Genomic DNA, 72,089 nt, shown 5'->3' on the forward strand with positions numbered 1-72,089 from the left:
TGGGGGTAGGTCATGGGAGGAGGGGAGGGAAAGGGAGAGGGACCTGGAACTGACTTGTGAAGCAACCTTGTTTCTAATCTAAATTTAAACTTAAAAAAAAAAAAAAGACAAAGTCCCCCACTGTGAGGGCAGCATAGATTAGCCAGTTCCAACCATTTGGGGTAAGTCATTTTTCACTCAGGCTTTCTAGCAGACTAAGGGTGAATGGGGCAGTGGGTCCATAGTTGGAGGCTGTAGAATTTAACTTTTCTTGAAACTTTAGATTCAAATTTTTATACTGGTGGGAGGAGGTATCTACTTACTCATCTTCAGAGGTGGGATAAACTTCCTCTTCATTTACCCCTGGGTTTAATCATAGGCAAATGGAAGGAGAGGGCAAGGGGGGTACATCAGAGGGTTGGGGAAACACTTAATCCTCCTCCTCCTCTGAGCCATGTCCCTCAGATTCGGGGTTATTATCTGTGACAGGAGGGTTAGAACTCTGGCTACTTGTAACTGAGAATGCCAAAAGGGACATGTTAGTATTTGAAGGACTAGTCTTACTGGGAGTCTGTTTAATGGAAGAGATGATAGCAAAAGAGGGAAGCGCCTGTGTGATCGCTTTAAATTCCCTCATTAATTTTATTTTTCTCACCTAGGACCCTGTGGAGGGTAGAAATGCCAGTGAGCACCTCCTGCTGGGCCTGCTGGATCATAGGGTCAGGGGATGGCTCCAGATCAAACACAGGAGCACAAAAGGGAAGGTTTGTAAGGTGGGGGATTAAATGGAGGGGGTCTGGTAGTCAAGGCAGTTGCCCTGGACAGTTGATCGGTCTCATGATAATGAGCTGCTTCCTCCTCAAGGGAGTCTTCCTCCTCAAGGGTTAGCTTATCTTTAAGGCATGTTAGAGAGGGATATAACTGTTTAGGCTTTAGAAGGGGGAGAGATTTAGGAGGATCTTCTAAGAAGTTTTGAAGAAGATCAGAAGGGAAATCTGAATTAGTTGGGATGGGCTCCATGTGGGCTTAACGGATTTTACAGGTTCAGCAGAAGTTAGGTCAATGATAACAAAGGGACATGGAGATTGGGAGCCTGTTCTGGATGAGGGGCTGGAATTCTTCTGAAGGACTTTTTCCTCCTTCCTCAATGAGTTCCTGTATGTCAGGATGTCTGTTGTGAATCTTTAGGACATCATTAAGATTCCAATAAAGGAAGGTCTGTACCGGGACCTTTTCAGGACCAAAGGTTCAGTAATAATCTTGAAGGCAGTCACCAACCCTTCTCCATATTTTTCCATCTATTGTCCCCTCTTGGGGAAACCAGGGGCAAATGTTGTTAAAATGTTTAGGTTTATCCAGTAAGGAGACATAAACCGCGACTCAACGATCCTACGTGGAGTTTATTGGTGGACGGGGAGAGAAAAGGGGGGTGAGAGGTAACCAACCCATGCAGAGCAGAGAGAGAGAGAGAGATAAGATATGAGAGAGACAGAGTAAGATGAGAGTAAGAGCAAAAGAGAGAGAGCAAGAGAGGAGCAAGAGAGGAGCAAGAGAGTAAAAGAGTAAGAGAGCATAAACGGGCAGGGGTCAGTCCTTTAAAGGGGTCCTTTGCACCTGCCTGGTTCTCACGGAACACTGGGCTGGCCAGAGTGTTGCCTGAGCGCATCCTGCCAGGTAACAGGGCAGGCCAGAGTAATGCCTGAACCTTTCAGCAAATATCTCCAATATAATCTAAGAACTTTTTAAACCTTTCTTTTTTGTTGTTTATTTATTTTTAGATTTAAATTACAAACAAATCAATCTTTCTTTTTGACCCTTGTTCCTCTTATCTTGAGAGACTCTTTGAGTCGCTTGTTGAACAAATCTTGCCTACTAAATGCTTGCCCCATGGCATAAGCTTGAATTGCTGCTTTACTCCTCCGGATCTGACTCACTGGCTGGATAAACACGTGGCAGTCATTATGGTTTCTTCTCACAGTCATGTGGAGCCACGGCAACCTCTCTGCTGATCTGTCAGGTGGGCCTGTGGTGACCTCTGCAAGCTGGTGCTTTAGGCATGGTGGCTCAGTGAATGTGGGCAGGCCTGCCCCCCTGGGTACAGCAGTGTTCCTGGGATCCTTAGGGTTTTTGAGCCTCTCATTGGAGTGCCAGTCTGCTCTGACCAGCAAGGCACAATGGGGGATGGGAATCTGGAATGGCGGAACAAGAGATACAATGGCAGGACGGCAAGACAGACTTTCAGATCAAGATGCATTTATTGAGGGTCTTGGACAAGCTTATATGGAGGAATGTGCCACTGGCCATAGGGTATTGAGAAGCTGAGAAGTGAGGCAGGGGGCTGTTAGGAGCAGGGAGCCTTTGATATTTGAAGAGCAGATCTCACCGGGGAGTACAGGTGTTAATGAAGCATTGTTAAGCAATGGGTTATCTCTATGGTTTCAGGCCATCTATGGCTAGGTGCCTGAATTTTGGGAAGTGCCTAGGGGCAAGAAATAGAGATTTAAAGTCACCTGGTCCTAAATACCATTTAGCTTCCAGCTCCCCTACATAACACACCTTGCAAAACAAAGCAATCATGTGGCTCAATGTATAACTCTCACAAATTTGAAGTAGGTTCTGTATCTTGCATTATTATAAGTATTCTTATTTTACTCATACTTGTCATGATGCACATTTTGGATTTTTTAAAATGGTTAGAATAAACTTTAAATGAGACAATCTACGTGATCTTTTTTCAAGTCTTGATATAAATATCAGTCAATTCCGTTGGCATGTCCTAAGAATCATAGAAGTATTTGTTTTTTAAATATTCTGCTGTGTTCATTATCAATTTTGTTTCTATACATTCAAAAATTCAAAATACTGTACTCACATCTAATGGTTCCCTTCAAAAACAATACTATGTATGTGTGTATATCACACAGGAAGTTCCATGTTTAAGAATGTCTGTATTCACAAGTTTCTTTCAATTTTATATTCTGATACACTTATCTATTTTTCAGAGTTTAATGATTTTAAAGGACCTATTTAGTATCTTTCAATTTATACTTTTAAATATATTTGAAGATATTTAAGAGGTGTTGTTTTCTCACTACATAAGTTGTATTCTACCATCAGAAATAAAAATACCTCACAGTTTCAACCTAATATTCTTGTCTCAGAATATTAACCTCCTTGAACAAGTGTCATCACAAAGAACTAGACTCTCATCTTTAGTAAATTCATCCAGTGTAAGATTTAATGAAGTCAAGAAATGAAGGTTACTTTCTCTATACCTGATAACATGCAGTTAATGAATTGGATATAGCTTAAAATCTCTGCCACCACAAAATCCATCCAAAGATTACTAGAGCACCAGAAACTCAACAAAGAGTTTTGGTTTGTTTGACTGATTAATACAGCATAGCACTATACATATATGGACAATTTATTAAATCACTATGAAATGTTTTTTTTTAAATTTCATATGTAAACTATACATTTCTAATTTAGTAAGTATGGGGAACTATAGCAATGTGTAAGAATTCAAGAAATTTACTGTAATCTCTTGATTAAGCATATCTTAAGTTTTTTGAGTTAGGTCTGCTTTTTGCACAAATCTTGTAACAATAAATACACTAAGAAAACAAGTGACTTGCATGTAACATCACAGTGATAATTTTGGTAAATAGTCACATAGTTATCTAGAGTTAATTAAACCAAGAACTTGGGGACATTAATGATTGGAACTTTGTCAGTAAACATAAGAATTCATATAGAATTCATATTCTATAGTTCTTTAGTAATCAGGTTTTTCTGAGACAATAATACAGTTATAGCATCCACCCTTAATGTTAAGTCTTAGGTCAGACTTTCATTGTTTTCTGTCTTTGTAATTACCAGTCCTCCGTTTTAGCAACCATTACAGGCTAACATGTGCTTGCATGACCTTGCCGCTCCTATCCTAGTCACTAAGGTCAGATGCCCTCCTCGTGGCAAGGAACCAATCAGAAGTTAGCTGGCAGGGCTGTGCTTTACGGACAGTGCACAATAGTGACATGCAGAACTTAGCAACTGCCCTGGGAGGGCCATAACAACCAGCTGACCAAACAACACAGGGCAGATCACCCAAACCTGGAAGTGCACCAATCCTGAGACTGTTTCATACCCTTAGACACTCCCCTTACACTGCCCTTTAAGATCCCTGCCTCGTGGTTGCTTGGAGTTTTTCTCCAGCCATCTGCCATGGTGGCGGTATAAAGGACCTGAGCTAATGAGGTTAACTCCTTAAACATCTGCAATAAAGGACTCTTTGCTTTTGCATTGAAATGGGCCTCTTGGTGATTTTGGGGTTCAGAATTTAGGCACAACATCTTCACTGCTGGCAGTTTTCACTACCTGGCATTGTCTGCTTATTCTTTCATGATTTCATGTTACTTCCATTGTAAAATTAGTCAACAAAAGTAAAAAGGTTATTTCACATTTCTGTCTTTGTTTTCACTCTCTCTAGGAGCCATTTTGCTAGTCTATGAGATTATATTTCAAATACACTTCATGTTTAATTTCTACCTTGCTTATCCTGAAGTTCTTAAATGTCAGGAGAACACACGTAATGTTTAACATTTTATTTACACATCTACAATATTTAAAATAGCAATGAGGACCCCACTTTAAATTGTCCTAGGAACAATGGCAATGGAGCTTAGCACCTAAAATATTCTATCAACACCTTGACTAAACAAAATATTTCTAAATTCTTCTATAGATTTTGGGGTTAGACTTCCAATTTCTTCTGAGTTATGAAATGTTAACAGGTGAAGAGTAATCTGTGGTTGAAGTGAGTTACTTAGTTCTGACTCTGCTTCCAACAAGATTAATTAATAGGTTAATGTTCCATTGATGTCTTCATGCCATTGGCCTGAACACTATAATTTGATAGATTAGGAGCCTACACTTTAATCAGAAGTGACTCAATAATGTCACAGGTACAAATGTATGGCCTAGAGAATATAACCAGCTAATTATAACTTATAACTAAAAATTGATAAATACGGTCTCATTTTTCAGTATAAGTACCAAACACCTGCATCAAATGCATGAATTCCATCAATATTGACATACGTGTTATGTAAGACAGTTATGGGAGAATCTAGGTAAAAAATTACATCAATATTCTTTGTACAAATGAAATGAACCTAAAACAATATCAACCAGGTTTTACATGAACAACAATAAATAATAACCACTGAATGATAACCCTATCACAAAGAACAAACTGGAAGATAAGAATGTATTTTAAATCCTATGGCTGTTTTCTAATACAGCAAAGAAAATGTTTAATTTATGAGGTTACAATAAACTGAACAATATCATACTGTACACTATGATATTGTAATATATGTATATATAATCATATTTTATTTGGTAAATTTTTCAATATCAGAGTTGTATATTTGGAATTAACAGAATGTTTTTGGATATTTTATGTTACTGCCTGACCATCTGAGTACTGTTATATATTAGGAAATCAGTTAGTAATTATAAAATATACTTTATGTAATCACAAATGTACATCCAAGAAAGTATTGTGTCATATATCGTTTAAAGGAAATCATTTTGTCTTTTATAAGCAAGAGGTCTAACAGCTTAGGTGCAATTACAGAGGAGTAACAATAATCAACAAAGGAAAAGTGGAAAAGAAAAAAAATACTACGTAGGAGTGTGGAGCTTAGAATTAATCTTGATGATAAAAATCATACCAAGTTTTTCAAACACAGTAACTATGATCAAGAATTCCAGGAACAGGGGCACCTGGAAGTATGGAAATTCTGGAAAAAAAAAACCAGAATAAAAGAAGACACCATGACTCGATTTCATTCATTCCACCTTTAGCTGCTTTTGTAGGAAAGGATAGTGTTCATCCTGAGCAGCAGTCTTCAGCAGATGAGTGGGTGTTGTAGAATGCAGGCTAGCTTCCAAGATGCCATGGAACTGTCATACATCAAATGTGAATCGATGAGTTCTTTTTGACATACTTATTCTTTAATCTCAATCACTGCCCACTATCTATTTGAACATGTCATGTACCTTTACACTGAATGACTTATGTTGCACTTCTATAATAACAGTCAGATAATGATAAAGCCTTATAAATTATTTATATATAAATAACAAGATATCCTGAAACATGAAATAATGGCACATATATTGTAGAAGTAAAAAATAGTTGTGAAATTGGACTTAATGCTCATTCAATAGTACAGAAATCAAGTCTGGCATTGTAAACCTTTCCTGCTATCTATGTCTGGTGAGGCCATGGACCTTAGAAGTGAAACTACTACTAATTCATTGAGTCACTATAATTTCTAATTGCATTCTAATACTAATCTTTATTCCCACACAAAAGCATAGTTCTGACCCTCATCAAAAAAGTTTCTTTCTGCAGGAGATGGAGATGAACATAGAAAGCCACACTGGTCAGAAGGCAGAAAATAATTGGTTGTGGAGTGTCTCATCCTAATTAATGCAGCCCCCATATCTAATTCTAAGTCAGTGGTTCTCAATCTTCCTAATGTTGTGACCCTATAATATTGTTCTCCATATGATGGTGAGCCCAACCATACAATTATTTTCATTGTTACTTCACAGCTGAATTTTGCTACTGTTGTGGATCCTTATGTAAATAATTGATATGACTGATATCTGATATGAACTCCCATAGTGGTCATGACCCACAGGTTGAGAATGGCTAAAAAGGGGACATCACAGAAAAGGAGACAGAAATTTCTAAGAGCCCGTGAACCATGACAATATGTCTGCTGTTAGGAAGAGTCTTTTCTTTGTGACGGAGTAGTTGCAACCATGAAACTTCAACCAGATCTAAAATATAACACAATTTGACATGCCAACTTAAATGGGAGAATTCTCACAAGACTATACTCCTAGAGGAAGAGTTACTGACAATTAATTCTTACTGATAGAAAGAAAAATCATTGTTCTCCAGGGATACACCGCTTGATAAGTTAGCCAATTTCAAGGAGGTCAGTCCTAAATAAGCTTGAATAAAACAAAATGTTCTCACCAGATTATACTTATAAACTTGTATACATACATATGAAAAATGATAATTAAGGAATAATAAACTATGAATTTTCAAGTATAGGAGACACACAGGAGGAATTGGAGAATGGGGGGGAGAGGGGAAATGATGTAACTATAGTAATCATAAACAAAATTCTTAATAAAATATTGAAAGAATTATCTACTTATATATGTAATGTATCTGATTTTTCTAAAACTTATATTTTATAATAACAATATATAGTTCCCTATTGAAGGCAATGATATAGAAATAAAGAGATATAAAATAGAATGAAGACCATCTCTCTTTTAAAATTATATGTCATTAAATGTAACAGGTGTGTTTTAACTGTGTGTGTCTATAGAGGTCTCAACAGCATTTCTATAATAACCTTTCTTGCTTTTCCACTATTTTTGAGATGATAAAAGTACTACATTTTCACAAAGTGTCACTGAGATGAAATTCACAGTATTCTCTATGGAAGATTTCATGTTAGATTTTCAAGGGATATCCTATAGTCCATTAACACCTTTTTCTATTTCTGTAATTTTACATTTAAATTCTTCAGTCACATACCTGATGACTGACAATGATTTTACCAGAAAGCCACTTACAAGGAGGAAAATTTTTCCAAATATGGCTTAAGCAAGTGCAGTTTGGAATTATCTTGAAACTTTTATCATTGTCTTGCTTGAAATGTATGATTGCTTATTTTTATATTCATCTATCTGCCTGTTCATTTACACATGTATCTTAAGCAATTTTATAATTCTAAACAATTTGAACTTTAACAAATCCTTACAATGACAGAAACAACCCCCAACTCTTTTTTGAAAACAAAACACATCTGCAACTAACCTCCCTAGATGTTTTCCTTTGGTTGACATTACATAATAACCTTAGTACATGGGTATTGCATTTTGGAAAAACTGAATCTTAGAACACTAACATTGGAGATTTTATTTTTCCTGTTACATTTCAAGTTCTGTTTCTATCTTTTCATTTGTCTAAACCATTATTTGTTTTTACATACATGAATGCATTTAATTGGTTTACTCAAATATTTCAGGTACATTTAGAAAAGCTTTGTTACATGCATCACTGATGGTTTTGCACACTTGCTACAACTGCATAGTTGGATCTCAGAGTCCAGTTCATGAACTGGATACTTTAGAGATTTCTAAAATCTGGATCCTGAAAACACAAGTTAAAATTCTTATCAACCACCTTGTTCTTGATAGCTTCAAGCATTGCCAACTCTTTGTTCATAGTATATGCATAAGTGACCAATATTAATGTTACTTGAAATGTATCTATGAATTCATTTTATAAAATGGATGTAATAAAATTACATGATAAATTTAAAGAAAATAGAATCACACTGTATATTATAGTAAATGACTACAAAATACAACTAATTCAACTAGGCAGGCTATGAAAATAGAAATGGACTAGAAGCACAGAATAGTCTATAAGAGAAGACTACATGAAACACAAAATAGCACAGAGTTGGCATCAGATGTAATTTCAGATATGATTTTATCTGCATATAAAATGCACTAATGTGAAAAATTTGGCAGTATATAAGGAGAGGTGGTGTTAACTTCAGCTCTGTAACACTGGGCTTGATTAAACATGAATTGACTTCATAAAACATTCATTCCAGGACCTAGACTATGGAGTTACTCCAGTTAGCTTATGTTTTTTTTACAGGTAAAACTCTTAAGCTAAAGAACATAATTGACTCATGCAGAAACTTACACTGCCTTTATTTGCATTGTACACAGTTATTCAGTGGGGTACCATTTTCTTTTCTAGCTTTCCTACACCTGTTCATCTCAGTGTTCAAGAAAGCTCTGTAGGGCAAACAGAGAGCTAATTAACATATATTCCTCTTTATTCCTTATTCATAACATGTGAAACTAAATAAGCATACATCTTCAATTGCCTTGGCTACTCCCTCCTATCCCGATGAACTTTCTGGGAATGTTAAGTTAGCATGAGCCTCCATTTTTACAATATTACCAAAGTGACATTTTTAAAACTCTTGAATCTGTGCATTTCTGTTACTGTCTTCACAACATCTGAAAACATTGTCCATCTTCTGCCAGTCTTTCTGATTCTTCATCAACCAAGGCATTCTTTTATTTAAATTAGAAACAATCTTATTTTGCATACCAATTCCAGTTCTCCTTCACTCCTGTCCTCCCATGCCCCCCACCCCTGCTTTCCATTCCCCATCCACTCCCCAGGGAGTGGTCCTATGAGGGATTATCAAAAGCTGTCGCATCATGGCCATCCCCCATGTATCTAGGCTGAGAGAGCATCTCTCTATGAGGTATGAACAAACACTGGATACACTTCCAGAGGCTCCGTAGACCCCAAAAATGATACGCACATTCAGGGCACCTGATTCGGTCCAATGCTTGTTCCCCAGTTGTCAGACTGGTGTCCAAGAACTCCCAGTTGCTCAAGTCAGTTGTCTGTAGCACGGTCTTCACCCCTTTGCTCATCACTCCTCCCTCTCTACAACTAAATCCCAAGAGTTTGGCTCAGTGCCTAGTTGTGGATCTCTGCTTCTGCTTACATCAGCAGCTGGGTGAAGGTTCTAGAATGGCTTATAAAGTAGCTGTCAATCTTATTATAGGGGAAGGCATTTAAGGTAGCCTCTTCACTATTGCTTAGATTCTTAAGTTGGCATTATCCTTTTATCTGGATATTTCCCTATTGCCAGATTTCTTTTTAAATCTATAATGACTCCCTCTATTAAAGTATCTCTTTTCTTGCTCTCCTTCTCTTTTGTTCCTCCAACTCAATCTTCCTGATCCCTCATTTTCTCCTCCTCTCTTTCTACCCTTCTCTTTCTCATCCCTTCCTCTCCCTCAGCCTATGCTGCCATTTGCTCAGGATCTCTTGTTGCTTTCCCTTTCTCTAGGGAACCATGTATGTCTCTCTTAGGGTCATTCTTGTTTCCCAGCTTCTCTGGTGTTGTGGGTTGTAGGCTGGTAATCCTTTGATCTATGTCTAATATCTATTTATGAATGAGTATATACCATGTTTTTCTTTCTGTGTCTTGGTTACCTCACTCAGGATGGTTTCTTCTAGTTTCATCCATTTGCCTGCAAATTTAGATATTTAATTGATTTTTTTTTTTCTGCTGAGTAGTATTCCATGATGTAAATGTATCACATTTTCTTAATTCATTCTTCAGTTGAGGGACATCTAGGCCGTTTCCAGCATTACAAATAATGCTGCTATGAATATATAAGAGTAGAATTGCTGGATCTTGAGATAGACTCATTCCCATTTTCCTGAGAAATCACTAGAAGCTTATATTTCAGGTTTCTTTGATTCAATATAATTAACATAATTTCCCTCATTTTTGCATCACCATGTCATTTGTTTTCAGTTTTTAATTAGCCAATTGGATTTTATGCAAAATATCGGCTACTCAATGTACCAAGAAAATGATGTATTTTCTAGCATATATTGCAGATTATGAGGAGTCAAGAATGATGCTGACTCAGAAACCATACTTACTCATGATGCAGGGGACTTATCAACTAACAGCCTGACCAGAGGAAATCAGACTCTGGAGAATTTTAGGCTGGATATGATCCCTTTTTATTAATTCAGCAAATAGTTCTAAATCATCAAAGTGTCTTGGAAATTGCTGAACACTTTATCTTGTTTTTCTTGAAATGTATGGTTTGCATAGAACAAACAGGTATAAATCAAGCAAGTTTTATGAGCAAAAACTTCAACACTTGTAAAAACTGATACATGTTGTTATTTTTGCAAATATGCCCTTTTAGCTGTACTTTTGCCTTTTAATTAAGGCATTGAGAATCATCCTGCATACATGAAATTATGCCTCATTTGTTGCATTCATTTGACATCATATATTTCCCTATTTATTAAAAACTTATTGCTTATGTATTTTCATTCACAACACTACATATTTTTATCTTTTTAGTGCAGAGATGTACACAGTGTTTCTAATGAATTTACAAAGATTTTTATCAATGTCAGTAAGTTTAGGGAAAATGTCCTGAAATTACTTGTCATACTAGAAATTCACCTTACTTTAACTTGAAGTTCTACCTACAGCAATAAGACAACAAAAGTAGATAAAGGGGATACAAATAGGAAAAGAAAACGTCAAACTTTCACTATTTGCAGACGATATGATAGTTTACATAAGTGACCCAAAAAACTCTGCAAGGTTACTCCTAGAGCTGATAAACACCTTCAGCAATGTGGCAGGATACAAGGTAAACTCAAAAAAATCAGTGGCCCTATTATATACAGATGATGAAATGACTGAGAAAGAAATCAGAGAAACATCACCCTTTACAATAGCCAAAAACAGCATCAAATATCTGGGGATAATGTTAACCAAGGAAGTAAAGACCTGTATATCAAGAACTTTGTGTCTTTAAAGAAAGAAATCAAAGAAGATACCAGAAAATGGAAAGATCTCCCATGCTCTTGGATTGGTAGGATCAACATAATAAAAATGGCAATCTTGCCAAAAGCAGTCTACAGATTCAATGCAATCCCTATCAAAATTCCATCACAATTCTTCAAAGACCTGGAAAGAACATTAATCAACTTTATATGGAAAAACAAAAGGCCCAGGATAGCCAAAACAACCCTATACAACAAAGGAACTTCAGGAGGCATCATCATACCTGACTTCAAGCTCTATCATAGAGCTATAGTCCTGAAAACAGCTTGGTATTGGCACAAAAATAGGCAGGTAGACAAATGGAACCGAATTGAAAGCCCTAATTTTAACCCACACACCTATGAACACTTGATTTTTGACAAAGAAGCTAAAACTGTACAATGGAAAAAAGAAAGCATCTTCAACAAATGGTGCTGGCATAATTGGGTACTGGTAAGCAAAAGACTGCAGATAGATCCATGTTTATCGCCTTGTACAAAACTTAAGTCCAAATGGATCAAAGATCTCAACATAAATCCAGCCACACTGAAACTTTTAGAAGAGAAAGTGGGAGATACTCTTCAACGAGTTGGTACAGGAGACCACTTCCTAAACATAACACCAGTGGCACAGACACTGAGATCGACAATTAACAAATGGGACCTCCTGAAACTAAAAAGCTTCTGTAAGGCAAAGGACACAGTCAACAAGACAAAAAGGCAGTCCACAGAATGGGAAAAGATATTCACTAACCCTACATCTGACAGAGGGCTAATCTCCAAAATCTACAAAGAACTCAACAAACAAGTCTCCAAAACACCTAAATAGAAAATTCTCAATAGAGGATTCTAAAATGGCCAAGAGACACTTAAGAAAGTGCTCAGGGAAATGCAAATCAAAACAACTCTGAGATACCATCTTACTCCTGTCAGAATGGCTAAAATAAAAAACACTGAAGACAATTTATGCTGGAGAGGATATGGAGAGAGGGGAACACTACTCCACTGCTGGAGGGAGTGCCATCTCATACAGCCTCTTTGGAAATCAATATGGAGATTCCTCAGGAAAATGGGAATTAATCTACCACAAGACCCAGCAATTCCACTCTTAGGCATATAACCAAATGAGACAAATTCATACAAGGGCATCTGCTCCATTATATTCATAGCAGCATTATTTGTAATAGCCAGAACCTGGAAGCAACTTAGATGCCCCTCAACTGAAGAGTGGATAGAGAAAATATGTACATTTACACAATGGAGTATTACTCAGCAGAAAAAAACAATGGAATCTTGAAATTCTCAGGTAAATGGATAGCACTGGAAGAAACCATCCTGAGTGAGGTAACCCAGTCGCAAAAAGACAAACATGGTATGTACTCACTCATATATGGATTTTAGACATGGATCAGGATAGTGCCAGTCTGCACTTTCACTGATAGAGAGTCTGGGAAACAGGAAAGAACCTGAAAGATATGCATATATGCATAGTACCCAAGTGAAGAGGATTGAGACAAGATCCTCTGAATGGATGGGGAACAAGGCGAGGGTTGGGGGGCAGTGGGAGCTGGGAAGAAGAGAGGGGGAAGAAGAGAAAGAGTGAGTAGGTCATGGGGGAACAGGAAGTTGAGTGGGTGGGGGTAGAATAGGGGGAAGAGGGAATCATAGGTTAGAAGACAGATCAGGCACCAGAGTGACCTCTAGTGATCTAAAGGGATAACACCAATTGGCAAGCTAAGCAATAGTGGAGAGACCACCTCGAATGCCCATTCCTGATAATGAACTTGATGTCTATAACCATCCGGGAGCCTTCATCCAGTGATTAATGGAAGCAGAGGCAAACACACAATTAAGCACTGAACTGAACCCAAGGAACCCAGTGACAGAGAGAGAGGGGAGTGATGAGCAAATTGGCAAAGAATGGGTTGGCAAACCAGCAGAGACAGCTGATCTGAACAGGGGAGAGCTCTTGGACCCCAGACCGACAGCGGGGAGGCCAGCATGGAACTGATCTGGATCCCCCAAATGAGAGTGTCAGCGAGAAGGCCTGAGCAACCTATGGGGCCCTGAGCAGTGGATCAGTGTCTATCCCTGGAATACAAACAGTCATCGTGTGCCCATAGCACTAAGAGGGATGCTCTCTCAGCCTGGACTCTTAGGGGAGTGCCTGGACCCTACCCGGAGTGAAATGACACTCTAGATATCCCCTATGTGGAAGGATTTGGCAAAAGGGTGGGACGCTGGGGGGGGAAGGGAAGTGTGGGAGGAGGGGAGGGAGGGGAACTGGGATTGACATGTAAAACAAGCTATTTAAAATTAAAATAAAAAATGATAAAAGAAAATATGTCTTTTGACTATCTTTCTAAAAGACATTTGCTGTAAAGTATTCAGCTATCAAAGAAGTGTCCAATTCTTTTGAGAATAACTTGCATTGATTTTTAATGCAAATATCACTTCATTTTGTTTTCTACATTTCATCCACCATGCATGGAAACTATGTCCTCTTTAGTTCTAGAAATCTGTTTGGAGTGATGCCCTCTTTAGTTCAGGAAAACTCAGAGACATTATCTCTTAAAGCATTATTTCTTCATTTGTGGTACTGTCATCCTTTCTGAAGTTAATTATGGTCGTCCATGTTTTGAAATATCCATACTGTTACCCCATAGTTGTACCTTTTTATTGGGACTTCCAGCCCACAAATAATGACACAGACACATGCTAATAATTATGAAAGTTTCCCCTATAGCTTAAACTTTTACCTAACTAGTTCTTATAACTTAATCAGCACATTTCTATTAATCTACATTCTGCCATGTGGCTCATAACTATTACTTTTCCTTCTGCGTGTCCTGCTACCACTATGTCTGACTGGTGACTCTGCCATTTTTTCCAGTTTTCTTTTCTGCCAGGAAGTCCTTTGTATACCTCGTACCTAGTTATTGGACTTTCAACGTATTATACCAATCACAGAACTACATGTACAGTGAAGTCTCAGGTTCAAAAGTTTTTAGAAAAATCTTTGTTCTTGTTCTCATATCATTGTTAAATAAAACCTGGTTAACATGTGCAAGTTCTCTGCATTTACAAGTGTTTAGGCATTCAACTGTTTTTTTTTAGATTTTCCAGTGTTTCAAATATAAATTTTCACAGCCCTTTTTGTCATTATTTTTGAGTATTCCCATGATTTAACTCTTAAAAATTTAATAACTGATAACACACTATGTGTTATTTTAGAAGGTTAAGAACAAATGGTAGCAGCTTATTATTTTTATGCAATATGAAGAATGATGGTGCACATAAGATATTTTGTTGAAGATGTAAATAGTTTGAGTTACTGCATATGTTTGAGAAAGGCTAAGAGAGATTTATTTTCTCTTTTGTTTTCTACATTTCATCTACCGTGCATGAAAAATATGTCCTCTACATAGCTACATAGCTAAGTGTAACTGGAATTTTCTTTCGCACAATGTCTCACTGCTGCTTTAGCTCCAAAATAGCACACAGACATATACTAATTTATAAACCATTGGCTTATTGCTAGGGTTTCTTATTGGCTATATCCATCTTAATTATTATTTTCTACTGAACTATGTATTTCCACATGGTCTTGGCTTACTGGAGAAGGGTCTGGATCAGTTACTCCTTCCTTGGCTGCATGGCACCTCCTTGTATCACCGCTCTGCCCTCTTCCCAGCATTCTCTTCAGGCATTCTCCTCAACTCCTAACTCAGCCTATCTTCCTGCTGCTATTGTCAAACAGTGTTTTATTCACCAACCAATAAGAGAAACCTACATACAGAAGGACATCCACCATCAGCTATGGATATGTTTTACTGATAAATAATAGTTTAGTTACTATGTGTCTTTGATTATTGTTGATGGAAAAGTAATAATTTCATTACTAAGATATTGACTCAATCAATCATAAAATATTGTATGTAAAATAAACAGATTTTTGGTACTGTTTTTCAATAGCTTTTATTAATTTGCCATACTAGTTTTCATGTTTTATTTTATTTTTATTTCATTTACTTTTTTATGACATGCGAAGATTTAATGACATAAAATACATAAAATTCTCCAAAAATCAGCATAATCCCTATCCTATACTTTTTATCATTTTTTATTTTAATTTTAAATAGCTTGTTTTACATGTCAATCCCAGTTCCCTCTCCCTCCCCTCTTCCCGCACTCCCCTTCCCCCCCCTCCCTCCCACCCTATTGCCAAATCCTTCCACATAGGGGATATCTAGAGTCTGTCATTTTACTCTTGGTAGGGTCAAGGCACTCCCCTAAGAGTCCAGGCTGAGAGACCATCTCTCTTTGTGCTATAGGCACATGAAGACAGTTTGTATACCAGGGATAGACACTGATCCACAGCTCAGGGCTTTTTAATTATTTCTCTATTTTTGTTATTATAAGAGAATTGTTTTCTTAGTCCCTATAATTGTTCCCATATGCCTCCTGACTCTCCTTCAAATTCATGGTCTTTTTCTTACATTACTTTTTGTGCATATGTATTCTAAACACATAAATACAGCCTGATCAGAATGTATAATGTTACTTGTTTGTAATTTGCTAAGGCTCATCATTTATCTTTTATAATGCACATATTTGATGGCTGAAGGCAAAAGATCACATTTTCAATACCTGCTTGTCTAAAATCTCACAATAGTCGTCAGTGTATACACTCAATAACTATGATTTCTTTGAAATAAAAGAATATAGTGAAATTGCTTTATATAATGGTAGGTGAAGAGTCAAGTAATCCTTTAGAAGAGTGTGAGAACAGATGGAGAATATCTATACTAATAAGAACTTAATGTAGACCCAAAACAAAAGAAATGAACTTTTAGATATAGAATTTTTCATTCATTCTAGATTTATTAGGTATACCAGAGAAAGGCTAAAATATATTTCTTTCAAAAATTCCTAACATGATAATTTTGTTTGTTTCAAACAAAAGAACATACAAAATATTTTAGTATTTGAAAACTAATACATATTCAATAGTTATTTGATATAAAACACTATCATTCTTGAACTAAAAAGCTAAAGTTTCATCTATGACGAATATGAAAAAAATTAGATGTGCTTTGCACATAAACTGAAATACTTTCAAACTATATTGAGTGAGAATATAGTTTGGAGCTGATGAGCCTTCTGATGGTCTCCTTCACATCCTTGTTCCTGAGACTGTAGATGAGGGGGTTCAACATAGGGATTACTACTGTAAAAAGCACAGTAGCCACTTTGACCAACAGCCAGGAGTTTTTAGAGTTGGGAATACAGTAAAGAAGAAGTACAACACCATGGAAGATGCTGATGGCGGTTAGGTGAGAGGCACAGGTTGAGAAGGCTTTTCGGAGCCCACCCTTGGAAGGCATCTTGAGGATTGTGACAACTATGAAGATATAGGAGGCTAGGATGATGAGAAGACTGCATGCCTCACTCAGTACAGAAATGATGAAACATGCTAACTGGCTGAGGGAGGTATCAGAGCAGGAAACAGAAAGGATGGCAGAGTACTCACAGCCAAAGTGATTGATGATGCCAGGTTCACAGTAGGAGAGTTTCAAAAGAGTGTAAGTGAGTGTAAAAGAACCAAGTCCACCCCACATATAAGTACCAGCTACTAGGAACACACAGAGTTTTTGAGACATTTCCATGGTGTAGAGCAGAGGGTTGCAAACAGCCACAAACCTGTCATAGGCCATTACTGCTAACATGAACATTTCTGTAATCACACATGCACAACCGAAGAAAAACTGGGCTATGCATCCTCTGAAGGAGATAGTTTTGTCCTCTGTTATCAGGATTTCCAACAGTTTGGGTGTAAATACACTCGAATAACAAATATCCAGAAATGAAAGATGGCTGAGAAAAAAGTACATGGGTGTATGAAGTTTGGGATTGATCTTTCTGACCACAATTATGCCCAAGTTCCCTATCAAAGCAATAAAGTAGATTGTCAAGAAGAGGCAAAAAAGCGTTCCCTGGTACCTCGTGTCTTCTGAGAAACCAAGCAGAAAGAATGTTGTGAGAAAGGTCTGGTTTCTGTCTTCAAACATCTTAGCCATAGATTCTGCCAAATAAAGAACATAAATGAAATACAAAGAAAGCTCACAAAGTAGAAATTGTAGTCAGGTAGATGCTATGCACAGACTTAGAATAAAGAGTGAAGGGAAGTGTAAGCAGTTTGCATTCAGCACCATCGTATATCACAATGGAGTCTTATTTGAGCACATGATGTCTATGAGAAGTTAGGATATTTTTCTGTAAAAAATAAAACAGTAATATTGTCATTGATACATATATACATGTATATGTAGATATAGATATAGCTGGTGAGGTGATCGAATCTGTAAAAAAACATGCTTTGAACACAGAATAACCTGTATTTGTTTCCAAATATTCAAATAAAAAGGCAAGTCATATTGGCTTGTTCTTGTAAACCTAGTATCATGAAGACATATATAGGTAGAACCTTGAGATTTTAGGCCAGTCAATCTAGCCTAATGGGCAAGTCTGAATCCAATAAGAGGACCTACCTTAAAACATGGAGATATAGAATTCCTGAGAAACAAAAACACAAGGTTGTCTTATGGCTCCATACCCATGTGGACATATGTTCACAGAACAAGCATAATCCCATAAACATGTATACACAGAAAAAGTATATTTAAATATATGTTATTAGAAAATTTAGAATATATAATGATATGAAACAAAGTAAGGAATTGCACTACAATCCAGACCTACCAATTAAACAAGGTGGGCTCCCTGAGAAGGGGAAATAAAATAGATTTTGTGGGTGAACTGGGGATGAATGGTCAAGGGAATAGGACTGATCAAGTGAGGGGGCGCTTACAGGAGAGAATACAGGGACAGATATCTAGAACAGGGGAGAAGTAGGGGGTGATATGGAAACTTAGAACACTGGAAACTTCCAGGAACCTGAAGGGTGACTCTACTGAAGATCTCTAGTAATGAAAGATAAGGAGCTCAAATTCACTGTCTCTAGTAACCAGGTTAGGCTCACAGTTGTCAGTCTGGGACACCAACCCAGACAAAGATCCTTTAGCCCACAACCTGCCTTACCTGAAATACGTTCTGGGGTAATAGTGGTTTAGATCTTGTAAAAGTGGCAAACCAATGACTGGTCTAATTTGAGGCAAAAGCCAAGAGAGGGATCCCAAGCCCTACGCTGCCTGTATGGCCAGAAACTGGAAGATGGAGCTCAGAGATTTAGGTTAGAATCAAACACAACTGATACAAAAAGTCAGTAAAATGATTCCCAACAATATTCTGCTATTTTCATAGATGTATTCCTAGCCCAATATTCAAATATTCATCATTGACTCTTCCTCTGGCAGCTGATGTGAGCAAATGCAGAGACCCACAGCCAAATATTAGGTGGAGCTGGGAAATCCCATGTAAAAAAGAGAGGAAAGATGGAGCAAGAGGCATTGAGGATACCATAAGATTACAGCCCACACAATCAGCTAAGCAGGACTCATAGGGAATCACATAAACTGAAGCAGCAATCTTGGAGCCTGAATGGGTCTGTGTTAGCTCCTTCACATCCATGCTGTAATTGTTTAGCTTAGTGTGTTTGTGGGGCTCCTAACAGTAAGAGTATAGGCATTCTCTTGGAACCCTATTCCCCCTCCTGGATTTCTTTGTCCAGCCTTGATAAAAGGGTTTATGCCAGCATTTATTGCATCTTATTTTACAGTGTTTTGTTTATATCACTGGCAGGCCTGCTGATTCCTGAAGGGAAATGGGGGAGTGGTATATGTGGGGACAGGCTTGGTGAGGGGCAACTGGGAAGAGTGGAGAGAAGAGAACATGCATTCAATATGTATTGTATGAAAGAATGGTAAATAAAAAGAAAAATAAGATAAAAAGAAAATAACGAGATAGCAAACTAGAAAAAATGGTGTGTTCTTATGTCTGTTACAGGGGATTGCTTTGGAAAATTAAGTAGTTTAGTATATATGTAGAAATATACAAAAATTGTAAGGAGGGAAATATATTTGGCATTGATCTCACTGTCCTTTATTAAATGCAGTCAATCATTATCAACTCACTAGACATCAACTAAAATGATGTTTTAAATGGTTCAATTAAAAATTTTACTGACAGGGCTAGAGAACCTACATAAGAAGATAGTTCTTTGGATGAAAGGCGTGTACCACCTCTGCCTGATGGCAAATCTATACTTATATCATTATATATTTCTGTAACCATTATGACTAGGGAAGCTTGCTATGTAGTTTCAAGATAGTTTAATCTAAACTCTGAAATATTATTCAAATTTTATGAATAATATGTCTTTAAAGATAAGACACTGTATTCAGTAAAGAACTGTGGGAAAGACTCAAGAGAATGTAGTGGTTGATTCGGCATATCCCACACCTATTGTCAGTACAGTGTTATAATTGTTCTTTTATTTGTTACAAATAAACAAGTACACTAAGCTCAAATAGGAAAAAGTCACTGCTAGCATGTTCTGCCAGTATTTTTGTGAAAGTTATGATGTTTTTGGATATAAATAGAGTGAGTACTTACAGGATTGCTAGGGTTATGGGCAACATTAAAAGATAAGGAGGTATAATGTTTTAAGAACTCACATATCCCAAGGGATTCTAAAGTTATAATTAAAATACTCTACTAATGTAAAGTTTTCATTATTTTTTTCTCAATACAGTGGCATAAAATCCCATTTTTCTCTATTCATTGCTATAACGTCACTCTCTTATGATTTTACCAATAGCTTTATAATCCCATATGTAACTACCATGAAGTTTTTTTCTTAGTTTTAGTAATCTTTGGTGAGGGATCCTGAGACTTTTCTACATACAGTCTCATGTAATACACACACAACAGTAATGTTGTGCATTTTTCCCTCTGTGTATGACTTTTATTATTTTCTTTTGTTCTGACTGTCAAAACTTCTATTTCAATATATTCCACTGAACCTTGGAAATTACAACAGGAAAAATTTGCCTGCAATAATTTTATGCTTATTGACATCACTTCATGAAAAATATGCATTATGTGTAAAGAAGTCAACATTAATTTTCTTAGTAACTCAGGAAATATAAAAGCAAATTTGTTGCCAATAAATGTAAGGATAAATCCATGCCATTATTTAAAATTTTTATTATACAATCCAATTACTTATTTACTCTAATCATTTATCCGTGAATATATTGCATATATATGTGTGTGTGTGTGTGTGTGTGTGTGTGTGTGTGTGTGTATGTGTGTGTATGTGTATGTATGTACATATTTATATACACACAACTCCATTACAGTAACCTAGTATCTTTTCCAAGAAAGCTTTTCCAATGAACACAGAAACCATATTTCCTCTGCTCTGTGTGTGTGCTCTGTGCATATGTTATCACAGAATAAAAAGCCTCAACTATCTTGCGGCTTTAGGCATATATTCATGGCTGTGATATACTTTAACATTGCTAAATTCATTGCATTTCATAAGTAAAAGGCTTATTTTGAACATTTTATTTTAAATCTATTATAGAACACACAATATTAAAGAGCATTGTATTAAAAGAGTTAAATCTTAAGAAAAATATTTACTTCAAAGTTGAATATAGTAATAGTTTCAGTAAGGAGACATTATTCCATCTCTATTAATATAGGATTATTTACTAACAATGGTATTTTGTATTTCAGTAAGCCTGATGTTACAATACACAGATATCCATAGCCGAAGCAACTTACCCAAGACCAGACTTTGTTGGTGCACATTTATAAATAACAGAATTGTTATTTATAAATAAAAATTTATAATTTTATTTATAATAAAAAATTCTTATATAATTTGCCATTTTAAAAGATATTAAATGGTTCATTATAGATCATGCACCTCATGTTATTTTTTCCATAGTGTCAAAACTTTGTAGAGAGAACATATGTATTCCACAGAGAGATATATATTGAAATCACGTTCTCCACTGTATTGTTTGTTTTCTATCCAGATGCTTGAGCATGGGGATTCAGACTCTGGAGATTCCTGACTTTATCCCAATCTTCTAATAATAAAATGATTACAGAAAAGTGTTCTGTCCTCTGAAAAAACATATATAATGGTAGATTAAATGGCTAGTTGTTTTCTGGTATAAATTTTTCTGTTTTTCTCTTTAATTACTGTGACTAATTGGCTACTAAAGATTCTGCTTATTTTTTCATTTGAGATATTACACTTTAGTGCTAATTGCTATTTAATTATTTTGTAAGAGGAAAATTATACTTTGAAAATTCTGAGCAAAATACCTCTGTGAGAATACAGCAAATAGAGCAAATCCAAAGATGTAATAGTAACGGAGATATTGAAAACATTGCCTCTAAAGTAGACAAAGAATTTTATACTATTTCCTAGTATTCTTTTTTCACTCTTTGTAGTAAATTTTGTTTCATTTTGTACTAAAAATACAGTTATACTTCCTCTTCTGCTTTTATTTCTTTTCATATAGAAATTTGTTACATTATTATTATTACAGAATAAACTAAGATATTCTCATGTAGCAAGAGTAGACAATGACCAGACATTTTTTTACCAGTTTAGATTTTAAAAAGGATGAGTTTAGCTTCCTTCCTTCCTTCCTTCCTTCTTTCCTTCCTTTCTTTCTTTTTTCCTTCTCCTTTCTTCTTTTTCCTTTAATATTTGTATCTTTTTAAAAATAACCCAAGTCTTTTGTAACAGTTTATTTTTACAGACACTTTCATGAACATAATCTCATTTTGTTTCCAAATATAACACCTAGGAGGCTCACAGTATATTTATTGGTATTTTACTGATAGAGAGAGGTTAGGGGAGACTCAAAATAATTGAAAAGTGAGCTGAAATAAGTAAAATGTATTTCCCTGAAGTTTGACTCCAATTTGCTGGGAAAGAAAGTCTCTCTATCCATAGAGAACCTCCTTTAGTCTGCAATTGCCTAGATTCACAAAACAAATACTGAGGAAGAATAAAACCACTGCTCCTGAATAGGGATCCATTACAGAGGAGATTGCAGGAATGAATGAAGGAAGGAACAAAGGAAGGAATGAAGGAAAGAAGGAAGGAACGAAGGAAGGTCTCATCCACAGGTCACCAGGAGTCCACCATATCCTCACTCTGACAGTGAACATTAGTTATGAGGAAATAAGGATGCTCAGATTTTTTACAATTCTTTTTTGATTTTCTCACATTGAAAATATATTTTTTTCAAACATAATATGTCCTGATTATGGTTTTTCCTCCTCATTCTTGCTCATTACTCTCCTCTCATCTGCAATCACTCCATTTATCTCTCATTTGAAAACAAACTGGCTTCTCTAAGGATTAATAATAAAAAACACAAAAATTAGCACATTGTAATTGGACAGAACAAATGGAAGTAAAAGATTTCAAGAGAAAGCATAAGAAACAGAGACCCAAGCGAGGCAGTGGTGGCACACACCTTTTATCCAAGCACTTGGAAGACAGAAGCAAGCAGATCTTGGTGAGTTTGAGGTTAGCCTGGTCTACAGATCTACACAGAGAAATCCTGTCTTAAAAATTAAAAAAAAAAGAAAAGAAAAAGAAACTTTCAGAAATCCCATTAAAAACTCTAAACTGGAAGTGGTAATATATACATGCAAAGGACCTAGGTACAGAATTGTGCAGGCCTTCTGCATGCTACCTCAGTTTAGGGAGTTCATATGAACTTTGATCATGCTAATTTAGAACACCTTATTTTCTTGGTGTCCTCTCTCTTCTCTGGCTCCTGAACTCTTTCTGCTTTTTCTTCTACAGTTTGTCTTTCTGCCTCCTCACTGGTACCCACATTCAGGGGGTCTGTATCAGTCCCAAGCTGTCCACCCAGTCATCCATCTGGGGTCCAAAAACTCCCCCTTGTTCAGGTCAACTCTTTCTGTAAGTTAAACCAGCCAGTCTTTACCCCTTTGCTCATCAGTTCTTCCTTTCTGTCACTGGATTCCAGGAATTCAATTCAGTGTTTAGCTGTGGGTGTGTTTGCTTATGATTCCATCTTTTGCTGGATGAAGGTTCTGTTTCCCAGACTCTCTGGCAGTGGGATTGTAGGTTGGCACTCTCCTGATAAATGTCTAAAATCCATATATGAGTTAGTACATACCATGTTTGTCTTTGTGTGATTGGGTTACCTCACTCAGGACCGTTTCTTTTAGTGTCATCCATTTGTCTGCAAATTTCAAGATTCCATTGTTTTTTTCTGCTGAATAGTACTCCATTGTGTAAATGTACCACATTTTCTCTATCCACTCTTTAGTTGAGGGGCATCTAGGTTGCTTCCAAGTTCTGGCTATTACAAATAAAGCAGCTATGAACATAGTGGAACAAACGTCCTTGTATGAATGTGCATCTTTTGGGTATATGCCTAAGAGTGGTGATGATGAGTTATATCTAGTGACAGAGCTCCATTATGCAAAAAATATGTCTACCTTTCCTAGTCTGATGCAAGGCTGTATAAGTTTGACTGTAGGTTTTTGATATCTGTGAGGGTTTTAGTTGTTGTTGTTTGATTTGATTTTGTTTTTAGCATTTGTTTGTTTGTTTCTTGCTTGCTATTGTTTTTCATAAATAGACCTTCATTTAAGCAAGTAACTGTATGATGCTTTGAAGAATTTACCTGTTGCTTACAGTGGTTCTTCCTTCAAAGTTGTGAATGAGCACTTACTGAGAAACAAGATTTTTCTTGCAAAATATAATGTTCTTTGATTTTCTTATTTTTATTTTTTACAATTTTTATTTTATTCATTTTATACACCAACCACAGTTTCCCCTCAATCCCCTCCTCCCCTTCCATCTCTCTTCAGTGCATGCTTATTTACTCCTAAGAAAGGGTACAACCTCTCAGGGAGAGTAAACAAAGCCTGTCACATTCAGTTGAGGCAGGATCACCCACCAATCCCCACCTCCACATTTAGGTTGAGCCAGGTATCTCACCATATGTAATAGGCTTCAAAAAGTCAGCTCATGCACTAGGTATAGATCCTAGTCCCATTGCCAGGAGTCCAACAAAAAGATCAGGCTACAAAACTATCAGTCATGTGCAGAGGGCCTGGTTTGGTTATCTGCAGGCTCCCCAGCTGTGAATCTACAGTCTGTGAGCTGCCACATGTTTGGGTTAACTGTCTGAGGGTTTTCCATTTTAGCTTTTTTAGGGAACAGCATTCTAACATGGAACTTCTGTGTATAAGGTTGAAGGACTGGATGTGCTGGTCTCCACTGCAGCTATATTTTTCTTGGATGGTCTCATTGTGGCTCAGCTGACTATGAATCACCATTATAAATCTCAGGATTAAAGAACACTGATGAACAGTGGTAGACCATACTCTATATAAGAAGTTGAGCTCAAGGAGAAAAGATTAAATAAACACAGTCATTTAATAATTCTTTTATGAGGTAAATCACAACACACATACATTTTATTTTAGGCACCTATTTATCTTGTTGGAGAAAATTTTTATACGATATATTTTCAGCACACTTAAGCAGTAACAACTATTTTCTTTTTGATTCCATCATACCAAAGATGAATTGAAAACCATAATGAAATATTCCATACAAAGTTATATTATCAATTTTGGTGTGTCATATTAAATAATACCTCTTCCACCATTAATTTCTAATTTAACTCTTTATTTTCAGGAGCTTACATTATGGTTTCAGATTCAGAAACTCACATTGAACCAACTTTTACACCTGTAGATAGATGGAAAAAATGAAAACTAAAGAAATTATTTAACTATTGAAAAATATTTTACATTGTCCTGTGATCAGAGGCAAGATGGAAAAAGACTAAAAGAAAAATCATATAAAATCAACATAATTGATAAGGAAGATATAAAAATTTTCAAAATGAAGAAACATATTTATTGATAATATACTAAAGTAATTTTATAAAATACTCAAGAAAATATTAAGCTACTCAAGAATAACAAAATTATGAGAATTCAAGCTCATTGGATTTCTATGTAACAGGTAGATAAATTTTCCCATCACTATTAATTTATATTACAAGTTCACAAATATGCATATATCAGTGTATGGAAACTTTACCATATCCAGGAAGGAAAACGTCCTTTATTTAGTAATGGATATTCAGCTAAAACCTAAAGTTTGTATAATTAATACTGAAAAGTTAATTCATTTTAAAGACACATTTGGATATTATCCCCAATATTCTTCATCCTTTTCAAAAATAGCCTATTTTAAGTACCTTTATTAACATGCATTAATTATATAATGAATAGATTTCTTTATGCCATTTCCATGTACTAATCTATATATTGAGCCATCTCCCTTTTTGCTCTTATTTATTAGCTTTTATTTCTTCCTTCCTCCTAGTTCCTGCATGTCTCTTCTTTACTTTCAGGTTATTCTTTTCAAATATTTTGTGCATATTAGAGAAAACATGTGGTCCTCCCGTGTGAACATGATGTCTACCAGTTACAACCATTTTTCTGAAAATGACAAGATTTCATTTTGCTTTGTGGCAAAACAATGCTTCCTTGGGACTATGGGACACAATTTTCTATGTCCACCCTTTATTGGAATGTTTACATTCCATGGAAGATTCTCTACCTTGTGTATGGTGCTCACTAAATATGGACTTCTGGTCTGGACTTTACATACTGGCTTAATTCTGTTTTCTCATGCTCAAGAGCAGTCTATCTGGATCATATACCAAACTATGTTTTGTTTTCTGGGTAGCTTCTGTACTCAGCCACTTTCCCAATTGTAATAATTGATGAATTCTCTTTATTTTTAAATCCTGCCTTTGAGATTATTGCTTTATATTTATTTTATTTTTATCATATTTTAATTTCAAAACTTAATTTTTTATTTTCTCACATAATACATTCCAGCCACAGCCTCTCTTCCCTCCACTCCTCCTTATCTCCCCACTACCTTCTTTATCCTCTATATCCAGTGCTCCTCCATTTCCTTTCAGAAGAGAGCAGGCCTCTCGGTGATATCCATTAAGCAAAGTATGACAACACAGTAAGACATGGCACAAACACTCATGTCAATACTGAATGAGTTCATCCAACAGGAGGAAAAAGGTTCCTAAGAGTAGGCAAAAGAGTAAGAGATACCCCAACACCCACTGTGATGATTCCTACAAAAAATAAAAACAAAACAAAAACCCCTAAGCTAGTGAGCTACAACACATATATAGAGGAACTATCACAGACCAATGCAGGTTTTTGACTGATTATCTTAACCTGTAATTCAGTATTACACACTAGAATTTCTGAACTACATTTTTGTCATATTTTCACAAATAGAATATCCAAAGATCCTAAGAATTAGATTAGATTTTGTTTAGTATAATAATGATATCCAATTGGTCTCAAGATTGAGACTCAATTTTTATATTTGTTTTAACTTCTTTGATGGTTAAAGATAATGAATATTTTCCCATAGACTAGAAACAATTTTTCCTTTTTTTAATTGAGAAAAGTATGTCATTTTCTCATATTTTATTGACTTTAAATTTGATATTATTTATTTTTGGTTTTTTATTTGTTTTAAGTTGATATTTTAAAAATTTATTCTCTCATATATTATATCCTGATCACAGTTTCCCCTCTTTCCTGTGCCACCTACTTCCCCTCTACCTCCCTCATCTACTCCTCCATTTCCTTTTAGAAATGGGCAGGACTCCCAGGATTCTCAAACAAACATGGCATATCAAGTTGAATTAACACTAGGCACCTCCACTAATATTAAAGTTAGATAAGGCAAACCAGTGGGAGGAAGAGGGTAAAAAAATGAAATAGACGAAAGCATCAGAAACAACCCTAGGTCCCCACTGTCAGGAGTTACACAAGAAAATTAATCTATACAACCATAGCATATATGTAGAGGGATTAGTTCAGATCCATGCAGGTTCCCTGACTGTCCCGTCAGTCTCTGTGAGTCCAGGTTAGTTGATTCTGTGGGTTTTCTTGTGGTGTTGTTGATCCCTCTAGCTCCTATAATCCTTCCTCCCTCTTTTTTGCAGGATTCACCAATATCCACTTAATGTAATATTTAGCTGAGGGTCGGTGCATGTATTTCTGTCAGTTGCTGGATGGAGCTTCTCTGATGACAATTTTGCTAGGTCCCCACCTATGATTATGGAAATATATCATTAAGAATAATTTAATTTTATTTTATCCCCTGGAAGTATTTGACAGTACCCATTGCACTAGGGTAATGGGTTGCCTCCGATTCCAATTGTCGGTTCCACTATTCTCTCCCTCCATCCTGCCCCCAATTCACCCAAAATATATTTTGTATTTGACCTTCCTAAGAATATTCATACCTCGAGATAATACATTCTATTTATATCAGAGCTGAGGTTCTTTGTGATTGAGTGAGGGAATAGAAAAAGCAAGATGTACTTTATCAACAGGATGAATATGTATAGTAAAAAAGCCATCAGGATTGCTATATTTACATATATTTTTTACAGGTGGCATTCTCTCAAAGGCCCTTATGAAAAATTTAGTTATGCTTATGATTTGGTCTTTGTGGAAGGAAAAGTTCAATAATCCCTTGTAAATCTATTTCTTGTCCTTTCCCTTTTTGATACCATACCCTTTTCATAAGACATTGCACTTGTGAAGAAGGCAGCATTAGATGTGGCAATATAGATTTCTGTATTACTTCATTATAGAATGTCTTTTCCCCAAAGATTGAAACACGAGTGACATGAGGTTGTAGGTATGCAGTTATGCCTTCTGGACTTAAGCATTGTGATTTTATAGCACTTTTCCTAATTAAATTAGAGCTAATAATTCCAATCCTATCAAAGTTGAATTACCTCCAGGCCATTTTTCTATAGTTCTAATAGATGATGAATCATTTCCAGAATAAATAAATTCATTTTTTGTTTGTTTGTTTTTTGAGACAGGGTTTCTCTGTTTTGTTTTGCAGCCTGTCCTGGAACTCACTCAGTAGACCAGGGGTGGTCTCGAACTCACAGAGATCCACCTGCCTCTGCCTCCCCAGTGCTGGGATTAAAGGCATGCGGCACCACTGCCCGGCATGTTCAATAAATTTTTATCACCCTTTGTTTTGAGAAAGTAGATATAACAGATGAAAGATTTTAGACTCAGACAAACTTTAGCATTTTAGAGGTAAGAACATAGACGGTTAGGAGAAAGATGTAAGAGTACAGGACCAGTGGTTAGAAGCTGTTGTATATAGAGAGACTGTAAAAATCTTCCAGCTGATGGCATTTTTGCAACCATAGTTAAACTTAAATCCTACTAAGAAAACTGATCAGGGTAGTTGTTTTATTAAGTAAGGCATAGCAAAATTATTTTAGCCAGCCCAGCAGGACAGAGCAACAATGACAGCATGGAGCAGCAATTATTTATGAACATAATACCACAAAAGCAAAAGGTTGTAAACATTAGAGAGCAGATGATAGCAAGCTATGTGATAAAGCCACTAAATTTACCAATATGTGGAATTTCTTTCTTTTTCTTTTTTGGTTTTACAAGACAAGGTTTCTCTGTATTGTTTTGGAGGCTGTCGGTCCAGCCTGGCCTCGAACTCACAGAGATCGGCCTGCCTCTGCCTCCCAAGTGCTGGGAGGCGTGCACCACCACTGCCCGGCAATATGTGGAATTTCACATGTACTAAATGTCTTAAGTTGACCTGTCTATCTCTAAGCTGTGTGTTTAGCCTCCAGATAAATTTTATTTTAGTGTTATACTCAAGTATCAACCAGTTACAAGACTGTGTGTGTGTAAGTGTTTGTGCGCGTGCGTGCGCGTGCACATGCATATGTGGCTGTGCATATGCGTGCATGTGTGTGTGTGTGTACGTGTGCACTGCATATGTGCCTGTGCATATACCTGCATGTGAGTGTGTGTGTGTGTGTGTGTGAGTGTGTTTTCTGTGATTGTGCATGTGGAGATCTGAGATCAAAATCTGTTGTCCTCTTCAATTATTCACACCTTTTTTTCTGAAACATGGTCTCTCATTCATTGCTCATAGAGTGGAGAAACTGGATGGACAACAAGCTTCCCCAATCCTTCTGTTTGTACCCTAGTGCTGGGGTTACCAACATTCCCCCAGAAATTTCCAAGGGTGCTGGGTTTTCAAACTCAAGTTCTACTCCTTGCACAGCAAGAAATTTACTGAAGAGTAATTTCCCCAGCCAGCAAGATGACATGATCAAAATCTATTGTCAACTACTTCTGTCTAGAAATCTGTAATCTCCAATGCAACTTATATATCATAAACCTTTGCCATCTCTCCCACTTATGTACTAAGCACTTTTATTTCCTTAATGTTTAATAACTTAAGCCACTATTGCTTCCAATAGGAAGATATTTTCCTCTAATTGCCTGATAATATCAAATCCTTGACCATAATTTAATAGATGCATAATAATGATTTAAATTGATAAAAATAAAATTAAGATTATTAAATATATCATAAAATTAGGATGCACTATTAATACTACTTTAATATCATTAAATAGTATTTTAGGATTATTATATATAAATAGTGTACTAAGATGTATCCCAAAACCAGACTCACACCTATAGTTTTGTAGATGAAGAAACTAGGGCTATATTCATTGTTATTAGTAACAAATGACTGGGGTAGCTATAATTGGCATTTGGCTGATAGAGGTACTCCTCAAAATTTGAATATGCAAGACTAGCCAAACCCTCTTTAGAGATTATTTATCAAAGAATATTTTGTTAATTTATTAAATGATAAAAATATTTATTCATAGTGTATCTATTCATATGTATTTTCTTAGTTTATAAGTATGAAGTGGGAATTTAAACCAGTATATGGTGCTAAAGTTGATTATAAAGAAAAATACGGGTCACACTTCTGGTCTCTAAAATTGAGTCAGACTTTAAAAATGATATCTAGATACCATTAGCATGGTGCACATGTAGGTGCATGGCCTGGGGAAATTAATCCTCAGAGGATCTTGCTAAATGTTTTCATAAGCCACAAAAAATAAGAAGAAAATACTTCTCCCTCAGAAACAGTCTAAAAAATATTTGAATGTTTAAGTAACATGGAGACATTTGGATACATTGATCTGCTGCTTCTAGAAAAGTATAATTAACCTATAATTATTAATGGCAAGACAAAAGAGGTTATATGTAATACAAGAGATATAAAGCTTCTGAAATATACCCTAGAAGTCATATCAATGTTGGGATGTTTGAGATACACTTTTCAGATTTTTCCATTTTGAAAACTGTCTTATGGCACAAGGTTTTGAATGACAATTGTATTGATTATGACTGTGAAGAGTGGAAGTGGAAGCAAATTTGATTCCATGTGCATAAACTTAAAAACAAGACAAAAGATAATGGTTACCCGGGATTGGAATTGTGTTGGGCTGAGGAGATAAGCAATAGTGATTTTTTTCTATGCCATCCAAGCATACTTTGAATCAATATATGTTAATGTTATTAATATTATGATAATGATTAATATGTACTAATAAAATATTTGGTCTGTTACACTTTTAAAAATGTTATTGCTGTATTTTAAAGAAGCATAAAGAAAATGTGATTCACTATGACTTTTACTGGTATACACTGTTTGTGTGAATTTTGCTTCCTAGGTTTCTTCCCTGTCATCTTCTTTTCTGCTTTCATGCCACTATTCTGTTAATTATTTTTTTTTAATTTAAAGAAACATGTTTTGATCAAGTTGTCCCTTCAACCAACTATGCCCAGATTTTTCCTCTGTGCCCACCCAACTTGAAAATCTTTTTTAAAACTTGAAAATCAAAACAAAAGCCCAATAACAAAAACAAAAAACAAAATACACACACACTCACAGAGACACACAATAACAAAAAACAAAATACACACATATACAGACACACACACACAAATCCACCTACAAAAATACGAAATTTGTATTGTGTTGACCAACTACTCTTGTGCATGGTATTTGCCTTGAAATGTGATTTGTATATCCAATGATACTCAACTGGAACATAGCATGAGATGACTTCTAAGGATATATTATTTGAACCCACAGAACAGTCCATCACTCACCATTAATCTGAAAATCTTCTTTTTATAGTAGATGAGAATTAGCAGAGAGATCCAAAATGGGACAATGAGTAGAGAGTAACACACATTGGAACATTTAGTTCTAAACCACTTAGTTTCACCAAACTCTCTCCTTCAAGGTGCAGGGTGCTATTCTGTTTTTAATAGTCAACACAGAAAACAGCTTGGACTTTTTATATATTTTACAAGTAAAATGAGTCACAGACGCGATCTTTCAAGTTTATGTAGAATTTAGGCATAACAAAATACCATTTGTACTTTCAATAGCCATAAGATATGATAATCACCTCTGATCCATGATAATCTTATCATATATATATATATCTTAGTATGAATAGATACAATTCTTTTTTGATAGTGGCACTGTTTCAATATATTTTATTGATGGTAGTATATCTTGTGAACATTCAAAAGCAAGTGGTGTACTTCATAGCTAATATTTTCAATGCATACTAATTTCAATTAAGACAATATTTTTGTGTTATAAAGAAATATTTCACATGAAATATAACATTAAGATGGAATTAAAATCATTTTTACCAAAGCTACTGATACAAAAATAGTTATCAGTATTTCAGTTTGAGTAATATAGAAGCAATTATCATTTTTATATATATTAAATTAAAGAATAATATAACTAGAAAGACTTGATTATGTAATTTCCCTTTTTAAAGATAACTTCCACAGTTTTCAGAAAATAAAACAATTTTAAAATACTTGATACAGAAACTTTACAGGTAATGAAGCCAAATACATATTTGTGAAAGTAAATATGCTGTTACCAAGGTGCCAATATTGTATATTCAAGACAAAGTTGTATAATTGAACTAAACATAATATAATTTCAATTATCACTAAAGTGTAATAACTTGCATTCCAAAAATATGCATGTATAAAAAAGTAGAGTATATGTGTAAATTATGTTGCTTGAGAATGCCGTTTTAAGCTTATGAGTCTGCTGACTGTGCCCTTCACATCCTTGTTCCTAAGGCTGTAAATTAGGGGGTTAAGCATGGGTATCATAACAGTGAAAAGCACAGTAGCCACTTTGACTACAAGCCAAGAGTTTTTGGAGTTGGGTACACAGTAGAGAAGGAGAATGATCCCATGGAAGATGCTGATGGCAGTCAAGTGAGAGGAGCAAGTAGACAAAGCCTTTTGGAGTCCACCTTTAGAAGGCATTCTGATGATTGTGACAACTATGAAGACATAAGAAGCAAGGATGATGAGGAGGCTACAAGTTTCATTAAATATAGAGATGATTAAACAGATTACTTGGCTGAAGGTGGGGTCAGAACAGGACAATGAGAGGATGGCAGAGTACTCACAGCCAAAGTGATTGATAATGTTAGGTCCACAGTAGGAAAGTTGCAAAAGAGAGTATGTGATGGTCAAGGAACAGAATACACCCCACATATATGTTCCAGCTATAAGGAGAGCACAGAGCTTAGGAGACATTGCAACTGTATAGAGCAATGGGTTGCAAACAGCCACAAACCTGTCATAGGCCATCACTGCTAACATGAACATTTCTGTAATCACAAATGCACAAATAAAAAAAAATTGTGTCATGCATCCTTTGAAAGAGATAGTCCTGTCTTCCACAATCAAGATTTCTAAAAGTTTAGGTGTAAACACACTGGAATAACAAATATCCAAAAATGAAAGATGACTGAGAAAAAAATACATGGGTGTATGAAGCTTGGGATTGATTCTTCTGACCACAATTATGCCCAGGTTTCCTATCAAGGTAACTATGTAGGTAATAAAAAACAGGAGAAAAAGAGGTCCATGTAGATGTGGATACTCTGAAAAACCCAAAAGGATGAATGTGGTCACAGAACTCGCATTTTCCATATCAGGCACCAGGATCCTTTACTGAGGAAAACAGAATGAAAGACAACATAATTTAAAGCATCAAACTGGAAGATATTGGAAGATAAGAATTTAATCTGAGGCCCATTGTAACCAGAAACTGGTCCATTCTAATTCATGAAAATTCAACTTCAGTTGGAATCTTACTTGCATTGATTTCTGATTTATATTATTTTTATTGAATTTGATCTTCAGTCATGTACAGTTTTCTTTTTAACCTAGAATTTAAAAGTAGTACCTGATAATATTATCATAATATAAATTATACATTTTTACACATTCATACAATGTTATCTATTAAAGTCTTATGACAACAAAGCCCACATCAAAGACAAAAAGCATTAAATGGTATTTTAGTCATACAATAATGTCTGAAGAATCCTTCAGATAAAATACCTTCATCAGATACATTAAAATGTAATGGTAAAGTTCCTAGATTTGGTCCATCAAGCCATGTATCATATCTCCACAGTGTTATGTTATTTTTATCTATTCTATGAACATTACATTGCAACATACTTTTAAAATCCTATATATTTTATAATTTTATGTGGCCTTTGAAGAACACTGTATTATTATTGAATTCATGTTCCATCTTATGATGGGTTAGAGAACTCAGGCTCTCAGCAGAAACAAATATTCTGCCTTGAACATGGAATTAAAGAAATTTTCTAAGTTCCACAATGGCTTTCTTCAACTTGTGTGGCCATGTGTAGTATTTAGCTCATCAAACAAAAAAGAACAATCCAATATTTACTAGGAACTAAACATGAGAAAAGATTGGTTGATGAAAAAAATATTCTCTCATATTAAAGACATTAAAATCTCTTTTTCATGTAAGCAAAGAAAATTAAAACATTTATATAATTTGTTAAGGGAGACTTTTCCTTTTAGTTATTTATGAGGAGATGAATTATTAAGTAGTTTGCATGGTTATATCTGATGACTGATTCAGGGAAGGATGATAGAAATTATATAAATATTATTGAGTGCAATGAATAGAAGGGAAAAAATAACTTTTTAGTTTAACTACACCATTTTATAGTTTAAATGAAGTATGTAACTTACCTCAGGCATGTAGTATGATTAATGTCACCCTCTCTTACAGTAGAAATCTCAAACCACTTGAGACCTTTGTTGACTCATTCTCCTATATTGATGATTTAGACTTGGCATATCTTTCTTTGTAGGCCAATGAAATCAGTTTTAAGTGTCTTTATCCTGGCATGAAAAAAATAATTCCCAGTGTGGTGATATTATACTGTCATAAACATTACATGATCTTCTCAACCTAAACAAAATCAAATTAAAATTTGGTGAAATCTGAAATGAAGGGAGCTTATGATAAGTGTAAAATAAATTTTTCAACAATCATTTACAATATTTCTCATGTATCTTTTAAATTTATGATAGGGGATGCCCTTCTGCATATATGTTTCTCTTATTGGTTGATGAATAAAACACTGTGGTCAATAGAGTCAGGAAAATAGGCAGGACAAGGAGCATTCTGTGAAAGTAGGTAGAGGGAGTTTGCAATAGATTTGTCATGCTGCTGAAAGAGTAACAACATGCCTGGGTATTACAGGGTAAGCCACAGTCTCACGACAATACACAGATTAATAGAAATGGCTTAAAAATTAATACAGCTTTCCAATAAGAAACCTTAGACACTGGCCAACATTTTCATAATTAATAAAGCACCTGTGTATTTATTTGTGGCTAAAGGGCCTACAGGACCATGCTGGCAGGAAATGACTCTACTGAGTTCTTCCAAATAATTAAAGAACCAAATCAATTCTCCTTACATTAAAAATTAGTGATACTTGGGAAATATTTCCTAACTCAATTCATTAGATCAGCACTCATTGCCTTATTCACAAATTCAGATGCTAATTCAACAGAAGAATTTTATAAGATAGCACTTTTTATAAATGTAGATGAGATATTCTTATTGAAAAATTTGTAAATTAAATGTAAAGCTACATTGAATATATCACTGAGCAAGTGAAACTTATACCAGTTGTGAAAGCAAGACTTGGTGTTAGATTAATAGACAAAGAGACCACACAAGAGAACACAAGATAAATAAACTCACAATGCTGATTTATACAGAAAAGATAGCTAATAAAATTTACCATCCTTTCACATTTAAAATTGTGAAATATTAAATTTCCATATGCAGTAAACATTCCTTAACATATTAAATATTTTGTGTAATAAGAATAATTGATTGCTAACTTCATGCAAAATAAGCAAAAAAACTTCAGTATTTCTCTTTGAGATGGAACAATGTAAAAATGCCCAATTTTATAACATTTTTTAAACATTATACTAGAAGGTGCATCCAACAAAAAATAAGAAAGACAATAAAACACCTTGAAGAGGACATATTTTGCAAATGATATTGCTCTCTCTCTCTCTCTCTCTCTATATATATATACATATATATATACATATTTCTGTATATGGTGTTGAAAATATTATGTTCACATGATCAATAATAGAATTAGTTCTATTTCATCAAGTAAAAATTAATTTAAACAGACTAATAACTGAATATAAGATAAGATACAATAAAATTTTATTTACATAAACACTATTGAAGATATTTGAAGATATATTTTAGGACATTGGATCAGGGAAGGCACCTCAGTTCTTCAAAGACACATGCACAAAAGAAAAGATTTACTCTCAAATAAAATAGCCTTATAAGAAGAAATAAAGTCAAGTCAGGTTGAAAGGAAAAATTACACAGTGAGTGAAAATGTAGTGTTGAATGTAAGTATCTATAATACATAAGGAACTTAAAAGTCTCAACAAGGAAAAGAGAAGCCAGATTTGAAAATAAATCATATGTATATATTAGACATTTCTAAAGGAAATACAAAGAAATGCACAGGGTGAGAGTAAAAATTTTTTACATCACGAATAATTAAGGTTTTAATATAAACCATGAATTACTATATATATGTATATATATATATATATATGTGTGTGTGTGTGTGTGTGTGTTTGTGTGTATGTGTTCACAGTTCTACTAATGGCTGTTATGAAAATTAAAACAGAAAGTTTCTGGCATTGGTTTGATGAAAAGGATAGTCTTTCACATTTGATTCTATAATGAGGACTGATATTAAATGATCAGTAGTCATGACTATCATATAATGCAGTATTTAGACTGCTGAGTTTATGAGAAGAAAGTGGAATCAATATGTTGACTAGATTCTGTACTGCAATACCTACACCAGCCAAAGTTTTAAACAAATTATTTCTTGGCTTCATTAAGTGGATTCTGAAGAATGTGGAATACAAGTGATATATTTACTGTTTGTCGCAGGAACAATGAAATGCTGTCAGTGGCAAGGATAAGGCTAGAATTGGACTTTACGTTATTTTTTTTTCACATTGTTAACTGAAGTGAGCTATCCTGATAAGACAAATATGATATTTTGATCTTAGTGATAGAATTTAAATTTTTTTCAACTCAAAGAATTTGACAGTGGACTGGAAATGACTGGGAGCAGAAATTAAGGAAAGAGATATAGCAAATACCAATTTATATTGAGAGAGGAATGTGAGTTTCTTGCATACTACAGAGGGATGACTGTAGATAACAAAAACATGTAGTTTGTTTTCAAAGTTCAAATGCTGTGTTTTAATATACACATGATAAGTGACCACTATTTCAAGAGTGTTATATGTTTCAATTATTTAAATATTATATAATATATCCAGGTATTATACTTTTACCTGGTTCCATATAATTTACTATTAATTTTTATGTATAAGTTACAGAATAAATAAAAAGTAAGTAAATTCATAAATGAAGTAAACGGTTTTCCTTATTGGTTCATTTCTAAATCTTCATCAGTATCTACAGAACACTCTCCATCATAACTGAATATATTTGTAACACATGATTTTAACCAAAGTATTGTTACAAAGAACACATCACTGAAATTTAGATTCCCACTGATTTTACTCATCATTAAACACATTTTTTCCACCATTGCTAAGGTAGGCAATTTGTTAAAAAAATGTTATGTAGTTTTACATCTCCACTCTGCTGTTGTGGACAGGGCTCCATGATGAAGAGTGCTTGTAACTACTCTGGGGAGCAGAGCTCATTTTCCAGCACCCACACATGACATGTCATAGCCACGTGTAATTTAAGCTTCAAGAGACCTGACACCCTCCCCTGACATCTGTTAGCACCTATACACAAGTAGTACACACATGTGCATGCACACACACCACACACACACAGAAAGATTCATAAAAAGAAATCAATTAATCTTCAGCTCTGCAAGGGTATACACCGTATGTTCAATATAAGCCTTCAGTACAATAAAAATTGTTTTCAGGGATCCATGGCAATGTACAAGGCTTCAAGAAAACAAAGATATTTCTTGTTTGACCATTGTCCAACATGTTGAAATGGAAAATATTCTTTGTAAGCATGGTGTGGTAGTAGACACCATTAAACCCAGAACTCTGGAGGCAGAAGCAGGGCAGATGAATCTCTGTGAGTTCAAGACCAGGTTGGCCTACAGACCAAGTTTCAAGTTTCAGGACAGCAATGTCTCAAATCTCTCTCTCTCTCTCTCTCTCTCTCTCTCTATATATATATATATATATATATATATATATATATATGTATATATATATAATACAAACAGTGGATACAGTAATTGATAAAATAAAACATTAAAAACCTTATGCTTGGATGGTGTCCTTTGGCATCACATGATCTGAAGAGCTGAGTGGGAACTTTGAGTAAAGTAGTAAAATGACATCAGAATTCATCACATTTGCTTAGCACCAAAATACAGACCTTTTGTCAAGTAAACTGATGCTATTCTTTGTCATTTCATATTAGGTTTTCTTTTCACAAATATTATGAATTAAAAAATGTTGGATACTAAAATGAAAATATATTCCAAATGTAAAATATTTGCTCAAAGTCAGACTTTCCTATTATAAATTTTAAATTATGCCCTTGCTAATCATTAAAAATGGTGACCACAATGTTGTTCAACATTAAAACAGTCCTACATGCTAAGTAAATCATTTCTTTAAAGATGATTGCAAATTCTTGCAAATGATTCAATAAAGGACCATTTTTCAAAGTAACAAAGCTTGGACTGTGCATTGGTGTTCTTAATGTGGCATGGAAGCTATATTTTATGTACTAAACACTTAACTTCTCTACTTCAGGGATTCATTCCCTGGAGAATCCTGACAATTTATTATCACCAACTGAAACTAGCAAAATTAGAAGGAACTCCCTCATCTCTTATTAAGATATACTCTCTTCCAAATAATTACTAGACTGATATTCATGTCTAAAGCAAACAATAAAATAAACAACTCTGTATGCGTGATTCTTGAGGTTTTTATTTTATTCTCAATTTTTGTTTTTATTGTTTGCTTCTTTAGTTTGCCTGTTTGTTTGTTTTCAATAAAAGAGAGAATGAAAGGGTTTAGAGATCAGTGAATTGGGATTTGGGGATGACCATGTAGGAGCTGCAGGAAGGAAAACCATAATCAAAATATATTATATGAAAAAGTTATTTTCAATAAAATATTTAAATAGAAGATGAACAGTTTACAATTTCAAGAAAGTTGTACTTCCAAGAAAAAAATCTTTATTGCTATATCAAGTATAACAAATTTGTTCTTGCACAAGAACAGCTATTGATTTCACCATTTTTCCAATTTCTTTTTTCTGTTTTGCCTGTTGCATATTCCTTAGTAAACAAGTGCATATTCAAAGAGAAAAAAGATATTAGAGTCCTGTATGGGTGAGAAATAATTTTCATTATTGTCTATTTGGGAAAAGAATTTTCAGAATATGTTGCATTCCCAACTATCTATAACTCTGCAAAAATTGGCAGAATTGCATGAAAGTGTATGTTAGCAAGTTCCATGTTGTGCTGACAATAGTTTCATCCTCAAAAGTATTATTCATTGTAGTTTTAGTCGGTACATTCCATAAACTGTGGGCATGTTTTATGTACAAAACCTCAAATTATACTTATTTCAAAGGAGAGAAGAGAAGAAATTCAGAAGAAAATGATATTGTATTGAAAATATCTTTTAAGAAGGAAGATAGGACAATTGTTAAGATAAACAGTCTATAGATCCATTATAATATTTACATTTTTATGGATGGAGGGAGAAACCCTGGAATATATGCCTGGAATTGTGGAGCATTTCCAGGATGAGCCAGAAACCTAGTGAAATGGAAACTTCCAGGAATCTACAAGGGTGACCCCAGTCTTAAAGCCTACAAATAGAGCCTTAACCAACCATCTTCTTTAACAAGGCAAGACTTCTAGTGTAGGGATTGGGACACCAATCCAGTCACAATACTTCTGCTCACAAATTGTCCTTCCTGCAGGATGTGTTAGGGTAAAGGTGGGAGCAGAATTTGTGGGAATGGCTAGCCAATGACTCATCCATCTTGAGGCCCATGAAAAGAGAGAGAGAGACAGAGACAGAGAGACAGAGACAGAGACAGAGAGAGACAGAGAGATAAGAGGGAGACAGGAAATGTCCTGTCTACCTCAGGGAAACAGTGGGAAAGACAGAGCAGGAATAGAGAGAATGGAAAGAAAAATTGCAAACCTAGACAGGGATCTTTCTTTTAAAACGGCCCTTTCCACTTGCATGCAGACTAATCAATCATGGAATCCTAAACTGGCCAGCATACTGCCTGAGTGCATTCTGCCACGTGTTAGGGGCAGGCCAACATAATGCCCGAATCCTTGCAATGGAGGTAGAGCAGGAAAAACTCTGAAAGCTGATGTGCCAGGAAACATGCTGTACACAGCAGCACAGAACACTGGGATTTTGTTACAGTAAGGAGAAAAGTGAGGAGAGCACAAAGCCAGAATCTGACCGCCACACATAGCAAATGTATTCATACACCTGAGCATGTATAAACATACACATATATCCATCATATAAATGCATTCAGACACACAGATAAAATATAACAAAAAATTAAGTATGGTGGAATAACAAACTGTGAGGAAGTGGTACAAGAAATATCTTTTAGTAATGAATTTTAGGTGAGTTTTTCATGGCAAGAATAATTAAAAATCAATAAATATCTTAGGAACTTGAAAAAATAATTAATTGCAACTATACAGATATGAAATAATATGAACATTTTCAAGATTTATTCTTTGAAATTAGAATCAGTACATTTTAAATATCCCTTAGCCAAAAAAAATATCACTAATTAATTTCAAGCAAACAGAATGCCTTATATACCCATATGAAATGGTCAAAGAGCAAGTGAAATCAATGAAAATATAAAAAATATAAAAAGACAAACAGTTCAAAATGCACATTTAGCAATGAGATAAAGAACAATTTTGAAATTATAACAGTTACAATCGCCAGAAATCCACTATTTTCCTTCCATATTATAATATACTTAATTCATGCAAACATACATACCTGCAGTCAATAATAATATGTAGATGAGAATGAAACAGGATATACCATTATTTTCAAAACTATGGCATTTAATATAAAACAATAACATTTTATTATTTATTTTATTGTTATAATAGTGTATGCATTTGTTGATACATGACACCTTCATTAAACACAGTGAAATTTTGGTGCTATTTTTAATAACAAGTAAGACTATTTCACTAACACCTAAAAGTTAATTAATAATCCTCTTCCACAATGCTCACTCTGATTCTATTTGGCCTCACATTTAACAGCCTACTAACCTACGGCATAAATGTTTTACTTCTTCAAAAGACTTTACCAATTCAATGAATTCAAAGGCAGAGTATTGTGATTTCCACTGTTTAATTAAGTAGCCTCAGCTAATTCAACCCAACTCCAAGAAAGTGAGGAGATGATCTTCATACATCTGAAGAGAAAAGAGGCTATGCTACAATACCCCTGTATCACAGGTATTGGTTTCTTGTCTTGTTCTTTCCAAAAGATGTGTGACAAAGTCACTTAAGGAAGGAAAGCTTTGTTTTAGCTCGTAATTTCAAGGTCAAGTCTATCACAGTAGATGCAGACTGAGTAAACGCTGGTGTTCAGGTACTTTTCTCATTTTCGTGCAGTGTAGAACCATGTCCCAGGGAATAATGCTGCACATCTTAATTAACCTAGTTCAGACAATCCCTCATAGAATATGGTCACAGGCTAGCTTAATCTAGGAAATGAAACAGAAGTGTCTGTACAGGCTCATTTTCTCTGTAATTAAAACTGTCAATATAACAATATTGAACATTCCTCCATGATTAATGACTTGTACTTTAAGGTCACCACACTCCTTCTTCTGGGGCTTACCCACAAGACTTTATTTGACACACAGCATGCATACACATATGGCCCAGGTTTTTCAAGGATGATTTTGATATTGCCAAAGCTCTATTAGTACTGTTTTAAATACATAGCAGTAGGCAAAGGTGCTGTAAGCAAGATCACACAACGTATTAGAGGGTCGCAGGTCAAATTATCTGACTCTCAAATTCCAAACTTCTATAAATAGTCATAGTTACTTCAGTAAATTCTTAATATAATGATTTAACATTGAATATTTTTGGAGTTTATATTTGCTTGCTTTTATCAACCAAAATTTGCTGACCATGGCAAGTTTTGTGTTATACTAGAAATTGAATAAAATATAATTTGTACCACACCATATTATTTTTTAGATTGAAAATAAATATAAAATAATAATAATCAAATTTTCAATTAATAATACATAAGTATATGTACAACAATGGCAAAACAGAATGATCATGAATTTGTGAAATAAGAAAAATATTCTTATGGTATATGGAAAGAAAATATATTTCATAACACCAAATAGACCTTGGTAACAGATTCTGAGCACTGATTGTAAGAGTTATTTCTTTACATTTAGGTTATGAGTTTACCATTTTAAAAACAAAATTAATTGTTATTTTTAAAAAAATATTTTCAGACAATATTCTGCTCATGCTTTTCTAATCCTCCATCTCCTCCCAAACCCTCCTTACCTTTCATCCTACTCAACACTCTTCCTTTAACTCTCTGTTTTTTAAAAATATATATATTTATTTTTTATTCATTTATTCATTTTACACGGAATTCCCCTCCCTCCTCTCCTCCCTGTCTGACCCCCACCCCCATTCTGTTCTAATTTCCCAATCCACTCATCCTCCATTTCTGATTAGGAAAGGGCAGTTCTACCATGAATATAAACTAACATGAAATAACAAAGTACATTAAAACTAAGCGCCTTCCCATGTATTAAGGCTAGGCAAGGAGACCCAGTATGAGGAGGGAGGTCCTAAAAACCAGTAGAAGATTCAGAGACAGTCCCTGTTTCCATTGTTAGAAGTCCCACAAAAACACCAAGCTACTAAACTGTAACATATGCAGATGCCTAGGTAGTCCTATGTGGACTCCTTGGTTGTTGATTCCATCTCTCTGTGCCCATAGGAGCCCAGATTATTTGATTCTGTCAGTTTTGTTATGGTGCTCTTGACTGCTTTGGCTCCTACAGTTCTTTCTGCCCTTCTTCTGCAGGGTTTCTCCAGTTCTGCCTAAAATTTTGTTGTGGGACTGCATCTCTTTCCATCAGTTGTTGGTTGAAGTCCCTCTGATGACGATTAAGCTAGACACAAATCTATGTGTATTGCGAAATATGGGTAAGTATCATTACATTGATATTTTGTTTCCTCCAGCCATGTTTTGTTCTATGTTAAGTCACTGGGTCATTCAGCCTGTGGGTCATGGTGCTCCAGGAAGTGTCAGGGTTAGGGTTAATCTACTGTCATGCATTTTAGGCTAGAATAGTCATTGGTTGGGCACTCCCTCAATGATCTCTCTGTGTTTAGAAAAGAAACAAGCCTTTCTTCTCTGTGGTTGTGGATTGAAGTCTGGTTCTCCTTTGCTTTTTGTCTAATATCCATTTACGAATGAGTACATACCATGGTTTTCTTTCTGTGTCTTGGTTACTTCACTCAAAATGGTTTCTTCTAGTTGCATCCATTTGCCTTGGAATTCCAAGATGTCATGATTTTTAATAGAGTAGTACTCCATTGTGTATATGTACCACTTTTTCTTTATCCATTCTTTGGTTGCAGGGCATCTAGTTTGCTTCCAGCTTCTGGCTGTTACAATTAAAAAGATGTCCTTGTGGTATGAATGTGCATCCATTTGGGTATATGCCTATGAGTGGTATTGCTGAGTCTTCAGGTATACTGATTTCCAGTTTTCTGAGAAACTGCCATACTGATTTTCAAAGTGTTTGTATAAGTTTACATGCCCACCAGAAATAGAGGAGGACCCTATGAGAGATATAAATGAACCCCCACACATACCCACGAATGGGAAATTTACAAGATCTCCTGAGGAAATTTAGAGTATAAGAGGAGGAGGAAGGGATGTAAGGGAAGAGGGTAGGAGAAAGTAAGGTGTGGGGAAGGATAGAGAAGGATAGAAAAGCAAGGGATACCTTGGTAAAGGGAACCATTACAGGGTTAATGAGAAAACTGGCAAAAGGGAAATTCCCAGGAATCTACAAGGATGACCCCCACAAAGAATCTAAGCAATAGTGGAAAGGATACCTTAAATGCCCTTCCCCTATAATGAGATTGATGACTACTTTAAATTCCATCCTAGAGCCTTCATCTAGTAGCTGATGGAAGCAGAAGCAGAGATACACAGCTGCGAACTGGGTCAAACTACTGGAGTCCATTTTTAGATAGGGAGGGTTGATAATATGAGCAAAGAGGTCATGAACATGTTGGGGAAACCCACAGAAATATCTAACCTGAGTAAGAGAGAGCTCACTGCTTCCAGACTGACAGCTGGGGAACCTGTGTAAGACTGAACTAAGCCCCCTTGAATATGGGTGTCAGATGGGGGACTTGGGCAGTCTTTGGGGAACTGGCAGTGGAACCAGTATTTATCCCTAGCTCATTGGATCACATTCTCTATGGAGGGATATCTTGCTCAGTCTAGATCAAGGGGCATCCCAAATGATGTGACAGACATTGATGACCCTCCATGAGGAGCAGAAAGGTGAACTAAAATTGGTATGTAAAACAAGATTGTTTTAAAAATAAAAAAAGTAAAGAAACAAACCAACAAATGAGTGAGTCATTTCTCCATCTTGGTTCTATTTATTACATGCATTGTTCCCAATACCAGTGTGATCCCATCAGAGGTAAATTTCTTTAAAAATATTTTGTGTTAATGCTGAACTTATTTTAGTATGGACATTTGATATATGAAGTTGGCTTCTTATCCTAAATTACAGTTATTCAGCACATCTCAAGAATTCCTAACTCCTCCAAATTTTAATGACAACTGAAAGTGAAAGTCTATTTCAAGGTAAATAAAGGCAACAGGATGTTACGTGTCAACAAAAACAAATTTTATTAAAAAATAAAGAAATGAAGGTGGATCTGGATAATGGTTGTATAAAGTATAATACAGAGGCATTTCTAGTATCACATTTGAATAAATGTTACTCTAATTTTCATCAGACTTCAATCTTCAAAGTATTTGTGATTAAAAAACCATTTTATTAAAAATACTGTGATAAGATTGTTAATGGTTTATTTGTGACTTAAAAAAGATCAATCTACTGAAATAATATATGATTATCTTAAAAATAATGTATTAGTTTTACATCTCATACATAATATGTATGATTTAACTACTTTCTCCAGGTTTATGTAATTTTCTGCTGTAATTAGATAAATGAAGTTATAAATTTTTATTGTACCTATGCTCATTCTATAACCCAGAATTTCAGATTTAAACATTTTATCTGATAGTAGTGTTTGGAGCACACGTGTTTATGAAATAAAATAATTTATGAAAGTATTGTTCTAGAACTTTCTTCTTTCTCTTAAGTTCATTGTTTTCTCTTGCACTGTGTGCTGACCATGATTTTCATTGTTTTATATTTAATTTATTGGTCATATTCCCAGAAACCCTTTTTCTCTTTTCTAGTATTTACATTTTATTAAGAATTTTTTCTTGGCATTTTAAAATTTGCCTTCTACTTACTTATATGGTTCACTCATGAAAGACTATTCTGTTTGTAATCTTCACTCTATTCAGGATCTATTTGAGGTGTCATGTTGTATTTAGGCTTTCATAGTAGACTCAGTGTGGGAAAAGGGATGTTAATCAATTTAGTAATAAGTAAGATCAAGCTAAGTGTATATGTAAGAATCATGACTTATCTGTAAAACTGCATTTTGTTATTGTATTTTCATTGATTTTCAGACCCCTGGATGTAGTGAATGAAAGGAAAACACTCTGGTTTCGAGATATATTCCAGCCATACTGTTATTCCAATCATTGACAAAATCCGATATTTTGAACACATACAGCAGATTTCATCCCTTTAATACTTACAGAGGTAAAATATTAATTACATTTTCTGAAAAAAATATCAAGTGCTTTGCATTAACTGTCATCTGTTTGTTATTGCAAAGAATGAGAGGAAAGCCCTTTGTAACTGGCTTGTATGATACCAGTATTACTACACTATTGTTCTGCTCAAGCATTAAATGGTTATGTCTCTAAAGTTATATTATTTTAATGATGATAAACAATAAGGTAAATGGGTTTGGTGAAAATATTTATTTTTAAAAGTATACTGGGATTCTATTACTGCAGTGTCATCTGTGTAGAAAGGTCAACAGGCATGTACATTTTTATAAATGATAAGAGATGTGTATTATTAATGAAGATACTGAAAAATAGATTACTCTCAAATCATGAGATTAACTTCATTGTGATGGCCACACTTAATGAAGGGGAAAGAAGATGAGATCTGCTTTAATGATGTGAATCCTGTCAGGGAAAGAGAAAGGTTTAAGAAAGATAAGGAAATAAATAAATTTTCTTGTTGGTTAATTAATGAGTTAGAAGCATGTAAACCTCCAAAACAATGCAAAGAATCCCTGTCTCGAAAAAAAAAAACCATAAAAAGGAAAAAAAGAAAAAGAACAAGAATCATGTATGATTTACTGCTGAGGGATAGACTCTGGGAGAGGATTCATGATCCATGATGCGATTTAGTAATATTGACTTGTGTCACTAGATAGTTGATTTAAGTGATATTCAAAAAATAAATAATAGTTGGGGAGGTCCTGTGTATATGTCAATAAAGCACTGTCTGGCCAATAGGAATCTAGATAGGTGGGGCTAGGAATCCAGGAGGATTCTGGGAAGGAGAAACACAGGAGAGTCAACATGTAACGCCATGGGGGTAGGAGGCCTGGAATTATTCTCCGGTAAGAGACATACTTAGATTAACAATTATGGGGTAATTACTTAAGTCAGAGCTAGCCAGTAAGAAACAAGCAAGGCCAACAGCTTCATAATTAATATAGCCTCCTGTATGTTTATTTGGGACTGATGCAGATCTGGAACCAGGCGGGTGAGAAGGCTCCTCTCAAGGAAAGCTTCTCCTTAACAAAATGGTGTCAGAAGTGGGATCATGAATTTCCACGCAGAATGACAAAAGCTTTAAAGGAATTTTAGAAACAGAAGAACAGAGAGAAGCACAGATTTTGGTAGCAGCATTTTTCTCAGATGTGCTCTGTTTTGCTAGCACAAGCCGAGGTTCACGCGGCTCGCTTACTGGAGTCTTCCTGACTCTGCATAAAAAGAAAAAAAGAAAAAGAAAAAAACCCAACAAGGTTCTTTTAAGAGACTCTGCTAACGATTGAAAGGTGTGTATGTACAGCTGGAAGTGGCAGCTTTTGCTCGATGTCAGCATGGACTGAGGCGATAAGCTGGAGTCACGCTTACACCCGCCATCTTGAAATGGCAGTTTAAAACTACCGCGGTTTTACAGTTAAGACACGTGGCCAGAAAAACATAAAGATTTACAGTAAAGTCAGACATGGATGAAGAAAATCTCTAAAGCTTTACAGTGTGTTTAAAAATATACATGAGATTGAGAGAGAAAATGAAACGGCAAAGTGGTATATAAATACAAAAGTCGGCGTTGTGGTGGCACACTCCAGTAGGATTTACTCCAGAGGCAGAGGCAGGCAGATTTCCAAAGAGAAACCCTGTCTCAGAGAAAAATAAATAAAAGTAAAAAAATAGAGTAATAATAATAATAGATAAATAAATAAGCCACGTAAAGATGGAAAATACGCAGAAAGTCTGGATACTGTATGCTATTATGTTTTTCAGTTTTTTCATTGCTAAGGAACAACTAAAGTACGCTTGATTATAAATGCTGCTAAATTAATCCAACTTCTATCTTTTGAAAATGCCTTGACTTCAAAATTTAAGTATAAGGATATGTTACTTGGGAAAGTAGATTTTATTTATGTTTATACAGAAAATGAAAAGCTGAGGATTCCTTCCAGGCTTCTTTGGTTTGACGAACCAAGACCCCCAGAAGCAATGGACCAGATGTTCCAACAATTGAAACAGCTAAGATGATGCAGCTTTACAGACCCTGAAAATAAGGACTTACACAGGTTTCTGAGTTTTGTCATGATCCCCATGGTATGAACAGCGCCCCCTTCCAGCAGGAAGCAGTTTGGAATGAGCGACATCCTAATTCCCATCTTGTTTATAAACCTTTGTTTTCATTTAAATGGGATTGTTTATAATTGGTTAATGATCACAACCAATCTCTTTTTAATGGTAAAAAGGGGAATTATGGTATGGGTATTGTTTTTCATTTATTGATACAAATTCAAGGTCAATTTTGTGACATGTATACTTCTCCCCTTGATTAAGTATTGTGCTTATACTGATCTTTTAAAATGTAATGCATAATTGAATACAGACTATAGATAGTTATTGATAATAGAATTTATAGTTAGGTAAGTTAGATTTTCTAGATATATAGAAATATATTTGAGATAGATAAACAGTCTTCAAACCTCTCAAAGACCTTCAGAAAATGGCATTTAAAATGTTTTAGGGTTTTTCTTGACAATGAGAAATGTCTGCTCCTGGCAGCACCAATTATGTCTGAGAGGAAGATGGGCATTGAAGAAACTTGTTATGGAGTTTGCTTTCAACATGGCAATATTATCCATTTGGGCAAGAAACTGCTCTTGCCTAGACGGTTTGACTGTTGTTGTATAATCTGGACATGCAGGACCCACAGGAAAGTGACTGCTGAACTCAGTCTTACAGGGTTCCTGCTTCATGGAAGAGTCTACGGGACTTTCTGCAGGACACAGAAAAATGACTGACAGACTGCTGATGCAGATGGACAGTTTGAAATTTCCTGCTTTGCTGAGAATTGTTCCAGACACACTGTGGCCTATGGGCTGAAGATAGATGCCCCAACGTTACAGAGGAACTTCGGGTGACTATCCAGGCAGTAAGATATCTCTGTCAATCCTAGTGTTTATATATTATCCTTCTGTGGTCTTTGATAGAGTTGAAGACAGATAGTTATAATTATAGTTTTCCTTAGTTATGATAAAAGATAAGCTACATATAGGACTTTGGACTCACAAGGATGGGATGGATGATATTTTCTTTAGATCTTGCTAAATGTTAATAGACAAAATGTTGTAACTGTGTTCTTACTTGATAATTGTTCTGTCATATACGATTTGACTATGTTAAAGTTAAGACCTTTCTTTTTGTTTAAACAGAAAAGAGGAGATGTTGGGGAGTTCCTGTGTATATGTCAATAAAGCACTGTCTGGCCAATAGGAATCTAGATAGGTGGGGCTAGGAATCCAGGAGGATTCTGGGAAGGAGAAACACAGGAGAGTCAACATGTAACGCCATGGGGGTAGGAAGCCTGGAATTATTCTCCGGTAAGAGACATACTTAGATTAACAATTATGGGGTAATTACTTAAGTCAGAGCTAGCCAGTAAGAAACAAGCAAGGCCAACAGCTTCATAATTAATATAGCCTCCTGTATGTTTATTTGGGACTGATGCAGATCTGGAACCAGGCGGGTGAGAAGGCTCCTCTCAAGGGAAGCTTCTCCTTAACAAATAATTACTTGATTTCATTTTGCTTCAACATTTATTAAGTTGAGGTACACTATAATGTTATCTTGATTGGTGAGACATATAGATAGTAGTTCTCTCTCTCTCTCTCTCTCTCTCTCACACACACACACACACACACACACACACACACACACAATTATGTCAAGTGAGAGTGCAGTTTGGAGCTGATAAGTCTCCTGACTGTCTCTTTCACATCTTTATTCCTAAGGCTGTAGATAAGGGGATTCAGCATGGGGATCATGATTGTATAAAGAGCAGTGGCCACTTTGACAAAAAGCTGTGAGCTATTTGAGGTGGGCACACAATAAAGGAGCAGTATGATCCCATGGAATATTGTGATGGCAGTCAGGTGGGAGGTGCAGGTGGAGAAGGCTTTTCGTAGACCTCCTTTGGAAGGCATCTTAATAATAGTGACAAATATGAAGATATATGAGGCTAAAGTGATCAGGACACTGGAAGACTCACTGAATATAGAAATGACTAAGCATGTCATCTGGCTAAAGGAGGAGTCAGAACATGATACAGAGATGACAGCAGAGTATTCACAGCCAAAATGATTAATTATGCCATATTCACAATAAGACAGCTGCAAAAGAGTGTATATGAGTATCACAGCACATAGTCCACCCATCATGTAAGTCCCAGCTATTAGTAGAGCACAGAACTTATGAGGCATTACAACTGTGTAGAGCAGGGGATTACAAACAGCCACAAACCTGTCATAGGCCATCACTGCTAACATGAATATCTCTGTAATCACAAATGTACAAATGAAGAAGAATTGTGTCATGCATCCTCTGAAAGAAATGGTTCTTTCTTCCACAACCAAGATCTGCAACAGTTTGGGTGTAAACACACTGGAATAACATATATCCAAAAATGAAAGATGGCTGAGAAAAAAGTACATGGGTGTATGAAGTTTGGGATTGATCCTTATAACAACAATTATGCCCAGGTTGCCAATCAAAGTCACTGAGTAGATGGTCAAGAACAGGAGGAAGAGAGGTATTTGGAACTGTGGATATTCTGAGAAGCCCACCAAGATGAATGTGGTCACAGAACTCTGGTTCATCAGTTGATGTGACATCATCTTTCAGATTATAAAAGATAAAGAATGAAAATGAAATGTAATAGAACTTGAGAGAATACAGTGGTAGAAACTTAGGTAAGGTTCATCAAAAAACATGAATTCAGATACAGGCATATTAAATTTATATGTTCTGCTTCACTGTTGGTTCTTGTGTGGCTGATTGGTGATCAACAGTTAAGGCAAAGTCCTTTGTTCTCTACTGCTGTAATTTTCTTGTCTGGAATTAAAATATACCACCCATTAGTATCATTCTTTGTGAACTATGGCTTATGTTTATATATATAAACTGTATATGCATTTATTTGATGCTAGAGTACTTCATGATGAAATATCTTCACATGACAATAAAGACATATAATAGAGTTATTCAAGCACTAAGAAAATTACAGCGCTCATAAATTCAAGTTAGAGAAGGTCTGTGAATATTAAATGCACAATATATGGCACTAAATGCCAAGCATGTGACACTAAGTTGAAGGATTTTGGAATAGTTTTCAAATGTTCACTTTTCTTTCCTTTTGTTCATTTTTCACTAATTACATTCACAGCACATTACATTAAAGGAGGACATAACCAGCTACTTGCTAGCATTTACAGATTCAAGTAAACCTAAAAAATAATTAGCATTAAAATCTATTTTCGATAATACATACATTTAATTTGAAACATTTGAAAATACTTTAGTGATATGATCAATGAAGAGCATGTCCTGAGAGAAAATGAATGATATCCAAGTGCAAATGATGTGCCTGTTGTATTTTTCTGTTTTCCCCAAATATTAGATAATAATTACACATACATATGTTGAATATGTACAGAACTGACACCACTCTTGAACTTGTCTGTAACAACAAATAATTTCCCATAATTCCAGTCACTACTAACCCTAATGGTAGACCTTTATCTTATACCATCTTTTTTTTTTATTTTTTTTTTTTTGTGGGTTTAAGACAGAGTTTCTCTGTGGCTTTGGAGGCTTTCCTGGGACTAGCTCTTGTAGACCAGGCTGGTCTCGAACTCACACAGATTAAATGTGTGCTTCCCCACTGCCTGGATATCTATAAAATCTTATAGTCCATGGCATGGTATCTTATTGGAACTCTGTGAACGTTATACAGTCATTCACATGTGTTGATGAAAATCTTATCTATGACCTTAGATTATTTTTACTGTTTTATAACTAAGCAATTTGAGAAGCTTCCAATAATAACATGCTACCACTACAGATACCTTTGATACCATCATGTCCATTAGTGTTATACAATAGCGAATGAAGACAAATCATCTAGAATAATTACAATGTAAATTAAAAATAAATATTCTGATCTCAAAAGACTTAGGAGATTTAAAATCAAAGGATTCTGAAGAATTGTACATTCCCTGTACCCTCTCTTCATTAGCAAACTTTCTACTTTTTTCTCAATAGTTCCACTCCTCATACCTATACAACATCTTTGTTTTGTGACTACAATATTACAAAAAACTGATTTTAATAATTAATTCTATATTTAAATTTATATCTTGGAATATTGAATTTCTTATTGTTACTACTGATATTTATTATAATATTGCTATTCTGAAAGCCTTATGTTTTTACTGTGAAGATTCTAGAATAATTAAAGACTTGGTCTATTTTGATGCATGCTTGCAAATATTTCAAGCCATGATGTCTAATCTTCCTGTTTACTAAGGAAGTACTTCCCACTTGTTCTTGTTCCTTTGTTCTCTCCTTCACCTCATCTTTCCTTCTTTCCTTTATTTTTGCATTTATTTTATTTTATTTTATTTTATTTTTGGTTTTTAGGAGACAGTGTTTCTCTGTATTGTTTTGGAGGCAATCAGCCCAGCCCGGCCTCGAACTCACAGAGATCCACCTGCCTCTGCCTCCCGAGTGCTGGGATTAAAGGCGTGTGCCACCACCGCCCGGCACATTTGTTTTCTTATACTAGATAACATGTCTCAGAATACATAAGCAGCATTTTTCACATACCATTAGCCATTATGAGTAAATTGTAAGTACTTGACCCCATTCCCTGTAGGAACCTGTAATGCGTAATATAAAATAATCTCAGGAGTCTGTTAGTACTGAGAATTTCTAGTTATTATATGATGTGAGTCAATGCCATTCACCTTCATGAGAGAATGCTCAAATGTTTACTTGCAAGCTATGTATATTTTATACCCACACAGAATTTTTAGGCAGAGTTGAAAAGTGTTAACTAATGCTGAATATTTATCACGAGCTTGATTCTGCTCTTCTTGTTCTTGCATGGTTCACACCTCAGCATAATGGTCTGGATCAAGGACAGATTTTCACTTAATCCCAACAACAATAAAAACATAATTAATATCATTATTAAGTAGAGCTAAATAAAATTCTATTATGCATATGTGCCTCACTTTTGTAATTTATTTATTTATTGAAAGCAAATGGGGTTTTCCTATTTTACAGTTTATTTAGTCTTTTAAATTTCATTTTACATTCCAACCAGAGTTCTCCCTCCCACCCCTCCTTCACCTTCACCCTAAGCCATCCCCACCCAGTCCATTCCTTCTCACAGATAAGAGCTCCCATGAGGAGTCAACAAATTCTGGCAAGATAGGTCAGGGCCCTCCCACACAATAAGGCTGAGAGACCTTTCTAATTCTAAGAAAATCTTTAAATAGTCAGTGTATTATTAGAGAATTAAAAAAAGTACCTAACCCCTACCAATAACACATATCAGAATACTATTTATAATACATGAATATTCAGAAAATCATTAGTTGTCCATATTCTAGATTAATATTTCACTCATGGAAATTTCTAGATCAGTATAACAAAAACTAAAAAAGTATAATCAAGTCTTCTAAAAACAATCTTTGCTGAAATAATGTCATAATGGTAATTTTTTCCAAGGACTGAAATGTTCTTTGAAGTTGGTTAGCAGAGAACAGAGAACCTTGGTAGATTACTACAGGGAATAAATCATGTCAATGTTTATAGCATTTAAACATGAAGCAAAAGAAGGACTGTAAAGCTGTATCGTGTTTCCTTTTACATTAAGGAAGGACTTTTGGATCTACCTGTGTACTGATGCTTCCTTTGCCTATTAAGCAAAGGAACCTATTAGGTTACTGATAGTTTTCCTTGCTTTTCCACCATTATCTGGTGGTTAATGATTGCCTTGCTCACATGTCTCTTAGAAAGTACTCTACAGTCAATGACCAACAAATCAAAGGGATAGCACAATGGGCCTTCTGTTCATCTTCTATTCTTTTTCTGCCATTACCAATTACATGTCTTTTTTATTAAGGGTCCTTTACTCACTTGATATTGAATAATCCAAATTTTAAATAATCATAAATAAGTTATTTTCCTGTTTTGAGATAATTTTATAAAATTCACAAACTAATATTGGCTTTCATGGACTCCAGTGAATCATAGAAGCACATAAGCAAAATACTATATTAATTCTTATCAGTATTTTTAAAGCAGAGTCACACTATGTAGTAGTGGATGTCATGGAGCTCACTATATAGACTAGGTTTTTCTTAAACTTGCATATACACCTGTTTCTATTTCCCAGGTGCTTGAGTAAAAAATGTTCATTGATAATGTAAAAACAGGCCATGATTTTGAAAAATAGTATGGAAGAGATTAAGAGTATGTTTTGAGGAAGGAAAGAAAAAAATAAAATGAAATAATTATAAAAATTGAATAATTTTTAAAAGACCACCACTTTGGATCTTAAAAATAACTTAATTTTATACCATCTGTGAAAAATATTGTTCAGTGGTTTATATGCTTCTTTCTTGACAGGATATGCACACAGTTCTTTTCAGAAAACAGCTTTGTCCTCATCAGTTCCAGTATTTTTAATCCTGTTCCATTTTCTTGCAACTACTATATGACATTTTGTATAACAAGCCCTACATTTTGGACTGTTTTAAGTGCACATGTTTTATGTGCTTTATTTTTGGCCTCTGACTCTATTAGAGTCAAAAGGATAAACTTATAGCTAATTATTTAAATTATTGGAAAGTGCTGGGTGATGGTGGCACATGCCTTTAATCCCAGCATTTGGTAGGCAAAGACAGACAGATATCTATCAATTAAAGGCTATTCTGGTCTACAGTGTGAGTTCTAGGACAAGCAGGGATACACAGAGAAACTGAGATATCAAAATAAATGAGCCAACCAGCAAAACAAATATACAAAAAAAAGAACAAAATCTGTAGAGTTGCTTAGTAGTAAGGAAAAATAGTTTTAAATTCAGTACAGTGGTGAAAGGAACACTAGCATTCATGTTTAGCAACATAATACATATAATAAAATAAAAGAGTGTACTCTAGTTTCTCAGCTCACTTAAGTTTAACCTTGCCACTGATATGTGTGGATTCCATGTTTATCCCACAAGATTGAAAAGATACACAACTTTGAAGTAACTCACCAAAATACATTCTTTTCCAGTATCCACTTTTGATAATGTCATTGATATAATTAATAAACCACATGTACAGTCTTCTTCAAAATCAAAATGATTTTATGTTCTCTCAAATTAGTAGTAATTTGTCAGTGAAGCAAAATTCAATAGAATACATAAGTATTAATATTGGAGCTAATGATAACAATTTATAAGGAATAAAGAGGAGTCAGGAAGAAGACAGAAACCTGACAATTTAACTCATGATATTGTTGTTTGTTTAATCTGTAACTGTTTGACACTCGGGACATAGACCCTGGAGAAGCCTCATAGCACGTGTTCATGAAACATGTAAAGGTAATTAGGGGAAATCTCCCCCCTCTTGCTGAAAAAATAATTTTCTCTTAATAGTATAAAGTCATCTCATGACTTAATAGCTGCTAGCATCATATAGATGGTACATCTGAAATTCAAGGAAACAACAATAAAATATATAACATTTATTTATTTTTTGGTTTTATGAGACATTTATTTTAGTATACCAAGATAATTAATTTTATATGGTTTTACATTGAATGAAAATTTTTACATAATTTACTAGTAGATATAATTTCTATGAAAACAGTTATTTTCTCTACATAAATCATATAAACTAGGAATTATACACTAAACATTTATTCAACTAGATTTTCTTTGATTTTGAAGTATTGAGTGTTGAGATTTTTTATAGCTTCATTTATGCTCATTTGGACAAAATGAAGCACAACAGTTATATTTTAAATACACATATTGTTATTCTTGCATGTAGACCCACTGTCTATAAGTCACGAGATAGACTCTGCTCATGGAAACAAATAGGCTAATAACAGAGGTGTCACTTCTCCAGCAGAATACTGATAGCAGCCTCCCCCCACCTCATCTCTGGTGGATTCTACAAATATTCCCCTCCTAACCCTTCCATCTTCCACTTGTATCTTTGTCTTACCCCCAAACTCCATCAAGTACTCTCTGATAACACACAGGGCACTCCAGACAGGGACACACATAGGCTGAATGCAGCTCTTCACCACCATTTCCACTCCTTCAAACTAATCTCCCAGTCTCATCCCCAGCTCTGCAGCAGAAAGCCTGCTATAACCTGCTTTCCTTCTTGCAACCATCTCCAATGGAGCACACCGATCTTCCACTCCAAACTTCCTTTCTTTCACTCATTGGTTTGTCACAGACTCATCTGCAGGCTATTTTGGCCAGGGAAGCCAATAGACTACCTGCAGATACTTGTCTCTCCCTCCATTGCTCCAAGTCCAATCCTCTAGTCTCATCTCCAGCTCAGTGGCAAACCTTCTACAATGGCTTCTCATCAGTCATTGCCACTACTAACAGAAAACTGACCAAGAAGATACTAGTAGGATACCTTGAATTCTTATCTCTTGTGAATTCTCTCTGCTACCCCCTGCCCATCCTCATTCTTAAGTCTCAGATCCCAATACACAGAAAAATATTTTACCTGGAACCCCCAATGCCAACATCTATTAATACCAGAAACCAGCACCAATCCCAGATACCAAGATACCAGCACCAAAACTCTCTCAATGATGGCCAGGAAATATATACCCATGTAACCAATAGGCATAGATCTCTACTAGACACAAGTCTGCCAAGCAGTCCCTGAATGTTCAAACACAGTTGAAACCAAAATAAAAGAGCATAAAACTGCCTTTATGTATAAAACTATGGTTCATAATAAGAGACAAATAATTCTCTTAAAGAAATCAGTGAAACTATGAGTAAACAGTAGAGAGAAATTAATAAAACGATTCAAGACTTAAAAGTGGAAACAAAATGAGTTTAATAAAACTTAAGCTGAGGGAAATGAAAAACTTAGCAATTCAAATAGGAACAACAGAGACTAGCTATACCAACCAAATATAAAAGATGGAATACAGAATCTCAGACATTGAAGACATGATAGTAGAAATGGATGTTAGTAAAAGAAATTGTCAAACCTGGAAATAACCAGCTACAAAATGTCCAGAAAAATGAGAACACAATGAACAGCATAAATACAATAATAAAAGGAATATAGAAAGGAAAATGCAGGCAAAAGCCACAAAAAATATTTTCTCCAAAATCATAAAAGTTACCTGAATGAAAAAAGGAGATTCCCATTAAAGCACAAAAAGCCTATAGAACACCAAAAAAATAGACCCGAAAAGAAAGTCCCATTGGCACATAATATTCAAAAGACAAAGCATTCAGATCAAATAAAGAATCCTTAAAGTTACAAGGGGGAAAAAACAGATAACATATAAATCAGACCTATTAGAATTGTAAATGGGTTCTTAATGGAATGGAGACTCTAAATCCAAAGGCCTGAACAGATGTCCTGCATATTCTCAGAGACCACAATTGCAAGCCCAGCTTACTATGTGGAGTAAAATTTTCAACTAATATATAGAGCATGATAAATAAAAAAAGACCCAGAGAAAGATACTGGGGTTGAAGATTCACACTGAAGATATGAGATGTGATCTCAGTGGAAAGGTTTGGAAAAATACATTCCAATCCAATGGACTTAAGAAACAAGTAGCCAGTTTAATATCTATAGACTTCAGACCAGCACTAATCAGAATATATAGCAAAGAATGCTACATACTCATCAAAGAAAAAATATCCATCAAGAACACATTGTAATTGATCACATCTATGGGACTAAACACAAGGACATCAAAGTATGTAAAAGAAAAACTTCTATCGTTTAAATCTCATGTTGAACCCACCACATACCGATAGTGGGAGACTTCAAAACCCCACCCTCACAAAAAACAGGTCATTCAGGCAAAACTAAATTGAGGAATGGTGAAAATAACCTAACAAATATTTATAGACTATTTCAACCAAACACACAAAAAATATCTTATTCTCAGTATCTCATGGGATTTTCTACAAAATTAATCATGTAGTCAAACACAAAACAAATCTCAACAGAAAAACAGAAAAAAGAAAAGCATTTTATATCTGGTTTAACTACCAGGGATAAAGCTAACTATCAGTTAAAACAGAAAAAAATGGAAATCTTACAAATTCATAGAAACTGAACACCTTACCTTCTGAATGAAAATTGATCATGACAGAATGTAAAAATTTTCCATGACTGAATGAAAGTGAAGACAAAACATACCCAAACTTAAGAGACACAATGAAAGCAGTTCTAAATGTCTAAATGCCTATATAAAAAGCAAATTGAGATATCACATACAGCACAGCTGAAATCTCTAGAACAAAAAAGAAGAAATCACAGACTCACAAAAGCAGTTGGTAAAAAATAATCAAACTCATGACTGAAATGAATAAAACAGAAATAATAATATAAAGGTATACCAATAAAATCAAAGACCCTGATATTAATCCACACACCTATAAACACCTGATTTTTCACAAAGAGCTTAAAAATATGCAATGGGAAAAAGAAACCATCTTAAACAAATGGTGTTGGCATAGCTGGATGATGACATGTAAATGAATTCAAATATTTCCATTTTCATCTTCATGCATAAAACTTTAGTCAAAATGGATCAAAGACCTCAACATTAATCCAACAACACTGAACCTCTTAGAAGAGAAAGTGGGAACTAGCCTTGAATGCATTAGCGCAGGAGATTTTTTTCTTAAATAAAACACCAGTATCACAGATACTGAGAGCAATAATTAATAAATGGAAACTGCTGAAACAAGGCAAAACAGTAGCCTATATAATTGGGAAAGATATTCACCAGCCCTACATCTGACAGATGGCTGATCTGCAAAACATACAAAGAACTCAAGAAACTAGACACAAAAATACTAAATAATCGGAGTGGGGATTGGGTGGGAGCTGGAGGACCTGATTGAGGGAAGGAGGGGAGGGAGAGGGATCTGGGATTGACATGTGAAGCAAACTTGTTTCTAATTTAAATTTTAAAAAGAATAAAAATTACTAAATAATCCAATTTAAAAAATGGGATACAGATATAGAGAATTCTTAACAGAGGAATCTCAAATGGCAAAAAACACTTAAGGAATTGCTCATCATCCTAGATATCAGGGAAATGCAAATCAAAAGATTCTGAGATACCAGTCTGAGTGGCTATGATCAAAAACACTAAGGAAAACTTACACCAGAGAGGACATGGAGTAAGAAGAACACTCCTCCATTGCTGGTGGAATGTAAATTTGTACAGCCACTTTGGAAATCTGTATGACAGTTTCTCAGAAAATTGGAAATCTATCTATCTGAAGATCAGCAATACCACTCTTGGGCATATACCCAAAGGATGTACATTCATGCCCGAAGGACTTTTTCAACTATGTTTATAATAGTGTTATTTGTAATAACCAAAACCTGGAAGCAACCTAGATGCCCCTCAACCAAAGAATGAATCAGGAAAATGTGATACAATTACACAATGGAGTACTACTCAACAGTAAAAAAAAAAAATGACATCTTGAATTTTGAAGGCAAATGGATGGAACTAGAAGAAACCACTCTGAGTGAGGTAACCTAGATACAGAAAGACAAACACAGGGTTTACTCAATCCTAAGTGGATATTAGAGATAAAGCAAGGGAGAACTAGCCTTCAGTCCACAACTCCAGAGAAGCATGAAAACAAGGATCACTCCAAGAGAGACATACATGGACCGCCCCACTTAAGAAGAGGACATGGACAAAATCTCCTGAGTGAAGTGGGAAGGGGGGCTGGTATTAGGTGAGTAGGGAGTGAAGAACAGTAGGGAGAAGAAGAACATGAGTGATCAGGAAGGGCATGTTTGAAGACAGAGAATGAGAGCAAGGAAGGTGATACCTTGATAGAGGGAGTCATTATAAGGTAAAGGAGAAACCTAGCACTAGGGAAATTCCCAGGAATTCTACAGGCTACCACAAACCCCAACCAAGACAAAACCATTTAGTAATGTTCTGCCTGCAAAATATGCTAGGGCAATGTTGGCCCAAAGCTTGTGGGAGTAACCAACCAACATTGACTCCTATGAAGAGTCTAATCAATAGTGTAGAGGGTACCTTAACTGCCCTTCCCCTATAGTCAGATTGATGACTACCTTTATTGCCCTAACATCATAGAGCCTTCATCCAGTAACTTATGGAGACAGAATAACAGGTAAGCAACTGGGCCAAACTTCTGGAGTCCACCCACAGAAATAGCTTACCTGTTCAAGTGGGTAACTTCAGATTGACAGCTGGGGAATTTGCACAAGACTGAAATAGGCTCCCTGAATGCCTGTGATAGTTGTGTATGTGGGTGATTGGGTAGTTTCTTGGGCCATTGGTAGTGGAACCAGTGTTTATCATGAGTGCATGAAGAGGCTTTTTAGAGCTCATTCCCTATGGAGGTATAACTTGTTCAGCCTAGATAATGAGGGCAGAGGTGGGGGTTGGTCCTGCCTCAAATGATGTGACAGATTATGATGATTTCCCATGGGAGGACTCATCCTCTCTGAGGAGTGGAAGGGAGATCGTGTAGGGAGTGGGAGGATGGGAGAGAGAAGTAACTGGGATTGGTATGTAAAATTAGATTGCTTTAAAATTAAACATAAAATAAAAATAAAAAAGAGGAATTGCCAATCAAAGCCACTTTGAGATACCAACTTACATCTATTGGAATAGCTAAGATAATAGCATAAGTGATATCACATGCTGGCAAGGATGTGGAATAAGAGATCATGCATTCTTTGCTGAGTGGAAGTGCAAACTTGAGCAGCCACTATGGAAATCAGTATATTGGTCACTAAGAGACATTGGAATCAATTACATCCAGATCCAGCTATACAACTCTTAGGCACATACCCCAAGGGCACTTCATCCTACCACAGGGACACTTGCTCAACCTCCGCCATATTCGTTGCTGCTCTATAATATATCCACAAATTTGAAACAACCTACATGTCCCTCACCAGAAAAACAGATAAAGAAAATATGGTACATTTACACAATTGGGTATTATTCAGTTGTTAAAAAAATACATCATGAAATATGCAGGCAAATGGAAAGAACTAGAAAAAAATCATACTGCATTATGTGACCCAGATGCAGAAATATAAATATTGTATGTATTCATATATACATATATGAATTATACTAGCCATTAAGTGAATCATAGCCAAGCTACCATCTGCAGATCCAGATGTTAGTATAGTGAAGGAAGTGTGAGAACATGTGTGTCTCCCTGAGGTGGGGGAAGGCATAGAATAGATATAGAGGGTGGACAGTGGGTGGGGGATGGGGATGGGAATATTAGGAGGGTAGGGAATTGGAGACAAGGTTGAATGAGGTAATATACAGAGAAATAGGTAGAATTGAGGAGCATTTGAGAGGTGTTGTGTAAACCTAGTGTGTTGAAAACTACCTACAATGTATAAAGGAGATACTAATGAAGTCTCCAAATAATGGGGAAAATAGTATCCCAACTTGCCATCTCTTGTTACCAAACAAAGCTTTCAATACTAGGATTGGATAACAGCCAATTTGGTTGTTAGCCAAAAGTGTTCTGTAGAAATACAGGCTATTGTCAAGACTATAGGTTACTCTCCATGAAAGGACAACAAGGACCCATTTGTTACAAGACCTACATGAATTACTTAATGTTGATGTGATACCCACACAGAACATGTACCCTTTCATTTTAGTGTCTTTGGTTCAGGAAGATTCTCTATAGGCTACCACAAGCACCAACCTAGACAAAACCATTTTGATCTAGAGTAATGTTCTGCCTGCAAAATATGCTAAGGCAATGTTGGCCCAAAGCTTGTGGAAGTAACCAACCAACATCTGATCTGACTTAAAGTTCACTCAGTAAGGTAGAAACCCTACCCAATACTGCTTGGGTTATCAAGAAACAGAGCCTAGAGACCTAGGGTAAAACAAAATACTAATGGTCATAAAAAATCAGAAAAGTGGTGATCAAATGGCTCTGAATGATATTTAGCTACATTCATAGATCAGTGCCTTATTCAGTCATCGTCAGAGGGGCTCCATCATATCCCTCCTCTCAGTTCTCAAGGAATACTGTAGAAGAGGAGGCAGAAAGAACATAAGAGGCAGAAAGAATGGAGGTTACCAGAAGAACAAATCCCTCTGAGTCAACTGAACAAAGATGATGCAAACTTAGAGATTGAATCATCATGCACAGAGATTGCATGTACGCTCACCAGGTCCTCTGCATACATATCCTAACTTTTTGTTTTGTATTGTCATGGGATTCCATTTGTGAGAAAAAGCGGGTCTCTAAATCTTGGTACTTTCTTTTGGGATTTTTTCTTTCTGTTTCCTTGACTTGTACAACTGAGATATGATGGGTATTGTTTTATCTTATCAAATTTTAACTTGCTATGTTTTGTTATTATCTTCTAGAAACCTGTTTTATTTTTTCTAATTAGAGACAGAAAGGTTTTGGATTTGGATGATAGGAAAAGTGGGGAGGAACTAGGAGTAGTAGAAGGAAGAGAAACTGTAATCAGGATCTATTGTATAAGAAATGAACAATTTTCAAAAGGGAAAGGAGTAAAAGATAATAAAACCTACTGCTTTGGGCAACACATGATTTAGTTTCAAGACAGGGATACACGAATGAAGGTAGAACTCAGGAGGAAGTATCTGCCCTGCCATAGACCTTCCATATTGCTTGATGGTGGATGCTATTTGGTCTTCTGTGAAAGATAACTAAGCAATGGTCTTATCTCACTGTGATGCCTGTTCATTACATCAACTTGACAGAAATACCATGTCCATTAATGCAGCAGTAGCATCAATATTGAGATATGATTCTTGTATGCAGCAGAAGGATGGGTTCTGTCTTTTTATCCATTCTGCTAGATTGTGTCTTTTTATAGGCAAGTGGAGACCATTGATATTAAAAATATTACTGACCATTGTTTAATGATTCTTGTTTGTCCTTGATTTATTGGTTGTGGTGTTATTGTGTGTAGGTAGTCCTGCCTTTTCTTGTGGTATTTGGTAAAGTGGGAATATCAATTGTCTATGTCTTTGTGAGTGTAGTTATCTTTGTTGGATATAGGTTTTCCTTCCAGCACTTTCTGTAAAGCTGGATTCAGGGATACATATTCTTTAAATCTGGCTTTGTCATGGAATATTTTGTTTTCTCCATCTATGGTAATTGAAAGCTTTGGTGTATATAGTAGTCTGGGCTGGCATCCTTGTTCCCTTGGCATTTGTTGAACATCTGTCCAGGATCTTCTGGCTTTCATAGTTTCCTTGGAGAAGTAGTATGTAATTTGGATAGGTCTGCCTTTATATGTTACTTGGCCTATTTCTTTAAATGCTCTTAATATTTTGTCTTTATTCTGTAGGTTTGATGTTTTGATTATTATATGGTGAGGTGACTTCTTTTTCTAATCCAGCCTATTTGGTGTTCTGTAAGAGTCTTGTATTTTCATAGGCATATCTTTCTTTAGGTTAGTGAAGTTTTCTTCTATTATTTTGTTGAATATGTTTTCTGTACCTTTGAGCTGTGTTTATTTGCTGTCTATATGCATTATTCTCCGGTTTGACTTGTTCATGGTGTCTCATATTTCCTGAATATTTTGTGTTAGGGATTTGTTGGTTTTTTGATTTTATTTGGTTGATGACTGAATATCCTCTAATGAGTCTTCAACACCTGAGATACCCTCTTCTATCTCTTGTATTCTATTAATGATACTTGAATCTGTAGTTCCTGATCATTTACCCAGCTTTTCTATTACCAGCATCCCCTCATTATGTGTTTTCTTTATTGTTTCTATTTCAGCTTTCTATCCTTCAACTATTTTAACTGTTTCCTTCATTTGTTTGGTTGTTTTTTTCTTGGTACTCTTTAGATTCTTTAAGAGATTTATTTATTGAATTTTTTGGTTCGTCTTTTTCTCCATTTCATGTATTTTTGTTTGTTTTTTCCTCTATTTCTTTAAGGGATTTTCTCATTTTCTTTTTGAGGGTCTCTATCATCTTCATAAAATAATTTTTAAGGTCTGTCTCTTCTGCTTCATCTATGTTGTGCTTTTCAGTTCTCTAGTTTCTGATGGAGTCATGTTGATCTTTCTATTGCTGAGTGAGCTCTTATTCTGTCTTCTTCCCATCTCTTCTTCCAGTGGGTGCAGGTGGAGTCTTTCTGTCTCCAGTGAGCTCCTTCTTTCCTGAAGCTGAAGCCGGGGATGCTGGAGGGTTGAGTCTTGCAGGACTGATGCCTTTCCTGTGTGGGCAGATCCTCTGGATTCCAGGAGCAGGCTCCGGAAGAGAGAGTGAGTGGGTGATGGGCGGTAGGGGGTGATGGTTCTATGGGGATCCATGCTCACCTGAAATTGGGGACACTGGAGGGTGGGGTCTGGAAGGACTTGTGATTTTCCTGTGTGGGCAGGTCCTCTGGATGCCAGGTGCTGCCCCCAGAAGATTGAGGGAGTGTGTGATGGGCAGAGAAGTATTCCCAGAGGGACCCAAGCTCACCTGAGGCTGGGGACAGAGATGGTGGGGTCTGGAAAAACTGATGACTTTCCTGTGTGATGGATCCTCTGGATGCTGGGAGCACACCACCAGAAGATTGCAGCAGGGGGGTGGCCCAGGGGTTCCCAAGCTCACCTGAACCTTAGAACCAAATTTTTGTGTTCAGTTTTTTCAGCGACTCTTTCAAATTCTTGTTTTTCAGGCTGAAAACTAACCCATTGTGAAATAGTAAAAACACTTTTTATCTTTATCTAAAAAGTAGGAACTTGGCTAGAAATATATGAGTAACACTGTGTACTGAAAAACTGCAATTGGTATGAAATGGGAAGTACAGATACACAAAATTTTTATTCTCCGCTCAGTAAAGAGGATCTTCAGGACCGATAAGTTGACAGTCACAGAGAAAGACAAGACCTCATGAAAGGATGCTCACTTCATTAAAACAAAAACAATCAACAAGACCATGTCATTGACTTGTATTTCAGAACAAGAAAGGAGAGAGAGTGCAGGTAAATCAAATAAGAAATGGTTGATCTCATTGGACCAACAGATACATATACAAGATGTCAATGTGTATATCACAGTACTTACCAAGTGAACCCCAGACTGGAGTTGGTAGCACACATTGCTGTAAATGTCTGCTGCAAATAACAAGGGGTTGCTGACTACCTTGTACCAATCAAATGCCATCATTGCCAGCTGCATATACTCCACAGCTATAAAGAGGCAGAAGATGAAGAACTGCAAAATATGGCCAAGAATTTTAATTGGATTGCTGCTCATGGCAAGGAGCTCCACGACCAATGTCTTAGGGCCAACTGCTCTGGAAATAGAGGACACTAGAGAAGGAAAGGTGTTTTAAGAAGAAACACATTGGTGTGTCAATCTAGTCATCCACTCTGATTAAATGGTCAATATGAATAATGTGATAAAGAAGTAAAATTTAGTGAACAAACACCCTTTTATCACAGTTATTTGCAATTCAAAGGGGAACAAACTCAGTGGCTAAACAGCTTCTAACTCCATTCTTCCTTACTTTATAAACTGTTTCCAAATTATCAAGATAATGATTGATTAGATACTTGGATATTATTATGTGGTATAATAATATTTATTTCTACAGCTATTTATCTTCAACCAACACAATTTAAAAGAAACATTATTATAAAGTCATCTACTGTAAGTTAATTCATATTTTCCCTATAATTAAGATAGTTCAACAAACACATTTATCTTCATGAGTCATCTATAATTTTATTATGGTTGAACCAAATTCTGGGTCTACATTCAAAATAATAAAAGGGAATGCCAAAGTTACATGGAAGATCCAGAAGATAAAAGGCCAAATAATTCATTTTTAACAAAAGGTCACACGCATTGACTTAGGAAATATTAATTTTAACACCGTTGGTGACATTGCACATAAATTAATGAATACAATTATTCTGATAGTATTTAATATCAAAATTTTACTAAAAAGTCAAATGTGTTTTAGAGATGCCTATCACTTGGTGTTATTGCTTTGACAGAAATTTCATAATTGCATCATAAATTTAATCTTATTCTAAATAAATAAGAACCACTCAAAGTGAAACAAAAATACATGCCATTTAAAAAGGACTGAAAATATAATACACAGTGTGAAACACTTGACAGAAGTCTATGGAATAGAGTTAGCCTGTCACCCATGTAATGGCAGGTATTCATACTTGCCAACCTGTGATACCATCACTGAAGAAGCAGAGCCAGGATTCCCTGGGGAAAGAAAGACAGTTATTTTTAAAGGAAATAGTAAGCTCTGTGTTCAGTCAGAAATTCTGCCTATATAATGGGAGATGTCACTCTCTATGCTGTATATACCTATAACCAGATACACTTGTAAATGCTTTTGCATTATGCCCACAATAGTATGCATGCACACACATGTATGCAAAATAAGAAAAAGAGCAATGGATTACCATAGACAGTGGAGTGACATTAGGTTTAAGCTTCAAGTCTTCAATAAAAAGATTTGTAGATATAAGGAATATTTCTGGTGTGTGTGTGTGTGTGTGTGTGTGTGCGATCTAATTTATAGTATCAATCAGTTTCTGTGTTAACTATTGTCATTAAATAAAATCAATAAAATTTAACATTACATGTACTACAACACATTTTTCTTTATATATATAAAATTTAAATTTATATATATATATATAACATTTAATATATATATAACATTTAAATTTAAATTAGAAACAAGGGTGCTTCACATGTCAATTCCAGGTCCCTCTCTGTTTCCCTCACCTCCTCCCGTGCCCTCCCACCAACTCCCACAATGTAACTCATTTCTCCAGGGTGGGTGAGGCCCACCATGTGGGTGTCCATAGACTGTCATTTCATCCAGGGCAGGGCCTAGACCTTCCCCAAAGAGTTCAGGGTGAAAGTGCATCTCTCATTGTTGGATGGGAGTCCAAAGTCCATTTGTATACCTGGGATAAATAGTGATCTACTACCCAAGGTTCAATAGATTACCTAGGCCTCCTCACTGACACCCACATTCAGGGGGTCTTGATCAGTCCCATGCTGGATTCCCAGGCATCAGCCTGGGATTCAAGAGCTACCCTTTTTCAGGTCAGCTGTTTCAGGGGGTTAAACCAGCCCAGTCTTAATCCCTTTGGTCATCAGTCCTCCCTCTCTGTCACTGTATTTCTTGAGTTCAGCTCAGTGCTTAGCCATGGGAGTCTGCCTCTGCTTCCATCAGCCACTGAATGAAGGTTCTGTTTTCCAGACTCTCTGACCATGGGATTGTAGAGTGGCACTCCCCGGATCTATGTTTAAAATTCATATATGAGAGAGTACATGCCATGTTTCTATTTTTGTGACTGGGTTACCTCACTCAGGACGGCTTCTTCTAGTGCCATCCTTTTGCCTGAAAATTTCAGGATTCCATTGTTTTTCTCCTGAATAGTACTCCATTGTCTAAATGTACTACATTTTCTCTATCCAGTCTTCAGTTGAGGGGCATGTAGCTTGCTTCCAAGTTCTGGCTATTACAAATAACGCTGATATGAACGTAGTGGAACAGACATCCTGGTTGTATGAATGGGCATCTTTGGATATATGCCTAAGAGTGGAGTTGCTGTGTCTTGTGGTAGGTTTAGTCCCATTTTTCTGAGGAATCTCCATACTGATTTCCAAAGCGGCTGTACAAAGTTGACACTCCCACCAGCAGTGGAGGAGTGTTCCCCTTTCACCACATCCTCTCCAGCATAAATTGTCGTTGGTGTTTTTGATTTTAGCCATTCTGACAGGAGTGAGATGGTATCTCAGAGTTATTTTGATTTGCATTTTCTGGATGGCTAAGGATGTTGAGCATTTTTAAAAGAAAAAAAATCCAAAAATCCTAGCCAAAACACAAATGGCTAAAACCTCTATAGACTTTACATGCACTCAACAAGTGATATATAAATTCACATGATTTGGACAAGAAATACCCTTGCCCAGTAGGAAATATATTACACTAAGTAGACTATATATTACATGTAACAGAATGAACATATGTGAAATTAATTTCTATATCATCTAATAATATTTCTTGTTTTGAATGAAAATAGTTGTATTTTCTGTATTGCTTAAATAAAATCATTAAGAAACTAACTTAATGTGTCTTTCTGTTTTTATCAGTGGCATGTAAATTATGTAGATTATATAATACTTTCTCCCTTTGACTGTTGGAACTTCAAACTGGTATGAGTCTTCCTTGACTCATCTGTGTTATTAATGTTTAATTAGATTCCTGACTGAGAATTTCTTCCTGAAAATATTGAAACAAGTTTAGCAAATGTTAACATTTTATTCACTTAGTCTTTGTTAACTGACTTAATTAGCATCATTGTTATTTCTATCTCAAATCCAAAGCATAGATACATAGAGTAGTATCTTGGTACAAACACACAGCAGCACGTTTTTCAATCATTCTTAATTTTGCAGTGATCTCTAAAGGTAGTAAAATCATAATTAATAAAGTAAAATGTAGCACAAATATAAATAATCTATATTCTATCCTGATTAATATTAAAAATGAAATAAATTTTATTGTGTGTAGACAAATGGGGTATCTAATTTTATTCTTATTTTTTTAGTTATTCCAGAAACAAGAATGAAGAAATAGATAAGATACAGAAAGATAGCTACAATATTAACCTTGCTGACAGTCTCTGGTGTGATAGTGTTAGGATAATACTCAGCCAGACACTGGAGGACATGAAGGAATAAAAAAGTTGGGAAAAGTGGTAATGAGTGCATGTGCACGTCTAAGGCAAATCTGAACTTTGATGTATTCAGAGTTAGATTATTTGTTAGCTTATATTTCAATCATAAAATTCCTAAATTAGTTTCACCAAATGCTTGAATTTAGAGATATAATTCTTATAACCAGATCATCCTGTTGAATGTGAGGCTATGTTACTTATTTTTTTAGTTCTTTTTTTTTTATTTAACTTTTCCACTCGTTACTCTCAGTTCCCTCACCCTCCCCTCCTCCCCAGCCCCCTAATACTCCCAACCACTCAACCCAATCCATCCCGCCTCCACTCCCCAGGGAGGGTAAGGGCTTCCTTCCTTATTTATTTCATAGCAATTTCACATAAAATTAGGGGTCACATGAAGCTAGTTTTAGTTGTTAAATGCTGCAGTAATAAGATAGGTCAATTGAGATATCCAGTATGCCAGCATCAATTGTGGAGGTTCTTTATTTCCATTTTATAATTTTAACTTCTTTGTCAAAAATCAGGATTTCATATTCATAGGTATGTGGATTGATATTAAGGTCTTCAATTAGATTATATTGGTTCTGTCTGTTTTTTTTTTGATACAGGGTTTCTCTGTATTGTTTTGGAGGCTGTACTGAAACTTGCTCTGTAGACCAGGCTGGCCTCAAACTCACAGAGATCTGCTTGCCTCTGCCTCCTGAGTGCTGGGATTAAAGATGTGCGTCACCAACGCCTGACTTCTTCTGTCTGTTTTTATGCCAATACCAAGCTGTTTACACTGTTATAGCTCTATAGTAGCCTCTGGAGTTTGCTTTATTGTTCAGGGTTGTTTTGGCTATCTTGGGTTTTTGAGTATTGTCTTTTAAAGATCTGCGTAGAATTTTGCTGTGATTTTGATGGGGATTACATTGAATCTGTAGATTGTTTTCGGTAAAATTGCCATTTTCACTATGTTAATCCTACCTATAGCAACATTATTCATAAAATCTTAGATACCCCTCAACTGAAGAATGGATAAGAAACATGTGATGCATTCACACAATGGAGTACTACTCAGTGGTAAAAAACCAGTGGCATCTAGAAATTTGTAGGCAAATGGACAGAACAAGAGCATACCATCCTGAGTGAGGTAACCCATACAAAGAAAGAATAATATAATAATATAATTAATAAAATACCCAGATACCGATATTGAGCTTCATGCTTCAAGCTAAAGGACAGAAAAGCAAAGTACCACGTCACTAATTTACCACTACCTCAGGCTGAATGGGATGTTCCTGTTGACTCTCCTCAGTGTGTATGTGTATGGAGAATGAATGCTTCCTAGCTTCAGTGTGGGTGGAAAATGAGTGCCTTACACTGACACTTTGTTTCTTTTTTGTATGCATCTCTTTCATCCTGAGATTAAAGGTGTGAGCTCTAATTCTCTTTTAGACTGATTCAATCTAATGTATCCCAGGGTGACCTTGAACTCAGAGAGATCCATCTGGTGTGTTCCACCACCCCTTAGCTTCTGACTCCTGAGATTAAAGGTCTGCACTTGGCTTTTATGGCTTGTGGACGATTTCGCTTTCTGAATCCTCAGATAATCCTTAATAAATCATGAATTACATATCACCAAATAAGTAAATAAATAAAAGATAGGTCAATTGCATAACACTCACAAAGGTTAACCTTTTCTTTACATTTCAATGCACTTCAAATATTGCCTTTGGCCATGTTGTTTATTTAATATTTAATAAAATAAGAAATACTAGTACCTCATATTGAGCAACAACCTATTTCTCACAGTCAAAAAGCCAGAAGTCAAAAACCAGCCAATGCCAGATTTGGTTATGGTTCTATCTTACTATCTGGTTCAGAGAGTTAGATTTCCACTCTTTTTAAACAGCAGAAAGGTAGGAAGAGGCCCAAATATGTTTTATGATGAAAAGGTCCAATTTCTAAGGGCTTCACACATGTCAATTAATTATGTCTCAAGGATTTCAGCTCCTAATACCATCATTTTGAGGGTTAGAAGTTCAGGATGTTCAGAAACAAGCCATGGCCATATTCAGATATTGTGGAAAGATTTACAGTTAGTTGAGAAAGCATAGTAGATAAAGCTTTTTATCTAAAGAAAGACTCCTTCATAGTTACCTTTCTTGCTGGTGTCCTATTATCTTGTGCCATGTTACACCAAGAAAAGCAAGAGACTCTTCCTGGCCTTTATTTCTTTTTCTTTTTTTGTTCCATTTTTTAAGTTTGTTTTTTTTTATTTCATTTTACATTCCAACCACAGTTCTCCCTCCCATGCCTCCTCCCACCTCCACCTCCCTCCTAGCCCAACCCTAGTCCATTCCTCCTCTCCTCCCTGTAAGGGCTCCCATGAGGAATAAACTGTCTGGATCACTACATTCGGGCAGGGCTTGGTCCCTGGGGGTCTGGTGACTGTGCGATCAGAAAGAGAAGCAGGTCAGTCACATCTCAGTCCTCTATGTGCAGTAGATTTCTTTGTCACAGGAAGCCACTGAGTTCGGCTGGCCATTATTTCCATGGTTTAATATTAATAGAAGGAAGTATTTTAACCTGGCAGCTGGAAAGCCCAACACAGTCCATGGTGTTTAGCTGTTTGATAAATGTACAGTTATCAATGCCCTTGCTATAGGTACTTTATTTACCTTGTTCCTTAAAGAAATGATGCAGAATTGATATGAAGGGAAGTTCCATCACATAGAGAAAAGCTGAAGTTCAGTCACACCAGACCATTGCAATCCCTCAACAGCTTTTTATCATTTATCTATTTATTATTATCATTTTATTTTGATTTTTACTGTTGTTTCTCTTCTTTCCTCTCCTTTCAATCCCCCCTTCCAGTTACCTCCTCTCTGCCCCTACCCCATCCACTCCTCTTCTATTTGTCTTCAGAGGAGGGAAGGCTTTCCATATATATCAACCAAACATGGCATATTAAGTTGAAGACTGGCTCAGGCAACCTAATATGAGTTAAAAAGCCCCCAAAGCAAGGAAAACACTAAGAGATTATCCCTGCTCCCACAATTAGGAGTCCCACAACAAGACCAATCTACACAATTGTAACATACATGCAGAGGGCTTAGGTCAGTCACTTGTAGGCTTCCTGGTTATGAACTCAGTCTTCATAAGGCCCTATGAGCCCAGGTTAGTTGAAGAGCTTTTATACAGAGACTTTGACCTCTTTTGCAAGTGTTGAAGGTGACCAGATTATATGTTACAGCTATTTATGCATATAAAATTCTGCTTCTAACAATTTCCTCATGCTGATACTATATGAAGCATAATGATTTTACATTAAGACTGCCATTGATGGTAGATCTCCTGTCATTGATTTTAGCATCATAATCAGGCAAGATTTCTGTGATTTC

General features: G+C 35.5%; 3 protein-coding genes across 3 annotated transcripts; all 3 read right to left on the minus strand.

Annotated features, from left to right (window-relative positions):
* Nucleotides 1-16,611: 16,611 nt before the first annotated feature.
* On the minus strand, nt 16,612-17,568 carry LOC101842395 (olfactory receptor 5D18-like). The gene has a single exon (XM_005065006.1). It carries the CDS (start codon nt 17,566-17,568, stop codon nt 16,612-16,614), a length of 957 nt encoding a protein of 318 aa, XP_005065063.1.
* Nucleotides 17,569-32,506: 14,938 nt separating this feature from the next.
* On the minus strand, nt 32,507-33,454 carry LOC101842120 (olfactory receptor 5D18-like). The gene has a single exon (XM_005065005.3). The coding sequence runs from the start codon at nt 33,443-33,445 to the stop codon at nt 32,507-32,509; it is 939 nt and encodes a 312-aa protein (XP_005065062.1). The 5' UTR covers nt 33,446-33,454.
* A 16,154-nt stretch (nt 33,455-49,608) lies between these two features.
* Nucleotides 49,609-50,562, minus strand: LOC101841849 (olfactory receptor 5D18-like). The gene has a single exon (XM_005065004.4). It carries the CDS (start codon nt 50,560-50,562, stop codon nt 49,609-49,611), a length of 954 nt encoding a protein of 317 aa, XP_005065061.1.
* Between the last annotated feature and the right edge of the window lie 21,527 nt (nt 50,563-72,089).

The sequence above is a fragment of the Mesocricetus auratus genome, unplaced genomic scaffold (assembly GCF_017639785.1).
Source record: "Mesocricetus auratus isolate SY011 unplaced genomic scaffold, BCM_Maur_2.0 Super-Scaffold_100004, whole genome shotgun sequence".
In the NCBI taxonomy this organism is placed as follows: domain Eukaryota; kingdom Metazoa; phylum Chordata; class Mammalia; order Rodentia; family Cricetidae; genus Mesocricetus; species Mesocricetus auratus.

Coding starts and splice junctions, on each gene's coding strand:
- LOC101841849 (XM_005065004.4), bottom strand. CDS start 50,562: ATGATGTCACATCAACTGATGAACCAGAGTTCTGTGACCACATTCATC.
- LOC101842120 (XM_005065005.3), bottom strand. CDS start 33,445: ATGGAAAATGCGAGTTCTGTGACCACATTCATCCTTTTGGGTTTTTCA.
- LOC101842395 (XM_005065006.1), bottom strand. CDS start 17,568: ATGGCTAAGATGTTTGAAGACAGAAACCAGACCTTTCTCACAACATTC.